Genomic DNA, 72,089 nt, shown 5'->3' with positions numbered 1-72,089 from the left:
CGAGTGGACCGTTGAATGCCAACGAGCGTTTGAAAAGTTGAAAGCTTACCTCTCTTCCCCACCACTATTGAGTCCCTCGCAACCAGGAGAGGAACTCTTTCTCTACCTCGCTGTCTCCCCAGCCGCCGTCAGCGCCGCCTTGATCAGAGAAGAAGGGAGAATACAGAAACCCGTGTATTACACCAGCCGGGCGTTACACGGAGCTAAAGAAAGATATCCACCAATGGAGAAACTTGCTTTTGCGCTGGTTACAGCAGCGCGCAAACTGAAGCCTTACTTTCAAGCCCACACGATTACTGTCTTAACTGATAAGCCTTTGCGACGGGCAATGGGCAACCCAGATGCTGCCGGGCGCTTGACACTCTGGGCAATAGAATTGAGCGAGTTTGACATCCAATATCGCCCGCGCACCGCTATCAAGGGACAGGCCGTGGCAGATTTCATAGCAAAATTCACAAATAGCGAGGATGAGGGGGCAGAGGAATCCCCGCAGTGGAGCATACATGTAGATGGATCCTTCAACAGACAGGCCGGCGAAGCCGGCGTCGTACTACAGTCACCAAAAGGGGATACGGTAGAGTGTATGATCTGCCTTGAATTTCCCACTACCAATAACGAGGCGGAGTATGAAGCTCTGATTGCAGGGCTCGACCTCATAAAAGCAGCAGGAGCCGAGGAAGTGCTCGTTTACTGTGACTCCCAAGTCATAGTTAACTAGATAAGTGGGGAGTATGAATGCAAAGACGAAAGAATGAAGAAGTATCTGGACCAAGAAAAAAGGAGGATGAAGGAGCTAAAGGTCAAAATTACACAGATCCCCCGGGGGGAAAACGAGCGAGCCGACCGCTTGGCCAAAGCCGCCTCAGCCGCACACATGGCCACCATTGGTAATGCACTTTCCTTCTCACAGCTCTCTCCACTCATAAATGCTGTTGATGTACAGGAGCTCAATCTCCAAAATGATTGGACCACGCCGTTAACCTCTTTCCTGAAGGACGGCGTGTTGCCGAATGATAAGAAGGCGGCAAGAAAACTAAAGGTTCAAGCAGCAAGGTTCGTGCTGATAAGAGATGTTTTGTATAAGAGAGGTTTCTCCCGCACCTACCTACGATGCCTAGGTCCTGAAGAAGCAAATTATGTCATGAGAGAAGTGCACGAAGGAATCTGCGAAAACCACTCAGGATTAAGATCGCTAGTGCACAAGCTAGTACGAACTGGGTACTTCTGGCCAACGATGCAGAAGGATACCGAGGCTTATGTGAAGGCCTGCGACAAATGCCAAAGATTCAGCAACGTCATCAGACAACCACCCGAAGATCTCACCCCGATGACGGCACCGTGGCCATTCGCTCAGTGGGGGTTGGACATCATGGGGCCGTTCCCTACGGCGATGTGGTAACTGAAATTTTTAATTGTCGGCATTGACTACTTTACGAAGTGGGTGGAAGCTGAAGCCTTGGCCACCATTACAGAAAAGAACGTACGGAGCTTCGTTTGGCGATGCATCATATGCAGGTTTGGCATTCCAAGGATCTTAGTCGCGGACAACGGGAAGCAATTCGACAACAACTCCTTCAGGGACTTTTGCTCGCAGCTAGGGGTACGGAACCACTACTCTTCCCCCGCCCACCCCCAAGCCAATGGACAGGTTGAAGTTACAAACCGGTCCTTGCTAAAAATTATCAAGACCCGGCTTGAGGGGGCAAAGGGCATATGGGCTGAAGAGTTGCCGAGCATACTATGGGCCTACAGGACAACAGCAAGGACACCAACAGGAGAGACACCATTTCGACTAACATACGGAAACGAAGCAGTCATCCCAGCTGAAGTCGGCCTTACAAGCTACAGGGTGCACAACCACGACGAAAAAAGGAATGATGAGGCCATACGTCTGCAACTTGATCTGGTGGACGAAGTTAGGATGGCAGCAGAGCAAAGGCTTGCACGGTACCAGGACCGCATGGCCAAACATTACAACTCTCGGGTCAAACGCAGAGACTTCCAGGTGGGGGACCTCGTTCTAAGAAAGGTTATGAGCGCAGCAAGGGACCCCACCCAAGGGAAGCTCGGCCCAAATTGGGAAGGACCCTACCGAGTTACGGCATGGCAAAGGAAGGGAACCTACCATCTAGAGACACTGGACGGACGGAAGCTACCACATCCATGGAATGCTGAACACCTACGGAAATACTACCAGTAGGGGCAACGTCCACATAAAGCAAAAATTTTTTGGAATGACGCCAAGACCTATGGATTACCTTTTCAAATATTTACTACAATAAGCCCAAAGGGCAGTTTTTCTTTTCCTACTTAAGTATTTGCTACAATAAGCCCGAAATGGGCAGATTTTGTTTTCAAATTACTTTTTATATAGATGCATGGCAATAAGAGGAATTTACTTAGAACTACTGAAGTTTCTACTTACAAATATGAGGACATTAAAGATTGACAAATTGACTGTCCACAAAGTGGACGAGATCAAAAAACTGACGGTCTAAAAATGACCAAGTCCACAAAACGGACGAGCCAAATAAACTGGCAATTTGAGAAATGAGTCCATAAAATGGACGAAACAAAAAGCTGACGGTCTAAAAGACTGGTCAAAGACCACAATCATCTCAGCTCTCAAGCTAACGGTCTAAAAGACTGGTCAAGACCATCTCAGCTCTCAAGCTGACGGTCTAAAAGACTGGTCAAAGACCACAATCATCTCAGCTCTCAAGTTGACGGTCTGAAAGACCGATCAGGACCATCTCAGCTCTCAAGCTGACGGTCTAAAAGACTGGTCAAAGACCACAATCATCTCAGCTCTCAAGCTGACGGTCTAAAAGACTGGTCAAAGATCACAATCATCTCAGCTCTCAAGCTGACGGTCTGAAAGACCGGTCAGGACCATCTCAGCTCTCAAGCTGACGGTCTAAAAGGCTGTCAAGACCATAATCGTCTCAGCTCTCAAGCTGACGATCTAAAAGACTAAATATTGTTAAGACCATAATCATCTTGGCACTCAAACTTGCAATCAATATTAAAGGAATGAGGAAGAAGTGAGCAAACCGACGGTACAAAGAAACCAAGTCCACAAGATGAGCTAAATGACAAAGTTGACGGTCTAAGTAAAGACTGACGGAGTTCGTAAACCAATAACGTCAGCCGTTAGACTGACGGTCTTAAAAAGGCTGAATCTATCAGTCCACAAATAGACAAGTCTATAAGGCAGACGACCGTATCACAAGGTAACAAGATCTTCTACAATCATTAAAGCAAAGAACTGACGGATTTATTAGGTAGACGAAACCGACGGTTTATAAAAGCTGACGGTACCCTAAAAGGCCACAATCCTGATTTCATGCTTTCAAATCAAAACACAACTTTAACAAACCAAGTAAAAATAACTACATAGCCGGAAGCGACGACGTTATAAATAAATCAAAGCCCAAAAAGGCATTTAAAAGGCTGTCAAAATATTACATATTGGGGCCTAAGGGGCACTTAATGAAATTGTTTGCTACATAACTTGAAGAAAAAGAATAAAATGATGATGAAGCTACAAAAATAAAAAAACCCGTCACTTAAAAAATTTTACACAGCGGAAGGGTCCTCTCCGTCAAGTAGCACCACAAGAGGAGTCGCGGCATCTGTTGGAGGGTTCGCAGCAGGTTGGGCCAGGACAACTCCACTACCTCTATGCAGGGGAGAATCAACCACGTCGTCAGCGCCAGCAGTGACGGCATCAGGAGCAGGCGTCATGGGCTGAGCGTCATCCAGAGTAATCCCAGATAGATCCAGCTCAGGGAAAGCTGACGCAACCTGTTTGAGACAGTCGTCGAATCCCGTGTCGTAATAAGCGCCACAAGAATCGATGAAGGAGTCTGACGCTTTGAAGTTCTCAACGGCGTCAGCCCCTGCCGTCTCCAACTGACCATGAAGGGTCGTCAGCTCTCCTGCTAGCTCGACCCTCTGACGCCTCGCCTCTTCCAGCTCCGCCTTCACATCTTTCAGCTCAACATTAAGTGTGCGCACCGCCTCCTTATACTGAGCCTGCTGGTCTCGCATATTAGCGTTATGCTTATTAACACGAGCGACGACCCCCTCCTTGGCCACGCACCGTTCCTGCAGCACCTTCACACGAACCAAAGCCTAAAAAAAGATATAACCGTCAGTTAGCAAAAAGAAAAAGTTAGGCACGTCAGTCAAAAGGAAAGAGGTAAAACTGACGGCTTACCCGCGAGAGGTCGAACAAGGCCGACGACCCCAGTTCTTCCGTCCCTAGCTGAGCACAAGGATCCATGTCCGTCGGCTTTATGAGTGCTTCGATGGCCTCGACGGCAAAGTCCTTGTGCATCAGCAGGCTTTGGGGTCCCTGCAGGACGGGACCAGAAGAGGTCATAATACCTTTCCCGGCTCCATGGCCCGACGTGGGGGGCGACTTCGCAGGAGTGACGGTTGGTCTTTTCGACGGACGAATGACCACTCCGTTAGATTTTCTCTTCTGGGAGCCCTTGGCGACGGATTGGGGGGCAGACGTAGACGTCGCCTCTCCCTTCGCCTTCTTCTCCTCCTTCTGATGGGCAGCAGCGGCCCTAATCCGTTCCTTAGCAACATCCATTTCTGTAAAAAAAAAAAAAAAAAGAAAGAAGAAAAACGTAAGGGAAGCCGACGACTAGAAGTACAAAGACTGATGAATAGGTCAAAAAACTTACGGTGACGGGCAAACTCTTCTAATCTACGAGCTTCAGGCGTCGGTTCGGGACCCCCACAATACGTATGGAGAGTGTCGAGGGTAATCAAGTCCCGGCACGATCGCTCTTCTATGGGTATCTCCAAAACCCGACGGATGAAATCTTCCTGCTCGTCAGTTATTGATGGACGAGTGAAAGCTGAAAAAGAATAATTTGGTTACGTTAGTATCTTTTCGAAAAAGTAAAAAACTGACGAGGATAAAAGGTGACGACTAAAACCTAACTCCCTAACAAATCCCCAAGTGTTGTCAAAATAACCAAAGGGAATCGTCTCCCACTCATCCTGACGGCACACCCAATCCGTCCCCTCAACAAAAAAGAACCTACTCTTCCAGGCTCTATTAGAATCAGGCATCTCAAACACCAGCCTCAACTCCTTCTCCCTAACGGCAAAGTGATACATCCCCTTTGAAGAAGAAAGGTGCCGAGGTCTGTAGCAGTAGAAAAATTCATCCAAGGAAAGCTGACGGTGGCCTCCGCTTAGACGACCCCACAGCACCTCAGCACTAATAAAAATTCTCCACGAGTTTGGAGCAATCTGACTAACGGATATACCAAGAAAATCAGCCAGCTGACGGTGTAAAGCCGTCAAAGGCAGTCTTAACCCGGCGGCAAACATGGCATCATACATGCCAACGTCTGCAGTCCTTCCCGTATAGCATTTCTCACCCTCCATAGGTAGACGGATAGGAATATGGTCAGGGATTTGGAAAGGGGTACGTAATTCGTTGAAAATTTTGAGTGTCATTTTTGGGAGGAATTTATTCACAGCCCAGTCCTTGGGAAGGATGAAGGGATGACTACCTTCAGGACCTTTAGAATCCCCTTCACCAGACTCCTCGTCGCCTTCATCCCCGTCATTGTTCCCCTCTCCTAATCCAGCCTCACCCTCTTCGCCTACTTCCTCCTCCTGACCGCCGTCTCTCAGACTCCCTACTTCCTCGACGGGAACATGGGTTGATGTCTCCCTCTCTGACGACCAGAAGGAACTCTCAGACTCACTATCTGAGCCTGAACCAAACACCTCGTCGTAGCCCGCTTCTTCGCGGACCGACGGCTGGTCACTCGACGCGTCACTCGACATCTACCTACAAGTGACGGGTGTAAACTAAGTACCTAGGTTGACGACCTCACTTTAAAGAAGATAATTGAAAGTATGCGGGGAGAGAGGAAACTTACAAGTTTTCAGAGAGTAACGGTTGAAGAAGTGACGACGGGAACGTTGGTGGAGTTGACGGAATATTAACGACGGATGCGCTCTCCAGGAATCAGTAAGTGAAATAGTGAAAAAAGGGAGAGGTGGGCCACATATATATATAAGAAAACGCACGGAAGACGAAGCGACGCCCACATTCAGACACAGAACCAATCTGGGCACGCCACGTGTCCTATCATTTAATGCTAGGGTGTCAGCTGTAATTATTTTCTTTCTCCTGATCAAAGTAACAGGTAGTGACGAATGAAAACTCCATAACCCATCAGTAGCTTCTGCTTTGGCTGACGGGTCAGTTACGATGGGTGTTATAGGCTAAACGTGACGAAAGGCATGCTGACTAGATCAAGACAAACCGACGGGCTGAAGGCTCCAGGTCTAACTGACGGCATTTTGAAGCCCCTGGGCTACTCAACGTAGCAAGAAGCTGACGCCAACTTAGCTGAAGGGGAGAATGCAAGCTGACGGTTTCAAGGCCGACGGTTCTATAAAAGCCATGACTTGGTCACCACGCATGGGTAATAGGGAGGTTGCTTGTATTCCACACCCAGTATCATAGTCCTATAAGGAAAGGATTCCGCAATCTACGCTCGTAAGGATTCCTATAAGGAAAAGACTTCTACTCCACGGAAGAGAGGTCCACCCTCTAATACTATAAAAACCCCAATACCCTCATAAGCCGAGGTATGCATAATTGACCCCTCTCTAGCACTTTAGAGTTGAAAGAAGTTCTAACTTGACATTCGGAGGGTATTTGGTCAGCACCACACCGGTGCTCTCTGTTAGGTCTTTTCCTTTTTGTTGTGCAGGTGTCGTTTTGAGCGTACAAGCATCGTGCAATTCACTGGTGAGATTTTCGGCTTCATCAGTTAGTAAGTTTGTTAATGCAGGTATGACTCAAGTTGAGACTTTAGTAAACCCCAATGTCTTGTGTTGACAGTCGACACACACCAGCCTGTTAGGCGGGATGGTGTACCCCTAAGCCATAAGGCCTGGGGAAGTTGGACTTAGAGACTCCCGTTCGAGTACAAGTCCCCACTTAATAAGTCCACTATTAAATGTTATATTGTATTACATATGTTACTCATGTGACTTCCTGTATATGTATTCATACTAAGTACTCGAGCTCCCTGCTCTTGCTAGCAATTACAGACTCTTGTCTTGTGCCTTCAATGTTACTTGTTGCTGCAAGTTGATCGTAAACCAATTTCTTGGTCATTCCAAGGCTTCTTGATGATTTGACGTAATTTCTGTAGCTTCAACCTTTTGATCATACGTATGGATACAAATTTGAAGAATTTTCTCATGAAATCTCTCTTTTCTACTCATAAAATGGAGTTAGGAAAAAAGGAAAAAAAAAAAAAATTGTTTAGGCCTAGTATATCCTCTTTTCTTACACCAAACAGTTACAAATAAAATTGAAAAACAATTACATTGAACCTTTTAAACTTTGTTTTCATTGAACATATTATAATTTCTTTTACATAAAAAAAAAAAGCAAAAAAAAAAAAAAAATGAAAAACAATAAATTCTATGATAAGATAATTTAAAAAAAAAAAAAAATATATATATATATATATATGTGTGTGTGTGTGTGTGTGGGTGTGTGTGTGTGTGTATGTACCAATTTTAGCAATTTGTTCTATAAAATTACATTTTTTTTCCCTTAAATAATATCATTAATTCTTTTAAGAGTAATGCTATTCTCACAATATTTTTTACAATTTTTTTATAAACTGTTTTGGTAGCAAATTCATATTGGTTCGCACATGGACCCACTACTCATATCATTATTTTACTTACTAGTAGCCACATATTACATCAATAATTTATAAAAAAGTTTGTAGCGCTAGTATTTTATTAAGCTTAATTAACCAATTTTATTTAAAATAAACAACCATGTCATTTAAAAAATTCTAAACAAAAATAATTTTATTCTTACTAACACAAAAAAATTAAATAAATAAAAAAAACAAAAAATCTAAGTAGCTAAGTAGTAGCAAAGTCAAATGTTGAAACCGCTGCACACAGTCAACTGTAAAGCCACCCCTCTTAACTCAAAACTTTGGCTCCATCCTTGTTTGTTTTTCATCTAGATCAAAATCTTTAGGCTTCTCAAAATGGAAAATTTCCGAGGAAAGTTTTATTAAGCTTTTTGAAAGATTGTTAAAATTTAAAGGAAGTTGATATTGAACTAGAAGAGCACATATTGACAGTATTAGTAGTACAACTTAATATGTAGAATGTAAGAGACAATTACATTAATATGCTACTGTCATTCACATGTATTTATTTACTAAAGGGTGTGTTATGCATTTGATATATTATGAGACACTCCTAAAATAAAATAAGATAAATATTCAATGATAAGATCATACATGTGTCGTTGTCTGTTCATTTTGTCTAACAATATCCGAAGTTGTCAAACCTTTTTTTATTTAGTTGATTCAAGTTAACTCTCCTATCCCACTGCTGATCTCTCCTCTGGTTTCACCACCTCACATGTCGCCGATATCAGCCTTAAACGTCGCCTTCGGTCTCACCAAATGACTTTTGCCAAGTTGTCAACCTTGGCCGATTGCATCTCACAAGTTGTCGTTGATCGCCTAACCTCCTCATCTCCCTAAGCTGTCACTAGGGGTGGCAAATGGGCGGGTTTGGGCGGGTTTGGGGTGGGCATAATTGGGTTGGGTATATAAAATCCATTTACCCATTTAAAACCCATTTAACTAATTCCTTATAACCCAAATCCAACCCAACCCAATTATTATGGGTAAACCCCAACCCACCCAATTACCCAATTATCAAAATTACCAAAATGCCACTAAAGTGAAAATGGCCAAAGTACTATAAAATCTTCAAAAATGACCAAAATGCCCCCAAAACTTGAAAATTACCAAAATACCTCCAAAACCCAAAAAAATGACAAAAATACCTCCGAAACCCAGAAAATGACCAAAATACCCCCAAAACCCAAAAAATGACCAAAATACCACTGAAAGCCAAAAATTACCAAAATACCTCCTAGAACCTAAAAAATGACCAAAATATCCCCAAAACCTTAAAATTACCAAAATACCCTCCAAAACCTAAAAAATGACCAAAATACCCCTGAAACCCAGAAAATGACCAAAATTACCCCTAGAACCTAAAAAATGACCAAAATACCATCGAAACCTAAAAATTACAAAAATAATCTCAAAACCTACAAAATGACCAAATACCCTAGAACCCAAAAAATGACCAAAATACTCCTGAAACCTAAAATTACCAAAATACCCTAAAACCCATAAAATTACCAAAATATCCCAAAACTAAAAAATGACGAAAATACCCCCGAAATCTAAAAATTACCAAAATATCCCTGAACCCAAAAAATGACCAAAATACCCCTGAAACCTAAAAAAAGATCAAAATACCCCCAAAACTCATAAAATGACCAAAATACCCCTGAAACCCAAAAAATGACCAAAATACCTCCAAAACCTAAAAATGACCAAAATACCCATAAACCCAACAAATGTCCAAAATACCTCCAAAACCTAAAAAATTACTAAAATACTTCTGAAACCTAAAAAATGGCCAAAATAACCTCAAAGCTTAAAAATTGACCAAAATAACCCTGAAAAACTAAAAATGACCAAAATACTCCCGAAACTTCAAAAATGGCCAAATAACCACGAAGTCTAAAAATTGACCAAAATAACCTAGAAACCTAAAAATGACCAAAATAGCCCCTAAACCTAAAAATGACCAAAATACCCCCTAAACCCAAAAAATGTCCAAAATACCTCCAAAACCTAAAAATTACTAAAATACCTCTGAAACCTATAAAATGGCCAAAATAACCTCGAAGCCTAAAAATTGACCAAAATAACCTTGAAAACTAAAAATGACCAAAATACTCCTGAAACTTAAAAAATGGCCAAAATAACCACGAAGTCTAAAAATTGACCAAAATAACCTAGAAACCTAAAATGACCAAATAGCCCCTAAACCTAAAAATGACCAAAATAGCCCCTAAACCTAAAAATAATTGATATACCTTCGAAACCTAAAAATTAACTGAAATACCCCCTGAAACCTAAAAAATGACTAAAATACCCATAAAACCTAAATACAACCAAAATAACGCAAACATGGCGTCATACATGCCAACGTCTGCAGTTCTTCCCGTATAACACTTTTCACCCTCCATAGGTAGACGGATGGGAATATGATCAGGGATTTGAAAACGGGTACGTAGTTCATTAAAAATTTTAAGCGTCATCTTTGGAAGAAATTTATTCACAGCCCAGTCCTTGGGAAGGATGAAGGGACGACTACCTTCAGGACCTTCAGAATCCCCTTCACTAGACTCCTCGTCGCCTTCATCCCCGTCACTGTTCCCCCCTCTTAATTCAACTTCACTCCCCTCGCCTACTTCCTCCTCCTGGTCGTCGTTTCCCTTACCCTCTATTTCTTCGACGGCAACATGGGCTAACGTCTCCCTCTCTGACGACCAGGAGGAACTCTCAGACTCACTTGAGCCTGAACCAAACACCTCGTCGTAGCCCGCTCCTTCGCGGACCGACGACTGATCACTCGACACGTCACTCGACATCTACCTACAAGTGACGGGTGTAAACTAAGCACCTAGGATGACGACCTCACTTTAAAAAAGAAAAAGAAATTGAAAGCATGCAGGAAAGGAAGGGAAACTTACAAGTTCTAGAGTGACGGTTAAAAAGCAACGGCAGGAACGTTGGTAGAGCTGACGGAATGAGGGCGACGGATGTGCTCTCCAGGAATCAAGTGAATGAAATAGTGAAAATGGGAAAAGGTGGGCCACATATATATATGAGTTAAACGCACGGAAGACGAAGCGACGCCCGCGTTCAGACACGGAGCCAATCCAAGCACGCCACCTGTCCTAGCATTTAATGCTAAAAGTGTCAGCGGTAATAATTCTCTCTTGATCAAAGTGGCAGGAAGTGACGAATGCAAACTCCATGACCCGTCAGGTATAGCCGACGGAGACATGGAGTAGGGGGCAACTGATATGGAAGAATAATCATAGCAGGTGTCATGGGCTTAACCCGTCAGCACGAGCTTCGGCTGACGGGCCAATTACGGATGACAGACAGTCATGTTGACGAGACCAAGATAAACTGGGGCTGAAGGCTCCGGTTCTAACCGACGGTTATTCAAAGCTCCTTGGTTACTCGTATAGCAAGAAGGTGACGCCAACTTGGCTGAAGGGGAGAAAGAAGGCTGACGGTTTCGAGGCCGACGGCTCTGTTGAAGCTAAGACTTGGCCACCACGCATGGGAAGTTGCTTGTGTTCCACGCCCCGTATCAGAGTCCTATAAGGAAAGAATCCCGCAATCTACGCTTATGAGGATTCCTATAAGGAAAAGACTTCTACTCCAAGGAAGAGAGGTCCACCCTCTACTACTATAAAAACTCCAATACCCTCATAAACCGAGGTACGCATAATTAACCCCTCTCTAGCACTCTAAAGTTGAAAGAAGTTCTAACTTGACCTTCGGAGGGTATTTGGCCGGCACCACACCGGTGCTCTCTGTGAGGTCATCTCCTTTTTGTTGTGCAGGTGTTGTTTTGAGCGTACAAGCATCATGCAACTCACTGGTGAGATTTTCGGCATCATCATTAAGCTTTTTGAAAGATTGTTAAAATTTAAAGGAAGTTGATATTGAACTAGAAGAGCACATATTGACAATAGTAGTAGTACAACTTAATATGTAGAATGTAAGAGACAATTACATTAATATGCTACTGTCATTCACATGTATTTATTTACTAAAGGGTGTGTTATGCATTTGATATATTATGAGACACTCCTAAAATAAAATAAGATAAATATTCAATGATAAGATCATACATGTGTCGTTGTCTGTTCATTTTGTCTAACAATATCCGAAGTTGTCAAACCTTTTTTTATTTAGTTGATTCAAGTTAACTCTCTTATCCCACTGCTGATCTCTCCTCTGGTTTCACCACCTCACATGTCGCCGATATCAGCCTTAAACGTCGCCTTCGGTCTCACCAAACGACTTTTGCCAAGTTGTCAACCTTGGCCGATTGCATCTCACAAGTTGTCGTTGATCGCCTAACCTCCTCTCCCTAGGCCGCTATTGATTACTCAAGATCTCTCTCTCTCTCTCTCTCTCTCTCTCTCTCTGGTTATGGTTTTTTTTTTTCTTTTTTGTGTAGTGGCTGATATCAGTGGTCAATGGTTGATTTTGTGTGGTGGCTGGTGGTTGTCGAATGTGGTAAGGGTGATCTGTGGGTGGTAGGGGATTTTGTATTTATTTATTTATCTTTATACATATTGTAGGAGTTTTTTTTAGGTTATTTTAATGTGTTTTATTTATTATTTTAAGGACAAAGTTTAGGTATAAAATTAGTTGTAGTCTAAATATTACTATATATTTTGAAAATTTAACAGTTTAATTGCAAGTTCTTTACGCTCTTAATACACATGTCGAATTTTGTGTCAATCAAATATTATTTATTATATGATCTAAAAGTTTATATTTTATGCATAATTTTAAACTACAAAAACTAGCAATTTAAATAACTTATTGATGACATAGCTATTGATCTTTAGTTTTTTAGAAATTTTGCAAGTATAGAAGATAGAAGAAGAAGATGCAATCTAATGGTGGATTTGTTAAAATTTACCTCCAATAAAAAGATATTAAATAAGGTTGTAGCCTAAGCCTACAACCAATTTTGTAACTAAACTTTGTCCTTATTTTAATGTGTTGAAGGAAAGAATAGAATATCTAATGTATGGTGTATTGTAAAGTGGTGTGTTAAAATAGAAAAAATAAGTTTTTATGTGTTAAAATGGTATTTGTAATGGCATGGTATTCACCCACAAACACATAAATTTCATCATACTTCTAGGTATTTTTTGTGATTGAAAAATGCAACAACACCAAATTATGATGAATAGAAATCATTAACGTTTAGAGAAAAAAAAAAAATAGAAGAGCCTCACACATGTGCTTAGAGGCTAGTATCATTTAAGGAATTGAGATTCGGTGCAATCATTATTTAATGGTTGAGACTAATAGTTAAAAATTTACTTTTGACTCAACCCTTAAATCAAAATTTTAACATTTTATATATTTTTTTAAAAAAATTTCTTTCACACACAATGAAACTTGAAAGGAGTAATTACATGGTACGATTGCACATATCCAAATTCCCCATACACAACATTGCACACGTAGTACAAATCTCAGCTGTTTAAGTCATTCAATGGCTCTGTGAAGTGCCTACTCATCAATCCATATGAGAAGTGAAAAAATCCCTAACCTGCCAATATTTTTCACCGCATCGCACTATTTCAAAAAAAAAAATAATAATAATTAATTAAAAAGTTCATTGTGGGTGTTAGTTACTTGGTTTGCTAAAATATCTGGCTAAGTATCTTAATTTTTTCTTACAATTTCATTCCATACTTTGCAGGGCAGTTGTTGTGCATGTTGATATGAGGATCTTATAGCATGAAAGTCCTTTTCCCCTCATTTTTATGTGGGAATATATATTATTATGTTAGGAAAATTTGTTAATTTGTCAACTATCATTTCTTATGGCCTTGTAATCAAAGACTATATTTCAATAAAACTCAAATTCTTTTCTTAGTATGGTACTTCTCTCTAGGATTAAACCTCCATTATCGGAGCTTGAACATAAATCACGAAGTAAGGTTGCAAACAAAATTAACTACAAATCCTACTTTAGTTTTTCCAAGGGTGAGAACAAAGTCCTCGAGTGTAAAACATAGTTGGAACCTAGTATAAAAGAGAGGTGTCACTTTACGTTTATCATAATTCAAAGTTTTTGTCATGATATCCCTAACTATTTTTGTGATTAAAAAACGTAATAATCATGAATTATGATTAAGGTCAAGGTAAAAAAAAAATGCATAGATTCATTATCATAGAGAGTGATTCTAAAAAACTTGTTAGGTTCTAAAAAATTAGGAACTAATGTGTTAGAACTTCAATATGTATATGTTGGCAAACCATGATCAAAACATTTAGTCTAAATTTAGGCTACTCAAAGTATGTGTATGTGTAAAGTTGGAATCAAGTAATTGCAGGAAATTACTATTCAATTTTTGCAAGGCTCGATCGATGGAAAATTAGATTTGATCGATCAAAGCTCGTGCAGATTGTTTTTCTGCCAAATTTTCCAACTCAGCCCAAGCCCATATGACGTGTAAGATTTTATGTTTTGCCTTAAGTATAAAAGGAAAAACCCTAGCCATGTTTTAGGTTGTTGACTTGCTGTGTGTGTGAATTTTCTTGTGAGATCTAGAGGTGTTTGCCTTCATATGTACTTAGGGTTATCAAGATCAAGATCGATGTTTAGATCTTGGTGATCTCTTCAATTGTTGTTTTAAGAGCTTAAAGGAAAACACAAATGAAGTACTTGTTTGTGTTTGTTGTGGATCAAGGAAAGAAGTAGTCCATAGACTCGAAATTATCATGTGGTTGTGGTAGTAAGTTTTCTACTCGAGATAGCAATAGGATATTAGTGGTCTAAGTCGCTAAAGTAAAACTTCAATTCCTTCATAGTGAATCTATTTTATCTTGAGGAATAATCCCTAGGTTTTTTACTGGTTTGGTTTTTCTGGATTATCATATCGTTGTGTTCTTTATTTTCCACATTGTTTACTTGATATGATTTACTTGTGTTAACCTAGATTTGAATAATTTATCTAAGTAATCACTTGATTTAATAACTAGGTTAAACAACTTGTGTTTTAAGGGGTCTAGAAACATACAAGTGGTATTAGAGCGGGTTAGCTCTAGAATTTAGATCCTTTGATCTAAGAGTTGATACTTGACCCCTGTTGTCATGGAACATAGTCACTCTCTTGTGATCCCACCTCCTTTTGATGAAGAGTCTTGATTGCCCTTTGGCAATTCATCACAAAAAGGGGGAGTACATATGGATGGAGATAGGGGGAGATTTTTTTTTTTTTTTTTTTGGAGCTTTGGAGCTTTAGATTGTATCTAGATGCTTCATGGTGTATTTATTTTTTGGCTCATGATGTATTTATCTTGATGTATTTATTTTAATGGGATGTATATATTTGGGGGAGACATTATGTTTTTATTTCTATTTCTTGTTTCACATGTGCTACATTGGCTATTAATTTATATTATGAGGTTATTCATGATATATGTCTTTTATTTTCTATTTTGTGAAATCAAGAATTTATTCTGTTTTTACTTGTATTTTCCACACATGCGTTTATGTGTTTGTTGAGTGTTACAGGAATATACAAGTTGATTTAGTAATGCTACTGTCTACGCTGACAACTGATAGGTAGTAGTTAGGTTGAATTGTTTTTGGGCATTTTGTTGTAATGGGCTGTTTTGTAACTTTGAGCGACGAACGGGGTTTTCATCACTTACCCGAAAAAAACACACCAAAAAATTGGGTTTCCATCACTTACCCAAAACTTGGCTAGAGCTAGAACTACAGAGTACACCCATCTCCGATTAAGTCAATATAGGGATTCTCGGTCTAAATATCTCATCCTTAATCTATGCAAATTGGACTTCATCAAAACTCAATCACCGATTCAATCAAACCGATTCATAATATCCCTGCAAATCGGTCTCGAACAGTCAAACTGAATCAAACGGACTCAGTTTCCTACTTGGTCTCTCTCTCTCTCTCAATCCGACTCAGTTCCTCATGCTCGGTCTCTCTCACTCATTTCGACTCAATTTATCTCTCAAACTGACTCAGTCTCTCTTTCAAATCGTTTCCTCAATTACCCTAAGTTAGGGATTTAGGTGTGGGGGTGATTTCTTTATTTTGATTCAGGGAAAGGGGTTCTTCTTCTTCTTCATTTTTTTTTTTTTAAATATTTTCTTATTTTCTTTTAATTCCAAATTATATATATATATATATATAAATTTTCTTCATTTTTTTTTTTTTAAATATTTTCTTATTTTCTTTTAATTCCAAATTATATATATATATATATATAAATTAAAACGGCGTCGTTTCAAGCATATCTAATGGTAGCACTATCTAAGTTGTAACGGAGCCTTGAATTGACAAAAATTGAAAGTTGGAGGACTGAATTGACAACATTGAAAGTTAGAGGACTGAAATGAAAAACAGTGAAAGTTAGAGGGTCAGTTTTGCATTTTTGCTAAAAAAACCAAGTGAAAAATACAAAGTAACTGTGATACAAAACAAGTGTCACACTTAATTCAGGCATTAGCATCTATATTGGTGTCGTACCTGCCTGCATTAGTTCCTTATTGATTCTGAATTTTTTTTTTTAATAAAAAACTCGTTTTCTTTTTGGGAAAATGGAGGATTAGGTTTAAGATTATTGTCCATCTCAATAGCATCATGGGCACAAATCAAGAGGCCCATTTGGCAATTTGCGATATTGGATATTTGTATTTTATTGAATTAAAAAGCAGGCATTCCACTTTCCAAGAGACGATGCTGGACTTAATTAATCTTTTCTTTTATATATGTCGAAATAACAAAAATAACTTCTTCATTTCATTTTGATGTCAGACCTTTAAATAATAATAATAATAATAATAATAATATTATGTTAACAATATTTTTACAACATTTTCATAACAAATTTTAAGTGACAGATTATTATTGTTGTTATGGGTGGATAAAAAAGTAATTTAAGTTATGGATTTAAATTAAAATCAATAAATGAGTTTCAGTTAAAAGAGAGTACTATTTTGATTATAAAAGGTCATGATGTGTCGTTCTCTTAGGCAATCATAGGTCCCTTAAATTATTATTATTATTATTACAAGGTACATTGGTCCCCTATTTTTGTGACTACTGACCACAGCAATAAGGTAAACCAGGATGTTCAAAGAACTCATGATGAGTGATGCATGAATCTAAGGATGAATTACCATTGGCAGCGCACAATAACGTTGCTTATTCTAGTATAATAATGTGTAATATTAAACAATATAACATGGATAACATAATCTAATAAACAGCATGGTATTGATAGGGACAATTATTTCATTTGGCAATTTGCGATATTGGATATTTGTATTTTATTGAATTAAAAAGCAGGCATTCCACTTTCCAAGAGACGATGCTGGACTTAATTAATCTTTTCTTTTATATATGTCGAAATAACAAAAATAACTTCTTCATTTCATTTTGATGTCAGACCTTAAATAATAATAATAATAATATTATTATTATTATAATTATTATTATTATGTTAACAATATTTTTACAACATTTTCATAACAAATTTTAAGTAAAAAGTTATTACCGTTGTTATGGGTGAATAAAAAAGTAATTTAAGTTATAGATTTAAATTAAAATCAATAAGTGAGTTTCAGTTAAATTAAAAGAGAGTACTATTTTGATTATAAAAGGTCATGATGTGTCGTTCTCTTAGGCAATCATAGGTCCCTTAAATTATTATTATTATTATTATTACTAGGTACATTGGTCCCTTATTTTTGTGACTACTGACCACAGCAATATGGTAAACCAGGATGTTCAAAGAACTCATGATGAGTGATGCATGAATCTAAGGATGAATTACCATTGGCAGCGCACAATAACGTTGCTTATTCTAGTATAATAATGTGTAATATTAAACAATATAACATGGATAACATAATCTAATAAACAGCATGGTATTGATAGGGACAATTATTTTTTTTTTTTTGAAAGAAAACCTGTATATTATCAGTTTATGTACTCTGAATTTTAGTTCTGTGTCTATCGGCCAGTATTACTATTATATATACAGTCAGACTTTGAAATTTGAATGACCATGCTCATGCAAATCAATTTTGACTTGAACAACCCAATCCTAAAGTAATAGAAATTTCTATTTAATTAAAGCTTTTAGAGACATATAGTAGTGATGTGAACCTGAAGTCATGATCACAAGAGAGGATAGATAGGAGATAGAGTTTAGCCCAACCATTTCCACCCCAAAAAAACAATTGAAATATATATAGTTAGACAGATTAAGCATGGCCATTAAGAAAAAGGTAGCTTCAATTAGTCACTTTCCGTGTTTAATGAACTTCTATTGTACAGCTATCATTTTCTTTTGAAGGGTAGTGTCCTATTAAAATAATTAAAACTAAATTATTAAATAAATAGCAATAATAAATTATAAAATAAGTAAATAATTTTAATAAAAAAAATTACTTTGAGTTGATTGTTTAGAGTTTAGTCTTTATAAGTGTTTATCTATTTTTATATTTTAATTTTATATTTTGTTTTTTGTGTTAATTTCTTAATATGAGATAAGGAATGATTTTTGTTTTTTTGTTTTTTTTTAGTAAAATATATAGAATGATTTTGATCATTCCTATTGGTTTATGTTTAATTTATGCCCTAACAAGTACAAACAATAATAAACAAAATAGTTCCTCAAAATCTATTTTTTCCTAGTGATAGTTTAATTGAAAAAATCAACACACTCACAAATTAAATACAAGGGAAAATTATAACTTACCCACTTATGGTTTGACCGAAATTTAAGTTGCTTACCTATAGTTTGAAATTTGACACTTTACCTACCTAAGGTTAGTCCAATTAGATTTCTATAACTCACTTATGTTAAAAACATGGCTAAATATGTAATTTTGCTTCACTTTTATATCTCTCTCCTCTAAAAACACAAAAATACATAAAAATACAAGATCAAATAAGATAAAAAACAATCCATCGGAACATTTGCATCATGGAATTTCAAGTCACAGATAGTCAACTTAAATTTCGGTTAACCTCGGGCAGATAAAGTGTCAAATTTTAAATTGCAAGTATGCAACTTAAATTTTAGTAAAACCATAGGTGAGTAAGTTGTAATTTGTTCTAAATACAACAACCAAAACCAAAAATCAAAATATATACAAAAGAGTTCAAAAATTGAGAATATAAAAAAATTATAAAAACTTACATAAGAGAACTAGGAACTTAAATGGGTGTCCATTATTTTGTTTCTTTATAATAAACTTCCTTTAGCATAATAACCTGCACACAAATTCAAAAGTAGAGAATAATAAGTAAGATGAATTTATTAGATTAAAACATAAGAGTAAATTGCATTTTGAAGAAAAAAAAAAAAAAACATGGGGTGTAGTGTGTGGGATTTAATTTTTGTGATGACTTATTAGTTAAGAGGGATTATATCAAAAAACCATGATTGAATATATCTTATTTTAAATTATTGTTAAATCTTATCCCTTAGTAAAAACATGGGTTATTTTTTATATATAATTAATTTATTAATTAGTGAGAGTAGTCACTTAGTTTAATCACGGCTTGTAAGCCCCAAAATTTATTATACTTTAAACAAAAACAAAAACAAAAACGTGAGTTGGGTGGATTTAAGTTTAGAAAATTTTAATAATAGACTTTTAGTTTGAAAGAATTCAATTTCTTTTATATAAATTATTGTTAAATCTTATTTTTTAGTCAAAACGTGATTTATATATATATGTAGGGTCAGTTTTTGTTGCCCAAGCCCAAAGGATATGGGTTAAAGGCCCAACGAACCCAGAACAATGAATTTGTAAAGAGTGGATCGAAGGTTTAGGCGCTGGCCAGCATTCACGAAGCATGAACTCTTTTCTTTTATTTGAAAAATACTTAGAACAATTTACAACTGGGGGATGCTCCTCGGCCCCTGGCCGAGGAGGTTTTCTCTTCCCCCTCATCCCAAAAAACCCCTCCCTTTACATTTTGCTCACATTTCTTATATATCCCATCTTCTTCCTCCTGTTGATCATCTATTGGCCTTCCTCCTGATAGCCTATCCCATCAAAGGTCATATCCGTGCTCAAGTGGTTCACCCTGATCGATGTCGCCCTGTCAAGGGGTTACATCCCCATTAATGCGGCCAGAGGGATTAGGTGAACGTATTCAATGCCAAGGTGACAGTTCGCCCAGAGCTTGCCCTTCTCCGTACCTTTTTTTTTTTTTTTTTTTTTTTTTTCCCTTGCAAAATAATTTGAGTACAAGTTTAGTTATAACTTTTATAAAAAATGAAGTTTTAATAAACTGTACTTAACATAAACCTTAAAAAAGTTAATTGAAATATGTTAAGTTAGGTGTCTCTAGGTACCCAATATACATAGTTGTATCTAGGAAAAAATTGAAAAACCAAACAAACATTTTTTTTAATAAAAAAAATAACCCAAACATGTACGCTTCTAACTTTTAGGAGTAGGTTAAGACACACTTTAAGACTTTAGTTGTTCAACATTACTACACACCCATTTTCACAAATTTTAACTTTTTATTTGTGGGATTGTGAGGGATTTGACTCAAAGTGATGGGTCATAAATCAGGAGTAGATAGAAAGTGTTTACTACTTAGAATCACACACATTAACAATAACATATTGTGAATTGAGTGTTGAATGAGTGTAGGAGAATTTGTGTTGAGATCTCTCCCCACTTGTTATAAGAAGGAAAAGAGTAAACTTGAGTTATAGGGTCACTGACTGCATATAGGATAGTGAAGAGCTCTCCACCAGAGTGAAAAATCCAAGCCTATGGGTCTCTCTCAACAATTAGAGCAATAACCACAAATTGTATGAGACCAAAGAAACAAGTATAGGAGGTAACTGACAAGTGAGCGGGGTACTTCTTGAGGACTGGGGCTTGCAACATGAGCCACTCGGACCATGACAAGTGAATGTTCAAAATGTGTGTAAAACACTTATAAATGTTTAGACTCCCAAATAACAAATTACCAATTCAAGCTTATTATCAAACAATGTACAATGTATGTGCAGAATATGAAAATAAGTTAAAACAGAATTGATAGAACAATCTAAACCAAATAAAATCACAACCACAGCAGAAATTAAATAGCAAAGATTAAGGAAAAAGAGATGCAAACACAAATACAACACAGTGATGTGTCATCGAAGAGGAAACCGAAGTCCTCGGTGTAAAACCTCTCCACTGCCCTCCAAGCGGTTAATAATCCACTAGAGAATCAAGTTGGGATACATGAATAGTAGAAGACCCTTCAAGCCTAATCTACCCAGTGTACCTAAGCCCTCCAAGCTTCTAGGAGGTTACGTTGAAACTTTGTGTTCTCTGGCTTATCAGATTTCGCTATAGTCCATAGCATCAACCAATATCAATTAGTCCCTTCCTAATGTACCTCTCAAGGATGTATCAATGAAGAGGGTGAGAGTAGAGAAATTTGGAGAAATAAGGATGAAAATTGTGGATGAGTCAATCTTATTTTTCTCTAGGGTTTCTCTCTCAAAATTCTCTTTCGAAGCCCTCTACAATACGTGGATATAAAGGGTATTTATATTGGTGTGTGTTTGGAATGCGAAAGGTCTTATAGTGCTCCAGCTAGCGTGACTCTTTAGCTCTTCTGCATGCTTCACACGTGTGCCTCCTTTGGCGACTTGCTAGCTGCGAGATTCAGTCGTGAGGTCGTGCTGAGTTGCACACTCTTGAGCTTTTCTTCACACTTTCTCACACACTACCTTTACATGATTCCCACCTAAATACAAGGTTTCTAAATGCTGAATTACAAGCAAATTGACACGAAATAAAACCAACAAAATGGTTGATTAAATTCAACCTTACAATTTCCCCATTTGGCTATTCTGTGATAAAACCCTAAAACAAACTCTAGACTTAACATGTGAGTTGGGAATAGTTGAACAAAACTCACTCACACCTAACTCTAGAATCTGTGTAGCTCTTGAACCATAAGAACAAGTAACTCCTAAAAAATAACAACACAGTATGATCATTGTATGCAGAAAACTTGTAATGCATATGGAGCAAGCACAATGCGATCAAGAAATAAAGATTAAAGCAATAAAGCATGGCTTGACCAAAAAGGAACAATCACTATAAATAGTGACCATAATGCTCATTCATATAAGGAATGAACATCCGGACATGCAAGCTAATAAGTTCAATACAAAGTATCATTTGCATGTCCAACACTCAACCAATACAACAACACAAGGTAATTGTATTAAGGATATAAAATCCAATAAGGGCATAAGAGTGATGTACTTAAAGAAAATGCATAACATTTAGCAACAAGTACTAGGCTACAAAGCATGGGTACAAAACATAAGCTGAATATAAAGACTTAAACATATATACCAAAGTTTCAAAAGCAAAGTACCAAAAGCTTTAAACAGTAGCACAATGTAAACACTATAAACAAATAAACTAAACCAAGACAAGTCAAAAGTAAAGTATGTGAGTATGTATCAGTATTCTTCTTCTGAGCTCACATAACTCCCCCTTTCAATATGGACACTTCCCATTCTTGTGTTGCTCTCCCCCTTACTATATCTTATCTCTCCCCATTTTTGGCACGAATAGCTAAAGGCTGTCCTCTAGCTTTTGTTGAATAGCATCTAATTGTGTTTCAATAGCAGTGAGACGCATTTGAACTTGATTGTTGGTGGAGTAGAGAGCCCTTTCAAATTCGGAAATACGCTAATACAGACCCTTAATTAAAGTGCTCATTTTGTCATCTTGAGAGGTAGAAGGTGCAGGCTGAGTGCTACTTATCTGCAACTCAGGAGTGTGAGGAGATGCAGATTCAGGATGCACAGGCATAGTCTGAATGGTTAAGCCATGACCAGAAAAGGTAGTAAGATGGAACGATTCACTTTTAGGTGCTTTAGAGGAGTGACTCTTACTTGCTTGAAGTGATATCATGGATAATGGTCGAAAACATGTCAGTTTTGTTCCATCTATTGGTGGACGAATACCTTCAAAGACCATGATCTTCATGAGAAGACTACAAAAAGGAAGGCATGTTCTTGCTGCTAATCGAGCTACTGTTTTCCCAATGGTCTGAAAAATGTAGGAACAGATATCAATCGGAACTTTGGTGATGAGATCACATAGGAATTGTGCTTGTCCAAGGTTGATGAATGCAGTGTTCGAGAGTGGGTAAAGGTTGAAGAACATGATCAGTTTGAGACTTATCAGATTAGGTGCAAACTTTGTTGTTCCAATGGACATGCCTTTAGATGAGATCTCATGATCTGGCCCAAGAATTTGAAGAATAAGTTGAACCTTAGGAAGTCTTTCATCATATGGAGTGAGGTCTGCATTTGTTGATCTATTGATTCGAAGAACCTTTTTAATGTAGTCTGGATTGATGCTGAAGTCCTTTCCTCGTACCCAACACATCAACTTAACTTCTGTGTATTTAGCATTTGAATAGAACTCCTTAACTAATTCATCAATCAGGTTCTCGAAGTTCCCGAATAGATCAACCTAATCTTTTTCTTCAAAGATCCTAGGAATAAATGTTGTTCTTAAGGTATCAAATTTTACAACCCTTTCCACCACAGTAGGAGCATCTTTAAAAATGCTTTGGAAAGTTTGTGAATTGAGTGGAGTCCTGAATCTCTCAATGTTTAAAGCTTAAGACGAACTTCGAGTTTGCTTTGAGATAGGAGATCATGGAACATCAGTTACAGGCTCTTTTCCTCAAGAGGAGCGATGAGACGTCTACAAAATAACATACACATAGTAGAGAACCAAGTGCAAACCCACAAGACATAAACATAAACTTGATTAGATCTAAGTTAGTCCATGGAATAAACATACATTGTCATTGAGAAAGAAATAGCACTAAAACAAGGTAAATGAACCAAGTATGCAGAATATCATCATGTATTTAAGAATAAACAACAATGGTGCAAGTGGTGTGCAAATGTGATGAGTATGCAGGCACAACTAAGCACAATGTAGACTACGAAATCCATAGAAGCACATGTAACTGTCTTTGAGACAAATTACAAAGAGAATGGTCTGCACAATATAGTACAATCATGATATACTATTAAAAAATGAGAGACATGCACGAAACAAGTATATCAAGCAGTAAATAATCAATGTCAACAAAACTCAATAAACAAACTCAAACAAAAATACCCAACTCATATTCGAGACACAAGATTTTCAGAAACTCATCAAAAAATCAAAATCCAAGCATTTACGGGTTAAAATCAAGAAGTACTTTGAGAAAAATGAAGAACCCATACATTTTTTTGAAGATTGAAGTTGAGATGATGAAGAAAATGGTGAATTAGAGAGTGAAACATGGTGAGTTGGTGAGAGAGTTGAACGAACAAGACAATGAACAGTTAAAAATGTTCGAGGGAAAACTGAAAAGTTTTAAAAATTTTCCTTAAAGCGCAAAACACGCGTTTTTTGTGACTAAACCAAGTTGCGAATAAGTCACCAGGACAAGTTGCCAAACACCTTAAATACAAAATTTTTGAAAAATTGACCAAGTGTTTTTCGCGACTGGAAGTTTCACTCGTGAGTAAATCGCATGGGGAGCCGCGAATACTTCTGAGTAAGCTAGCGACTGAAGCTTCCACCTGCGTGCAAGCCGCCAAACTGAGTCACGAGAAATCTAAAAACCAGATTTTTGAAAAATTTTCTTAGTCTTTTTTGTGACTGGGACTTTAACCTGCCAATGAGTTGTGAAAATCTTCTGTGTAAGCTCGCAATTAGGGAGATGCGATTGGATTGACCCGTGACCAAGTTGCTAGTACAGGGCAACACTGTTTTTGAAATTTTTGCAAAAGCAAAAGACTTTCCAAAAAAAATTAAAATACTCAAAAATCTTTTTGTGTTTGATCAACAAAAATTGAGTATGTGAAACACATTTAATCAAGTACAATCGCACAAATAAATATGGCATTCATTGAACATAGACATGTGTGATGTGTGTGGGTACCAAAGATGAGATAGTCCTTAGACTAATGTGAAGTTTTAATGATTAATTCAACCAAGACATACACAAATAGCACGAGGAAAAGTGATTTACCTCAATTATAGAAATATGCATATATGAGCTCCCACAAAACTTGATAACATAACATTGAAGCTTTCCATTTGGATCCATATACATCATATTATTTGATCTTTTTGAATCATTACATCTCATTTTGAGATCGATGCCTGAAATTTTTGACATTTCAATTTGATGAGTAAGCCTTTGGCTTTTTGGGTATCATACATTATTCACAAAAGTTGTTTTCCCTTTTTCCTAGTCAAATACTAGCATGTGTGAAAGTTTTTGCAGCTCATTATCTCTTTTCATTTTGAGATTTACATTTGTTGAGCTCTTTAAACAAAAAAATAAAAAATAAAATAAAAGAGTGGGAAGATATATAGACACAAGTCTATGCAAGTTTCAAGATCAACAAAACTATTGACTAATCATTTATGACAAGTTTGAAGATCTATTTACAATAGTCACATAGATTTCAAGATTTTTTTTCCACAATGATATAAGTGCATTGAGAACAAGCTACGCTCGTAAATGCACAAAGCCATTAGCACAAAGGTACAAGGTAAAACATGCTTGTGACAAAACACAATAATGTCGATCAAACTTTTTGGATTTTCTACTTTTTATGTATTTTTGGATTTTTGACATAAAAGAAGAAAACATTGATCAAAAAAATGTGAAAACATTTAGAGCAAATGCAAACAAACAAACACAAAATTTTCAGCACAAGCTAGAACAAAAACAAAAAGCACACAACTAATCAAAGTCACAAAGCATAGGAAATATTAATGCATGGACATGTTGTAATACTTATGCATGAGTACCCTTCTTCACCCATACGTCACGTGCATTTGGAGTGATATCCCTATAGGATTGGGTACGAGAGTTGTGGCTTTCAAACCTTCTGTTGAAGCTTGCCAAACAGGTGGTGAAGGCATCAATCATCTTCATTACATCCCTTATTTTAGGATCACCTTCTTGACATTTTGATTACTCAGCAGCCCAATTCCTTTTGTCATTTCTTGGTCTTCTTGACCTCTGATCACTTGCATTTTTCAATGCTCTAAGCTTATGATAATTTGGTCTGGTGTGTCCTTGAATTCCACAATGATGGCAAAAATGTTGAGTTCTCAGACCTCTTTGTGACTTTGGGAGTGATTTCCCTTGAGCCTTAGGTTTAACCACTAATTGGTTAGAAGGCTTAGTCAAGAACCGTTGGTCAGTCACATTCCTTTCTTTTCTGGCTTCACTTTCTCAACAACTAAAGTTTCTACCACTGATTCCTTAACTTTCACGAACTTCATATCTTTGGACACTTTGATACTTGAACTACTCTCTCCGGTGTATCCCAATCCACTTTTTTTGGAGAAAGGTTTTTGATGAGCAAGCACTTCATCAAGCTTCTTGGAGGAAACCCACTCTACCTTAGCATTTGCTTGAATCACCTCAAGCTCAAGGAATTTTATTTTTGTATAAGTTTCGGTTAACTCTTCATTCAGTCTCTCCATTTCACATTTTGTCTCCTTGTATCGCACTAGAAGACTTCTATAATCTTCCTCTGCCCTCTTCATCTTTTTGATGGTTGCGTTAGCTACTTTTGCATATTCACCGGTCCTCTTAAGGAGGGAATTGTAGGTCTCTTGCAGTCCTATCGTTTCTTCTTCTTCTTCCTCATCATCAAATTCCTCAACTATCCTAATTAACTCCAATTCAAAGTGCTCACCAAGCTTTTCACTAGGGCACCTAAATCATCCGAAGAATCTACTAGAGCAATGGTCATGAATGCAAAGAAGTTTCCCTTTCCATCACAACTTTCATCTGAATATGAATCAGAGGAGTTAGAATCACTAAGAGTGGTGGTATACACCTTGCCCTTTGCTTTCAAATAATTGGGACATTTTTTCTTGAAATGTCCATGTCCGTTACACTCGAAACATGTGATTCCCTGATAGGATTGAGAGTCCTTCCCATCTTTCCTCTTGAAATCCTTTTTCTCCTTTCCAAAATTTGGGAATTTTCACTTCTTAGCAAACTTTCCGTTTTTCTTGAACTTCAAGAACTTTTGGAAATTCTTCACAAGATATGCCACATCTTTATTAACAACATCCTCATTCGATAAGTCGTGAGCTTCTACCCTCTCATTGATCGTCTTAAGAGCAAGAGATTTGCTCTTCCTTTGTGATGGCAACGACAGCTCATAAGTTTGAAGTGAGCCAATTAGTTCTTGAACTTTGATATCATCAAGGTCCTTACTCTCTTCAATTGCTGTAAATTTTTCATGGAAGCTCTCCGGCAATGATCGAAGGATTTTCCTCACTATCTTTGAGTCTTCCGTCTTCTTACCCAAGTTGAACTTCCCAACAACCACCTCATTCAGCTTGTAATAGAATGAGTTGAATGACTCGTCTTTACTCATTTTCAGCTCTTCAAATTGAGCGGTTAGCATCTGCAACTTAGTATCCTTCACCTTCTTTGTGCCTTCTTAGGTGGTCTCCAATATCTCTCATGCCTCCTTAGAAACTATTATGTGAGAAATCCTATGAAACTCATCTGGAGAAACACCACGGATAATTGCATTCAAAGTTTTACTATTAGCGTTAGCTGTCGTAAGTGATGCCTTATCCCAAGTGGATTTAACGGCCTCCGGCCTAGTCCATCCTACATCTACTGCATCCCAAACAGTATCATCAATTGAACACAAAAATGCCTTCATCCAGACTTTCCAAAAGGCATAGTTGCTACCATCAAAATATGGTAGAACATTTAAAAATTGAGACCGGTCCATCTCAAACAGGGTCAAGGATCGCACTAAGGTAATTAAACCAAAGCTAGTGCACCCGTTCTGATACCAATTGAATGTTTAAAATGTGTGTAAAACACCTATGAATCTTTAGACCCCCAAATAACAAATTACCAATTCAAGCTTATTATCAAACAATATATGTATGAAATATAAAAATAAGCTAAAACAAAATTGATAAAACAATCTAAACTAAATAAAATCACAACCACTACAGAAATTAAATGGAAAAGATTAAGGAAATAGAGATACAAACACAAAGACAACACAACAATGTGTTATCGAAGAGGAAACCAAAGTCCTCGCTGAAGTCCTCGATGTAAAACCTCTCTATCGCCCTCCAAGCAGTCAATAATCTACTAGAGAATCAAGTTAGGATACATGAATAACAGAAGACCCTCTAAGCCTAATCTACCCAGTGTACCTAAGCCCTCCAAGCATCTTGCTCCAACGAGGTTACGTCGAACCTTTGTCTTCTCTAGCTTACCGGATTTCGCTATAGCCCATAGCATCAACCAATATCAATTAGTCCCTTGCTAACTGCTTCCCAAACACCAGATAACCTTCTCACAGATATGAGTATAGTGAGATAAGGATTTGGCTAATGTACCTCTCAAAGATGTATCAATGGAGAGGGTGAGAGTAGAGAAATTTGGAGAAATAAGGATGAAAATTGTGGATGAGTCAATCTTATTTTTCTCTAGAGTTTCTCTCTCAAAATTCTTTTTGGAAGCCCTTTACAATAAGTGAGTATAAGGGGTATTTATACTGGTGTGTGTTTGGAATGTGAAACGTTAGTTTTTTCCAAACAGAGTAGTCTGGCGACTTGGCCTCGCGACTTGACTGAGTCGTGAGTCTAAGTCGCGAACTAACAGAATGGCCAGACTAAAAGTTTTATCCTGTAATGCTTCAGCTGGCATGACTCTTCAGCTCCTCTGCATGCTTCACAGGTGTGCCTCCTTTGGCGACTTGCCAACCGCGAGTCAGCTGCAAGATCTAGTCACGAGGCCCTAAGTTACACACTTTTGAACTTTTCTTCATACTCTCTCACACACTACCCTTATATGATTCCCACCTAAATATAGGGTTTCTAAATGATGAATTACAAGTAAATTAGCACGGAATAAAGTTAACAAAATATTTGATTAAACCTCAATAGATACTAGCTATCGATCTAGCTGTCGAGCTTTAAAATCCAGCATTTCTTCATTTGTTTCTTAGACAGACTTGCATGGTTTTAACACTTGAACTTGAAACCTTGTTTGTTGAAGCATTAAATATATCCTAGATCTACCTAATTACAATTAAAGTGCGTTTTGTCAAATGATTAACCAATTGCATAAAATATTGACATATATTCCTAACATCATATCACATATGTTCTAACAATCTCCCCCTTTGGCAATCCGTGACAAACCACAATGAACAAATGAACATATGAGAGAAGTCATAAATCACTCAACTCATACTCACTTGTTGAATATAATAAAATCTATCTTAACACAAACTCTTGATAAACTTTGCAGGAATAGAATTATGGCAAGAAGACTTTGACAACCTGTATTTTTGAAACACTTTAAACAAAACTCATCAAAGCATCTTAGTGTGAAACAGAAATATAAGATTGCATATATTAAATAAGAAGTATGTGCATAAAGAGAGAAAAGAAACAACACATGTAAAGATAAGTGAAAGAAAGTAATAACAACCTCAATATATATATCAACATAAGTACAAGGTGTGCTATCACTAAGTGGTCACAAGACCAATGTACAAGAGATAATGTATCTAAAATAGAAAAAACAAATGATACAAAAATCCTCACTGCATCCCTCATATACACACTCCCCCTATCACAAAATCTCCTATTCTACCCTTCCTCCTATGAGTATGACTACTCTCATCTCAAAACTACTTCCCATTTTTGTAATGAGTGACAAAGGGTAAATACATCAAGTAGACATCTCATCATCACTGGACCAGCTAGCACCGTTATCCTCATCAGCATCATCACTGTCGGAGCCATCGTCACTATCATCCTCGGACGCCGGTGGAGATGGAGAGGAAGCAACAGTGAAACTACCCATGACAGCCTGTCATCGTGTGATACGACCGACACAGGTGTTCACTTGACACAACTCATCACTGAGAGTGTTAAGGCGAGCATCTATGCACACAAGCTCTGCCATGATCGCCTCAAGTGTCACTCCACCCGCAGAAGACAAAGGAGCGAAGGTGGATGGAGCGGTGGAAGCAAAAGAAGCTGTTGTCTCTATCCGTGGCTGCCTCAGTCAAAGCTAAGCCTCACTTCGTCTGACGGTAGCCATATCTATGGTACCTATGTCCGAGAAATGGGGGGACGCGGGAAAACAGATAGAAAAATGGCAAAGGATCCACATGATAGTCGAAGGAAAAATGAGCATATCACGGGTCGTCGTATCCCTATATACATCTATAAAGGATAGAATGAAGTGAGAAGGGAAGTCAATATAGATATCGTCTAAGAGGGACAACAAAAATCGAGCACGAGGCTCTGTGATAGTGTTATAGTGAGACAAAGGATGGAGAATGAATGTCATCACTATGTTAAGGAACCTTAGATCTTTTGCAAAGCCCAAGCAAGAGTAGTTAAGATAGAGATGATAGTTTGTCTTTGGACACCGTCCTCAAACGATCGCAACTAGGGTAGTCAGGATGCGCTACCCCTACCCTAGGAATGTGTAGTACCTCGAAGACAATCTCTAGAGTAACTACAATGCGCGTACCTCTAACGCGAGAGAAGACATGAGGTACAGAAGTGTCAATTCCATGTATGTTGGATTAAAACTCCTGTATGATCACGGAATGGCACATGACCAGGATGCCACACAGTGACTCCCAACCTCAACTGTAGATGATAGTGGGAAAGTCAATATTAGAAAAATCCAATAGAACGACTTGGTGTTTCGAATGAATGCCGCGTTATGAAATGTTCTCCAAGAAGTCTGACTTGGCCTTCTCATCACAGAATCTGACATAGGAGGGAGTAGGATTAAAGGAAGATGCCCTAGAATGAAGAGGGTTCTAGGATGGAGTAGATTTGCATTTAGGTGCCATAGAGCAAACTAACGCAAGAAGAAGAGAGAGAGAGAGAGACACGCAGAAAAGCACCAAAGTAGTTTAGTATCAAAAGATAGAAACATAATGGTATGTATGCATAAAAATGTATGAACATATGACATGCAAACTTAAAGACATCATGGGCTTAGCCCAATCCAAACCTAATAGCACATAATCATTGTAATAAAGTAAACACACATCTAAATGCATGAAACATTGTTATAATGAAAATGTGATGCAATGCATGATGTTTTAATGCCAATTAAACAAAAACCCATACCAAAATTTTAACAAAAACTCAAAAGTTTTGAAAAATCTCAAACAATTTCAAAAACCCCAAAAGTTAGGTCAAAGATCATGAAATGCATGATAAAGAGGGAGAAAGTATCATACCAGATGAAGAACAAAGATCTTGAGATTGAAAATGAAGTGAGGAAGATGAAAAGATTGAGTTTTGGGTGTTTGGGAGAAGGAGAGAAACCTTTCTGTCGAGAAAGATTGAGGAGAAATGGGACAGAAATTGCGAGGATCCTATTTATAGGAAATCTCAGTTTCTCGATGGATTGAGAGGTATCGAGAATTGAAAAGGCATTTTTTAGCTGTCGAAGTGCTATCAAGGATCTAACGAGAGGTTTCCATCACAAAGATCCTTGATGGATCGAGGTAGCTATCGAGCATCTAGAAGGTTTCTCGATGGATCGAAGTAGCCATCGAGAGCTATCGAGAATGTGATAAAAAAGCAGCTGAAGGGACTCGATGGATAGCATAGCTATCGAGAAGTTATTGAGATTACTTAAAAATAGTTTTTCAAGAAGAGAAAAACACAAATATGAATGCAATCAAGCATGCTCTCAAAATCATCTTTCAACAAGAAAAAATGTTAAGCACATAGATCCAAAACACACACACACACACACACACACTAAAATCATTTAACCAATTTTATATTTCAAAAACAAGTTAAGACAGTTTAGTGAGCATACATATACACAAGTATTCCTTGTGATGGCCAAATCACATTACTTGCAAGTGTATCAAAAGTAGTGAAGAATTTTACGTGTTGTGTGTGAAAAACATCGCAAGATTGCATAAGTGTCTACATGTTATGGTGATTTGAGATGTAAGAAAATCACTTTAACTTACACACAATCATAACTGTTTAATGGGGACTATCACCTTGGAGGTACATCCTATAACTCCCACATCTCCTAGAATACACGCTTGCAATCATATATAAAGCATTTGATTCTTTTTGCTTTTTATTTTTCTTTGCATATTTTATTTTAAGCAAACTATGCATGGACATATAAAAGATAGAAAAGAAATACCCAATGATATTAAGCATTTGACATTCCACTTTAACTATGCCGAAGCATACAAATGTCATTTCATAATTGGCGGGCAACAATGGTGAGATGGTTATTTATGTCTTTCTCTTAGGATTTTCTATTCATTCTCATTAAAAAGAGTAATACGAGTGTTAATCGCAAGAGATTACTTAACCTTACTCATCACAAACACGAGCCATAAAGCTCACTTGCTTAGTTATGCATAGAGATGCCCATCTAAGCTACAAATGATTCAAAGTTTAGAAAACTTTGTTTCAATGGCCATCCAAGGTACACAAGTACCAATGTACACAAATACACACTGTTTTTGTATTTTTCTAATTTTTCAAAATTTTATTTTTATTTTTATATGAAAAATAAAATAAAGAAAAAAAATGAAAAGAAAACAAACAAAAACATGTTAAACAAAGCAATGCATAAAATTAGACTGACTTAAAACATGAAAGTAAAACACACAAGTAATGCAAAAATAAAAACAAGAAAGGGAGAGAGAGAAAAAGTGACAGAATCACTTGGAGCCGTTTTCCTTCCACACCTTGGAAGATCCTTTCCGTTTAGCAAACCCTTGATCTGGTGGTGAGGGAGAAGAATTTAAATCGTTCAAGTTCGAAAGGAACATGAAGGCCTTGAGAAGATCTCCAAGAGGAGCAAAGGAGGATGGAAACTGATTCTGGTTTCTCGACGCAATCATGTTGTTGCTCTGTTGAGTGGCTAACTACTTATAGCAATTAGGTTGAATATATCCAGCTGCGCCATAGTGATGACAAAAATACTACTTTTTCTGTTTAGGCTTTTGAGTATTTTCCTTCTTAGCCCTAGGGTTATTAATCTCTTTCTTATCAAGCTTGGAGGGAGCTCTTAAGATAGATTTACCCATGTCTATGTTCTCACTAGCTAATTCATTTTTAACATTATTGTTCTTAGTTTCAATATTATCAGCAGGAGGAACAAAAACAGTAGTACTAGCAAAAGCAATACTAGGAGAAGAGAAATCATACCCTAAGCTGGTTCAATCGAACGCAGATTTCTGAAGACTGAGCATTTCATTGAGCTTTGCACTTGAAGTCCTTTCCAACTAGGCTCTGACTTGTAACAATTCTGCCTTAAGCTTCTTGGTTTTCTCAGCCAATAAATTATTCTCAAATCTCAGTGCTCCAATGGTCTGATTTACTTCATTAAACTTTGTGGAGATTTCTTCTTGTTCAAGCTCCACTTTACTAAGTTTTTTGGTGGCCAACCTATACAACTTCTCATACTTTTCTGAGACCTTATATAACTTTGCATAGGCTGTGTGGATGTCATCTTTTTCATCCATCTTTTCAAACTTAGACTCCACCAATTCCTTTTCTTCATCCACATCTTCAACAATCCCTTCAGTAGGATTTACAGTGGCAGTAAAGGCATTTAGGATTCCATCTTCCTCATTATCAAAATCATTCTCAGGCTCAGTGTTGCTCAATGTAACTGCAAGTGCCTTGCTCTTTCCAATAGTCTTGAGATACGTAGGGCACTCTTGTTTCATGTGATCGAAGCCTTGACACCCAAAGCATTTTGGTCTTGAGGGAACAGTGTACTAACTGCCATCTTTAACATCCTTCTTCCCTTTGTCTTGGCTTTCGAACTGCAAAGAACTGGATTGCCTACGGTCCTTGTCGAAGCCCTTCCCATTGGCATTCTTTATGAACTTCTTGAATTGCCTAGTAATGTAGGACTTCATTTTGGAATCTTCATCGTCTAAAGACTCATTTGTGTTACTGCTCTTGGCCTTTAGTGCCATGCTCTTGCTCTTACTTGATTTCCCTATCCTTGTCAAACCCAACTCATAGGTCTGCAGATTTCCAACCAACTCTATTAAAGGAATTTTATCAATATCCTTTGATTCTTCAATCGCAGTGATCTTGACATGAAATCTCTCGAGTAGAGATTTGACACTTTTCTCACAATCTTGGGTTCAAGAATAGTTTCCCCAAGATTAAAGGTTGAGTTCACTATGTCCTTGAGCTTGGCATAGAACTCATCGAATGACTCATCCTCTTCCATCTTAATCTCTTTAAAGCTCGTAGTAAACCTCTGAAGTTTTGAATCCTTGACAACCTTGGTTCCTTCATAGATTGTCTGGAGAATGATCCATGCTTCCTTAGCAGTTTCAGTAGAGGATATTTTCTTGAATTCCTCATTCTTGACTGCACTAAATAAAGCATTCAATGTCCTGCTGTTGAAGTTAGCAGCCTTGATCTTAGCATTATCCCAGTCAGCTGGTGCTTCTGTAGGATTGGTCCAGCCTATCTTCATAGCTTGCCATACTTTTTTATCTAATGACTGTAAGAAAGCTTTTATGCATACTTTTCAGTATGCATAGTTAGTGTCATCAAATAAAGGAGATATAATAAGAGACTATTCTCTATCCATGATAAACAGGGGTCAATGAATCACACAATAAAGATTAACCCAAATTGGAGTGTGCATGTTTTGATACCACTTGATAGGCCAAACATATACACATGGATTGGATGCAAAACAAAACTGAAAACCTGTTTTTCATGAATCTTGAAAGGAAAGGTATCTATTGAGCTAGATGTTGAGTTTTAGGCTTTAGCAGCTTTTTAAACCTCGATAGATACTAGCTATTGAGCTAGCTGTCGAGTTTTTAAATCCAGCACTTCTTTTCTTGTTTCTTGGACAGACTTGTATGGCTTAAACACTTGAACTTGAAACCTTGTTTTTTGACGCATTAAACACATCCTAGATCTACTCAATTACAAGTAAAGTGCATTTTATCAAAGGATTAGCCAATTACATAAAATATTGACATATATTTCTAACATCAAATCACATATGTCCTAACAGTTAGGTATCAATTGAAAGTTATTTTAGAATATATTTTCTTGTCTGTCAAGTTTTATTGAGCCCTTAAATAGGCCTCAAAGTCTGTACAAGTTTTTGAAACAATTATTCAATTAATAAAATTCAAACTTTTGTCTTTTTATTCTCTGGTGGATTCTAGACCCTTTCTCCTTGTGGATTCAAGGACCTTTGTGGATTCAAGAAACCCTCGTGGATTCAAAATTATTTTTTAGAAGCAAATGTGTTTTGTTTCTTTTTTTCTAGAAGTAAATTTGTTTTACTTCTTGATGCTTTTACATCTTGCATCAGTTGGTATCAGAGTCTTGACATACCCTGGTCTGATGGCTAACAACCAGTGAGACGGTGACCACCACAACAATGATGACGACAACATATTCCTCACTAGGGCTGAGTTCCTTGATTTTTGTGATGAAAATCAATAATTTCGTGAAAAGAATCAGCAAATTATAGGCAAAATCAAGAAAATGATTGCTATTCTTCTTGCTAGAAAATCATCTCACAACAACAATGATCAATATATTCAACGACGCACTCCTAACTACAAGAAAATTCCATTCTTTGACGGAGATATGTGTAAGTTGGGTTTTATTGACTGGCTTTTTGATTTGGAAGAGTATTTTAATTTTTGGAAGATATGTGATGAAGAAAAAGTGTGGCTTGCATCTAATAAATTGGATGATGAAGCAAAGGAATGGTGAGAAGACATTCAAATCGATAGAAAGTGACGAGATAAGTATCCAATCTGCTCTTGGCAAAGAATGAAAATGCTATTAATTGATTTATAGTTTCCTAATGACTATTATGATATACTAGATTATACAAGTGTTGATTATAAATCTGTATATTCATATGAAAAGCAATATGTTTAAAACATGAAAGGTCAACAACAAAACCAAAATTATCACAGCTAAGTCCATGTGCCACGAAAAGAAAAGGGTTTGGGGGTTAAGAAGAAGCAACCTATTTCTAAAGAAAATTTTGAAGTGGTTAAAAAAGATCAAGACTTGCAACAAGTTATTGAATTGAAGATTGAAGATACCACTTGTCAAAAGTTTGATGAAGATGTCAAAGAAAAGAAGGTTGATTTGATTGTGGATAATGACAGAAATCAAGAGATGGTAATTAATGAGAATATTGTGGAAGATCCAATTGAGGTTAAATATGACGTTGATTCCATCATCCACAACCCCCAGGTTCCGGTTGATTTGTTGAAGATGACTACACAATATGTTGATTTTCTTGGAGTAGAAAATTTTAATATTATTTTCAACCCTTTGTTGATTGATGTTGCGAATAAATTAAAGGTAGATGAGAAGAAATTTTCCGCTACACTTTATGAAGAATTCATGTTTCAAAATTAGATCAAGTTATTAAAGCATTCAAAGTATTTGTTTATTTGGAGTGGAAGATTTCAAATTTCGACCATCAACTCGTAGATGAGTTTGTTTCAAGTGGAGGGGTCCAATGTAGGACATGGTTTAGTATTTAATTATTGTAATTATTTAATTTTAGTATTTTTATGTAATTTTTGTTATTTTAGGTTTAGGTAATTTATTTCCTTCTTTTTAGTTGCTTTTAATGTTTTTTAGTCAAATTAGGGTTTGGATCAAGTTATTAAAACATTCAAAGTATTTGTTTATTTGGAGCAGAAGATTTCAAATTTCAACCATCAACTCAAGGATGAGTTTGTTTCAAGTGGAGGGGTCTGCTGTAGAATATGGTTTAATATTTAATTATCATAATTATTTAATATTAGTATTTATATGTAATTTTTGTTATTTTAGGTTTAGGTAATTTATTTCCTCCTTGTTAGGTGCTTTTAATATTTTTTAGTCAAATTAGGGTTTGGATCAAGTTATTAAAGCATTCAAAGTATTTGTTTATTTGGAGTGGATGATTTCAAATTTCGACCATCAAATTGAGTAGGAGTTTGTTTCAAGTGGAGGCGTTTGATGTAGGAACATGGTTTAATATTTAATATTTGTAATTATTTAATTTTAGTATTTTTTTTTGTGATTTTTTTTATTTTAGGTTTAGGTAATTTATTTCCTTTTTTTTAGGTGTTTTTAATGTTTTTTAGTCAAATTAGGGTTTTATATATTTTCGTAGCCGCCTTAGGGTTTTTAATTGCCTTAAGTTTTGTTTTTATTATTTAAACGCATTGTAGCCTCTAAAGGCAAGTCAGTTATCAGACTACTATCAATAAACATAAATTTTTTGTCAAATTATTTCTCTGGTGGATTCCAGTTTTCTTCTCTTTGTGGATTCAGGAAAACCTCTCGTGGATTCGAGATTTACTACCAGATACTAATAGTTTAGTTTCTGTTCCATCAAGAAAGCATCGTGTGTGCTTTCTTCAAGCTTCCACAACATCAGTTAAAGAATGAAAAACCATGGATGTTTGAGAGAAATTAACTTGAAATCTCTCTCTCTCTCTCTCTCTCTCTCTCTCTATACACACACACACACACACACACACACACACACACACACACACATCCATAGAAGTGTGTAGGTGAAATGTTCTTGCCTAGGTGAATGAGTATTATCATTGTGGCTTCTTGGCTTTTGTGTTAGGTGCTAATGTGTCATTAACTTTTGCACAAAATCCAATATATATATATATATATATATTAATAGGTAAAGTTTAGAGAAAGTTAAATTAGAGTTTGAAATTAGAATCTAATTTTATGCCATGTGTCTAAATTTATGTGGTGATCACACCATAATTATCCAATTAACTTTGTGCCATGTGTCCACTTAAATTTTTTAATCTTTGTGCCAAATAAGTTAATGGATGTAAATATTAAGAATCTAATATTAATGAACTATAAATTTTTTTTTTAAAAAAAAAAAACCAATCACGTATACTCAATAAAAATCACCACACCACAAAGATTACCACACTTTTTTTTTTTTTTGGGTAGAAAAGGATATGAATTAAAAACTAAGAACAAACATCAGAGTTAGGCTGAAGCCTTTCAAAGAAAACTCCAGCAGAGTCATACAACAAAGGCAAAACTACCTCCGAAGGGGGGGTATTCAAAAACAACAAAATCTACTTAAGTCTTGCACTAGCCTTAGCCAATCTACCTACCCAATGGTTTGTCTCATGAAAGTAGTGTTTGATTCTTACCTCCGGGCAAGTAGTTACCAAATCTCTGCAGTCCGAAATAAGCAAAGAATAGTGTAAGTTAGTCCTCAAAGGATTTACTAACCACTTAACTACAATTTTGGCATTTAGTTCTACCTTAAGAGCTTGAATTCCCATTGTTCTGCATAATTGTAAGCCATCCCATACTACCAACAGTTCAGCTTCCACACTGGTTGCAGTGCCAATAGCTCTAGCAAATCTTGCTAACCAAGCAACATTCTTGTCTTTGATAATTCCACTACCACCCGCTAATCTTGGGTTACCCATAGCTGAGCCATTAGTATTTAGTTTGATCCAATTTTTTTCAGGTTTAAGCCACCTGACCTGTATTGGGTGCTTGCCTTTATGAGGTTGATGTTGCCTAGAACAAAGGTAGAATTCTATTGCTGTATTCCACACCTCCTTTAGAGAGAGCTGTACCGTAGAGTTCCGATTAAAGATCCTTCAATTCTTGAATAACTAGATTTTCCAAATACCGAACGCAAAGAAATACATCCATGGAAGTTGGTTCCTTATCATACTTAAACTATTTTCTAGATTATTCTTTAACCAAGAGCACAGGTCAACATTGAAGAAATTTTCATTGCAAATGTCAATATTTGCTTTTTGCCAAAAGTCTTTTGCTGCGGCACAATCCCTCAGCATGTGTAAAATAGTCTCCGGTTCACTTCCACAGCCCTCACACTGGTCTACCTCTGCTATCCTTGATGAACCAGCAAGGATTCAACTGGTAGGCACTTCGTATAACACTTCCACACAAACATTGAATCTTTGGCAGTGTGTCAAGCTTCCAAATCCATTGACCATTAAAGTTGCATTGTAGTTGAGATACATCACAGGCCAATTTGTAAGCACCCCTTCCATTGAATTCACCCGAAGGAGAGTTTGACCAGCATAGACCATCCACTCTGGCGTCTAAGAAAGGAATGGGAATGGCCTTGATCTTCATTCTAAGGTTTGCAGGAAAATCAAAAGAGCAGAGGTTAAGATTCCAAGAACCCTTATAAATCATATATCTGATCAGTAATAGATCTTCATCTATGTTTAGAGGACCTTCCATTAAGCTCCTAAGGCTCCCCTTATTTTGCCGTTTATCATGCTAAAAATTAACCATACTGTTTGCACCAATGAGCCATTTAGTGCCTTGGATAAACACTTCCTCCCCTTTCTTAAAACCTGACCAGGTTCAAGAACACGCTTTTCAAGTATTTGCATATTTACTTCGAAGCACTCTGGCCTAAGCTTGATACTTCTCCATTCAAAGTCTCCAATTCAATTTATCAAGTAAGGAAATATTCTTCGGTTTAGCTGCTGAAAGACATAGTCTGCCTTCCTTTTTTGGTTTGGTAATACTCTCCCACCTAACTAAATGGATTTTTTGTTTCTCATCAGTGGAACCCCAAATAAAATCCCTTCCAATCTTATCAATAGCTGCAAGAACTCGACTAGGTAACAATGTACCCTATATGACATATGCAGGAATAGCTACTAGAACATACTAAGCCAGAACAATTTAACCAGCAAAAGATAAAAGATTTGCTTTCCAGCCAGCTAGACACCTTTGAACCCTTTCCACTACAAAGTTGAAATCGTGAGTTGTTGAACTTGGATTCTTCAAAGGAAAACCAAGATAGGTGCCTAAATTTGATGTAGAGTGGAGGTTTAGGCAGAAGCAAATCATGTCTCGTCTATAATCCTCCACATTAGGTGAGAAATAGATTCTAAACTTGTCATTATTAACCTTTTGTCCAAAAAGTTCACAAAAGACCTCCAATGTATCTTTAATACTTTGGCAATTCTTCGTAAAAAAGAGATGGGAAAAGGCTGGACCACCTCTAGAGGCTTTAATAGGATCCCAAAGATTTGAATCACACTCATCTTTTATCAAGAAGCCAAGGAATTCCATACATAAAATGAAGATATATGGCGAGAAAGGATCACCTTGTCTTATCCCTTAAGAAGGTTTGAAATCCTTAAGAGCACCCCCATTGAAGAGAACAACACTTAAAAAGGAGGAGACACAACTTATTATTACACTGATCAAGTAAGGAGGAACATTAAACCGAGTAAAGGTGTCTCAGATGAAACTCCAGTCCAATCTATTCTTCCAAAGCAAGCACTTCCGCATATTCCTTTCTCAACTTCTAGTCCAAATTTAACAAGAATTGATTTGGATTGGATGCAATGCATTGCTAGATGCCATTAAGTCAAGCTTCAAGTCTTCGTTTCCTCACAAAGATATTACCAAAGATCTCTTTATTCCAAATTTTTGCTGCATCAACAAAAGACTTAATTGCACTCTTCAGAGGAATAGAACTTTCCAAGCCTTTTGAACAAGTTTATGGAACTCCAAATGAGACAGTTAACCAGGCTGGAACCGGAATGGACGACTCAAGTGAATACTAGATTCATTGTCTAGATCAATAAGTAGGGGATAATGGTCAGAATGCAACCTAGTAAGATGTTTAACACTTGCTTCTAGATACATGAGCTACCATTTTGCGTTACATAAGCTTTTGTCTATTCTTTCTTAAAAAGATTAGCCACACCTCTTGAATTAGTCCAAGTAAACTTATTTCCACTAAATCCCATATTCATCATACCACAACTGTCTAAGAAATTCTAGAATTTCATAACACACCTAAAGTTAACAGGCCTACCACCAAATATATCCTCACTCATGAGTACGTCATTAAAATCCCCCATCATAATCCATGGCAAGGACTGAACTTCAGCAACATTAGTAAGATTATTCCATAGGATGGAATATTCACTAATCTTTAGACTAGCATGAATTGCAGATAAAAGCCAGGACAACTCCGAATTCCTAACCTTAATCATGGCATGCACCTCTTGTTCTGTTGAAGCTATATGATCCACCTCCATGCAATTTGAGTTCCACAAAACCCATAAACCTCCAGCATACCCAATTGTATCCGTGTGTAAAGCACCATAAAAAGAAAGACGCCCAAAAATGTCTTTAGCCCTAGAACCTCCAACTTTGGTCTCTGTCACAATAAGAATCTTTGGCTTATTTGTATTCACCATATCATTGATTGATCTATGAAAACTAGCACTATGTGCCCCTCTGTAGTTCCATACCATAATCTTCATGATAAAGTCTGTTAGGTTCTAAGGTCTTAGGATTTTATGTATTTAGAACTCTAATTTGTAATGTTGGCAAACCATGATCAAAACATTGTATTTAGTCTTATTTAGACTTGCTCAAAGTTGGTTTAATATTGTAAAGTTGGAATCAAGTGGCTGCAGAAGTACTTGGGACTTTCGGCCTGGCTCGATCGATCGAAGAATAGACTCGATCGATCGAAAATCGCACAGGTTGAATTTTCTGCAGAATTTCCAACTCAGCCCTACTTCATTAAACGTTTAGGGTTTTATGTTTTTACCCTAGGTATATAAACTAAACCTAGCACGTTTTGGAGGGTTGTCCATATTGCTTTGTTGCTCATACATTACTGTTTTGTGTGAATCTCTGTGAGATCTTTGAGGAGACTTCCTTTACACAAAACTTAGGGTTTTCAGGTAGAGATATTTCAACATCTTGAAGAACATTATAGTTGCAACCATTGGAACTTAAAAAGAAAACAAGCGGGGAGCTTGTAGCTGATTGAAGAATTCAAGAAAGAAGTAGTCGTGGATTCGGAGCCTGCGCTGGTCGTGTCAGGAAGTTTACTGGTGGGTAGCATTAGGAAGTCGAGCGGGGAGCTTGTAGTCCTTCTGTAAGAACTTCAATTCTTTCATAGTGAATTCTGTTATGCCTTGAGGATCGGTGGGTCAAATCCTCCCCAGGTTTTTACCGAGTGGTTTCCTGGGTGATCATATCTTGTGTTATTTATTATTCCGCTGCTTTATATCTTGATATGATTATTTGATTGCTTTAACCTAGAATTGCATAATTTGACTAAGTAACAACTTGGCTAATTAATCTAGGCTACGCAATCTGTGTGTTTAAGGGGTCTAAATTTTCCAACATATATATATAATTAAACATAGTAATTTCAAATTAGGCCTTTTAACAAAATTGTTATTGAAAATCAAAATACTAAGGGGAAAAAACAAGCCCTCAAGTGAGAGCAGTTATCTATACTACTATTTAAGGGGTTTTCCCTGTTTAGACTAGACATTTTTGTGGTTCAAAAATACCCCTATACCCCTAGATTTAAACAAAGATAAAACTAAGGGTCCGTTTAGTTGGAGAAGTGGAAAAGTGAGAGGATAAAAAATGAGGAATGGATAGAAAGTGGGAGGATAAAACAGATTTATTTTTCTCTCCTTTGTGTTTGGTTGGGAGAATAGAAAACTTATTTGTTTGATGGAAAATGAAGTTGGTATAAATTTACAATTATATCCCTATTAAATAAAAAAAAGTAACATATTTTTTATTAAAAAAAAGTGTATGGAATTAATTTTTTTTTTTTGAAAAAAGAAAAGAAAAGAGAACAAGTCAAAGGAAGATGAAAAAAACAAGTATAAGAAAAGAAAAAAAAAAGATTAAAAAAAAGAATAAAGAAAAAAAAAGAAATATCTATATCTATATATATATAATAGACGAAGCTGAGAGAAAGTGAGTGCCTACGATTAAGGGCGTGTTGACAAATCAGAAAAGCGACGTCACTTAAAAAAAGCGACACAGTGTATCGTTTAGCAACGCTATAGTACCGTTTAAAGGCCTCTGGTATATATAATAGACAAAGCTGAGAGAAAGTGATTGCCTACAATTAAGGACGTGTTGACAAATCAAAAAAGTGACGTCACTTAAAAAAGCGACACATTGTATCGTTTAGCAACGCTATAGTACCGTTTAAAAGCCTCTGGTTATAAAAGGAAAACTAACCGGTTACAATACTCCCAAAAAAACACTTGCGATACTGAGAACGGAGGAGGAGAGAGAGATCAAGATGAAGAAGAGTCGTACAGTCTCTTTCAATATCCCCAAACTCTCTCTCTTCTCACGAACCCAAATCTTTTTCTTCAAGAATATTCAATCCCTTCAATCTAGGCTCCAGGTTTGTTCTTTAATTCAATCTTTTTCCATTTCAAGATTCACGTATTTGTTTCTTGCTCTCTATATTATTGAATTCCTCACATTTTTAAATTTTTTTGAAGAATCAGATTTGAATCGATCTTTGTGTGAGTGTATAGCGAACGGAGAAAGGAGAGAGAGATCGTGAAAAAAGAGAGACAGAGATAGAAAGAAAGGTGCCACCCATATCTTCTGCCATCACCATAAGGGCGCCAACCAGATCTTCTGCCACCGCCGTAAGCTTCCACGGTAAAGTTCTGTTTTAAATTTAAAAAATTAGGGTTTTTGGTTTTTATTTGGAGAATCAATTGGGTGTTAATTATGATTTAGATTGGTATTTTGGGTCAGAGTTGGTTTTGATTAATAGATTGGTATTTTGGGTCAGAAATAGAGAGAGGCGATGAAACAGAGAAAGGCGATGAGTACACGAAGAAAGAAGCAGAGAAAGAGAGAGGCGACGAAATCAAAAAGCTTCAAAAAACAATTTTGCAGACCCAAAACCTTGGCAGAACGGTAAACAGAGAAAGCACGGAGTGGGGACTGGGTAGGGAAAAATCTGCCACCATTAGAGAGACAGGCCGTGTACCCATAACTGATAAAGTTAATGTATTTGTTTTTTTTCCTTTTCCTTTTCGTTTTTAAATCTGGGAATTGAATATAATTTAGGTTTGAATTTCTTGGTTGGATTGGTTTAGATTTAGATTTTTTAATAATTTACTCAGGAATTTGGATGAGAATAGGTTTTGCTTTGCCTATTTGGGTTGCATTCGTTTTGGGTAACTGCCTACATTATATTGTATCCCAGCATTAACACCGTTTGGCAGTCTTTGTGTATATATATTAAAAAAAAACGGTTAAAGTCAAATAAAAAAAAAAAAGGGAAGGAGAGACCTAGAGATGTAGAGAAAGGGAAGGAGAAAAAAAAAAAACGCTTACAATATAGTGGAGACAGAGTTCATACCGTCAGTCATCACCATCCCTTGCCAGACTTAGACCATCAGATTGCCGGAAACGACATCAACAAAGGTAAATTTTTTCCTCAATTTTGTAGGTTTGGGTATAAAACATTACTTTTAATTAAGTTTTTTTTGTTGGGTAGGTTTAGATTTGATTCGTTTTTGTTTTGGGTTTTTGGATTCTCTATCAAAATGTTTGTTTTCTCAATTTTAGATATTTGCTTTTGTTTTGTTTTTGTTAGTTTTTTTAGATTACAGAAATCACTAAAAATATTGATTTTGGTTTGGGTACTTCTATTTCTAATCTTAAGGAAATTGTTGGGATTAAATAAGAATAGGATTGAATGTTGCATTGAAATTTATTTTAGGTCTTTTTACCGTATGAAAAACTTGATTCCATTATGAAATAAAAAAAAAACTAGATTCAATTTCGCCTCTATCCTCCCCCTCCTCCTTTTAGGCAAAATCAAAAGCAAATGGAAAGCGGGATGGTTATCTCAATCTATTCCAATCTGACTGCTCCTCTTTCAGGTTCTTACATTTTCCACCGTTTCTTATATTACTAATGATTTCCACTTCTTTACTTTACTCTTTCAGATTTCAGGAGGCATATACACGGGCCAATCTGTGGTAAATAAAATCTATTTTTGATTTTTCCTTCAAATTTTGAGTTTAACTAAATGCTAATTGATTTTTTTATTTTGGGCAGAGAGTTGTTCCTACGGATATTAACGGAAGGGAAAAAGTGTTCCTCTGGAGTACAATTGATAGTCGATGAGTGCATTCAAAAACTCAACCACTATTGCACTGTTGATGATGTTCAACTACGGTCCAATCCTAGAAATGCAAGTTATATACATATATGTTCACTTTTATCTAATCTTGGCCTTCTTTAAGTTTTATCTTTGAAATGAGTTTTTGTTTCATATTAATAATCAAATTCTACATTGATTTGTTCATTTATGTGTTGGTATTTTTATGTTATATGCAAAGCAAAAACTGATAATTCGATGTAATTATGGACATACCGAGTGCACATAAATTTTGTGTTCTTACTAAAACAACAACATCAACCAAGCATTAATCCCAAAATTTTGGGGTTGATATGGACATGGATCACACAGTGATATGTCGATTCTTAAAAAAAAAAAATTAAGCAATGATACGTTGGGGATATAGGGATTAAATCAATTAATATATTTAGGTGTATTTTATTTTTATTTAAAGTATAGGGATTTTGGAGTGTTCATGCTTCTGAGGCTATAGATCTTTAGAGGGTCGGTCATGTATTCTTTTCTGCCATTCTAAATTGTTTGTCTTAATTATTTTTTTTTTCTACTTTTAAATTGATGCCATGTGTTATAGTGATACAAGGGCTTAAGTTGATGATGAAGATACAGCAATGATGAACATTATCAGGTCTGATGAATGGGTCACCATTAAAATCACAAACTAGACAATGATGGTGAATTCCTTATCCACATCTCTCATTGTTTAGGTTTTTCTTATTCACTTTCAATTTTAAATAAATTTTTACTTAAAACTTTGAAGAAACATTCAATGCTTTTTGCAACAGGAATCAACTATGCTGATATGACGAATTAGCTTTTGCGTCATTGGCTCCATCTGATGAATCAGTACCTAGCAGCTCTAGAAAGAAGTCCAAGTGATGATTGCCATGTTCATGCAATACAAAAAACACCATTGTTTCTACCAGAAAGGGTATGATCAATTTGAAAATTTTACATGCTTTTAATACTGTTGGAATCACGGACACAGGCTTGAAATATGTTTATGAGAAATTCTATTTACATCATTTATAGAAAGTAATTTGTACAAGGAAAAGTTATAAAGTAAATGCATAATATATTCCTAAGGTAATTGCAAAGATCAAAGTCAGACATTGGGCATGATATTAGGGGGCAATCTATCATGCTTTATCTGTAGTAAATTAGCTCCTTGATTTAAGCATTGAGGCTGAGAATTTGGCTTCTGTTTGTTGCCATATTGGAATTGAGGCATGGGCTGCAAGTGTGCTTCATTACTTAATATACATCTTTCTTCTTCTAATTTATATTTGATATTTGATTTGCCAATTATGTTGCTCCTTAAATGTTTTTGAAGTGACGTGGTTATACATTTTTTTTCCTTTAATTTTGATCTTATTGTTCCTCCCTTCCCTGCCTATTTTTTATGTGAATATTTATCTTTCAAGTTGTTTGTTCTTTAAAATGGAATTAAAAATTCAATGATTGAATTGTGTGTAAGGGCCACTCTCACTTGATTATTTAGCAAAAAAGAATGTGGGTCTTACATAACTTTATTCAATGTGAGTTTAATCTTTGTGAAATTAGGGTCAAGGACTTAGCATCTTTGCAAAATGAACAATGTTGTATGTCGAATCTTTGAGATGAAAAATATAGCATTTTTATTTTTATTCAATATTGTCTAATAGTTGCTTCTTCTTTTCTCCGGCAATAGACTTAAACAATTATTCAATAATTGGGGGCACAACTTAACTAAACGGAAACTAAGAAATTTTATTAATCGTTCAATTTCTTATTGGGGTGTACCTCTCTGTTGCTGCCTTTGGAAGGAGAAGCAAACATTTTTTTTATTGATCATATTTTATTTGAGAATAAGTCTAATAGAATGTTGTCTTTATGTAGTGCTTTTGGAAGGAGAGAAGTGCTAAGAAACAGAGTCTGCAACAACATTGAAGCAGATGAAAAATTTTCCTATTCTCAGGCAAATCATGGTCCTCATGGAAGCTTCAGGGTCTAAGAAAGGCAAATGGATTGGTGTTTCATTTCAGTGTAAGAATTTGAAGAAGTTCCAATATGTTCATAGGCTGTCAAAGTTGAAAAGTGCATAGGAAGACTGTTGCTATATTGTTATCTTTGAGGGTTCTCCCTATCAAAGTCATGAGAGAATTTGTAGAACAAGCTTCTTTATTTTTTATTCTATATATTTTTCTTTTGGACTTAGGTTCCATGTAAGGTATTATTTTGTCTAATAGATGTTTGTTGTACTCCCCTTGGTCTATTTTTAAATTGGTACAAACTGTTGAAACATAAACTATATAGGACCTATAATACTTTTCAAAGTTGCTATGTCAAGGCCTTAGGCCTTCACTTGGTATCAATTTGGTGGGCAGCAGGTGTTTGTTGAAAGTTGTGAGTATTGGCACTTGGCAGTTAAGTGGTTTGTAAATGTTGTAAGTGGAACCTAAGTTTAAACAAGCACCGTGGTCTTCTCTTTTGGTTCTTTGGGCGTCTCTTCAAGTCTTAATCCTTTGTTGTCATGCTCTTGCACTTTTGTTCTTAAGAGTTGGTCTGTCTCTGCCTCTCTTTCTATATTGCGTTCTATAGGAATTTTGTTTCACTCTTGATTTCTCCGTCTCCATCGAAATGATTTTTAGTTTTGATATTTGGCTCAAATGGTTATGATTGGAAGGAATAATTGTATTTGGTGAGTGATTAGTTTCTCAGATCTTATTATTGTCAAATTAGATGCATTTATATTTTACGGTGATGACCTTAGTATTTCATTTTGAGTTTTGATTCCAGAGTCATGTGGATAAAACAAAGTACTTGAAGTAGTTGAGGTCTCAAAGGATATACATGATTCTAAAGAGAATTTACCATCTATCAATTTCAATGACAAGATTCTAAATTGCAAGTATAGGTGCACAATCCAAACTCTGTATGAGTAACAATGATTGTAGTTTGTGAACCAAATATGTTGGAGAGATTGTAATAGAACTTGAAATTTCACTTTTAACTCTTAATTACAATTGCATTTTTGGTCCATTCTATTGTTTTATTTATTTATTTATTTTAAACTATTTATGATAATAATATTATACTCAATCCATCTTTATTTAATCATCCTATTGTTTGAGACTTCCTGTTATAGAAAGCACACAAATTTGAAATTCATACTTAAATTTAAGACCCTTGATAGGAAAAAATTATATTCGTTTAATTAATCATTAGCTTTTAGTTTTATCTAAGTATAATATATTAAGTTGATTGTTTCTTGATTCATAAAATGATCCCGTGCATTGCGCGGGTTAAATGCTAGTATATTTAAAAGCTAAAGTGTAGTGTGGGGGGAAAAAGACCCAATCTAACATAGTGGGCCGAGAGCCCATATGAGGATTACTATGCGTCCGAGAAGAAGGAGATGGTAAGGGCAAGGCCCATCTGGAAGAGGGACCCCCAGAAAGAAAAGTGATTACAATCCGAAGAGGTCGCTTTCTGTCCGAAAATGTTATATTCCTCTGATGCGAATAGTATGGATCACTTGAACATATAAAAGGTCAAGATGATCTTTCGAGGACTCCTCCTGATCAAGATAAGCTTTGAGTACACTTGGAGACGATAAGGATGAAGAAATATCTAAAAGGAAAGCTGCTACCACCGTATTTAATGCTCTGCAACAACTTTTTTGGCCGCATTTATGTGGAGAAGACCCTTGAACAGTGTATCCTCACCTACCGCCACTCACACAGAGTTAAAGAAGATGTTTGACATGACATATACTCAAGTAGACTCACGGATGAGATACAAGTGGACGATGGAGATGAGGATAAGGGAGGTTATATAAAGGAAATAAGTTCCTAACGAAAAGGATGAGGAAAGAAAAGAATAAGAGCTTTATTGTAACCCTAAGATCTGTATTCACTACATAATCAATAATATAGCTCTTCGGATACCCATTCTTTACGTGTAAATTCATGTTGATTTGTGCTTGAGGGTTGTGATTAGTTGTTGTTGATCACATAATCAACCTAGCTCTTTCACCCATACTCTACAAATTCATTGTTTTGGGCTTGGGCCACAAATCCTAACCCTACAATTGGTGCCGTCTGTGGGAAGAGCTTGAGTGTAAGGGGAAGCAGCAGCAGTTGGTCATGGCCGAACCAGGGCAACAACCGGTAGAATCTGGGGCATCCCAACATATAGACCATTTTCTCAATTTGAAGTGGAGACAAGACCGTGAAGGCAGTGTGCATACTACACACACTGAACGAACTCAACCTTGTGGCAGAAGTCATGTTTCTCATGCAGAGAAGAATAGCATGCAAATAGAGATTAAAAGGTTAAGAAGGGAGTTGTGCCATGCGAAAAGAAAACGTACTGCCTCGCATTCTGATGACGACTCGGATGACGAACAAGACATCACTTATGAACAAAGGTCTCAAACTCCAATCAGTGAATCCTTTTCATATGAGGATGAACACCCTCGCAAGAAGCAACCTCAAAGGCCATCACATTGAGGGGTGGGAAATGATGCCATGAGCAAGATTTTGAATCAAATCTCCAGGTCACCTTTCACACGCAGGATTGAAGGAGCGAAGCTTCCTCGGCATTTTAACCAGCCAACCTTCACTATTTACAACAGTAAAACTGACCCTGTGGAACATGTGAGCCATTTTAACCAAAGGATGGCTGTCTACTCTAGAGATGAAGCTCTGATGTGCAAGGTATTCCCTTCTAGTCTTGGACCTATGGCAATGAGGTGGTTTGACAACCTGAAAGCAAACTCCATCAACTCCTACCAAGAGCTCACTCAAGCTTTTGGTTCACGTTTTATCACATGCCGAAGGGTGGCCATGCCCTTGTCTTCTCTGCTATCCTTGAGCATGCGTAAAGGTGAGTCCCTTAAGGCGTATTTGGATAGATATTGGGAGATGTTTAACGATATGGAGGGCAACTTTGATGCAATGGCCCTAAACACGTTTAAGCTGGGTCTCCCCACTGATCATGGTTTAAGGACATCCTTATCTGGCAAGCCTGTCACTAACATGCGTCAACTTATCGACCGTATTGAAAAATATAAAAGGGTTGAAGAAGATCAGCAGCAAGGGAAGGGTAAGGATAAGGTTATCCCCCAGGACAGGAAGGACTTCAGGTCGGATCGTTACAACAACAATAAGCCAAGGAGAGATTTCGCTGGGCAATCGGGGTCAACAAATGCTCAAGCAGTCAATACAGTGTTCAAGGAGCCAGTTCATCAAGTTCTGGAAAAGATCAAGAATGAATCATTCTTTAGGTGGCCGAGTAAAATGGTAGGGAATCCAAGAAGACGCAATCATAATCTCTATTGTCAATACCACCAAGACCATAGGCATGCCACCGAAGACTGCAGAGGTTTGTGGGATCATTTGGACCAATTGGTCCGTGAAGGTAGGTTGAGGCACCTTTTGCACCACTCCAGTGGCCGAGGAGGTCAAGTGAATTTTGAGTCAAAGAAGAGAGATTTCGCAGCGCCAGGAAGAACAGGGTCCTAGCCGTCCAAAGTTGTGTTAGTAGCTCGGCTACCAGCAGGGGATATTGGCTGAGATCCGAGGAGCTCTAGACAGGCTGTCCTGCCTGTTTTAGGCTTTTTGGACGAAGATAAAGCTGGAACCATTCAACCTCACGACGATGCTTTGGTAGTCACACTCAGGATCGGGGGGTATGATGTGAAGAGGGTGATGGTGGACTAGGGTAGCGTGGTGGAGATTATGTATCCTGACCTCTACAAGGGGCTGAACCTCAAGCTTGATGACTTAACTCCATACTATTTTCCCCTGGTTAGCTTCGAGGGAACGATGGTCACCTCGAAAGGACAGATACGGCTGCCCGTACAGACTGGCTCAGAAGTAGTTGAAGTGGACTTCATTGTTGTAGATGTTTATTCCCCTTATACGGCAATTGTGGCCAGACCTTGGTTACACACGCTAGGGGCTGTTTCCTCCACTCTGCATCAAAAAGTCAAATATCCATCTGAAGGACGCGTTTGTGGAATCTGCGGAGATCAATCCTCGGCTAGGCAATGTTTGGTGGCTGCCATACAACACGAGCCTGAGACTGAATCCTCAGCCAGGGCGAAGGGAGACCTATAGCAGTTAAGGGGTCGGTTATCACCCGTCGAAGATCTTGATGAAGGCGCTAAATGCGAGGACTTAGTGCAGGTTTTAATTGGGAACAATCTTGAAAGATACTTTCTGTAGGGTTTTTAGACCCCTAAAACACACAGATTACGTAGCCTAGATTAATTAGCCAAGTTGTTACTTAGTCAAATTAAGCAATTCTAGGTTAAAACAATCCAAACAATCATATCAAGAATATAAAGCAGCGGAAAATAAATAACACAAGATATGATTACCCAGGAAACCACACGGTAAAAACCTGGGGAGGATTTGACCCACCGATCCTCAAGGCTAACCTGAATTCACTATGAAAGAATTGAAGTTCGTACAAAAGGACTACAAGCTCCCCGCTCGACTTCCTAATGCTACCCACCAGTAGAACTTCCTGACACGACCACAATTCTAATGCTTTCTGTTGGAAATTTAGACCTCTTAAACACACAGATTGCGTAGCCTAGATTAATTAGCCAAGTTGTTACTTAGTCAAATTATGCAATTCTAGGTTAAAGCAATCAAATAATCATATCAAGATATAAAGCAGCGGAATAATAAATAACACAAGATATGATCACCCAGGAAACCACTCGGTAAAAACCTGGGGAGAATTTGACCCACCGATCCTCAAGGCATAACAGAATTCACTATGAAAGAATTGAAGTTCTTACAGAAGGACTACAAGCTCCCCGCTCGACTTCCTAATGCTACCCACCAGTAAAACTTCCTGACACGACCACGCGCAGGCTCCGAATCCACGGACTACTTCTTTCTTGAATTCTTCAATCAGCTACAAGCTCCCCGCTTGCTTTCTTTTTAAGTTCCAATGGTTGCAACTATAAAGATCTTCAAGATGTTGAAATCATCTCTACCTTGAAAACCCTAAGTTTGTGTAAAGGAAGTCTCCTCAAAGATCTCACACGAGATTCACATAAAACAGCAATGTATGAGCAACAAAGCAATATGGACAACCTTCAAAAACGTGGCTAGGGTTTAGTTTATATACCTAGGGTAAAAACACAAAAACCTAAACGTTTAATGAAGTAGGGCTGAGTTGGAAAATCTGCAGAAAATTCAACCTGTGCGATTTTCGATCGATCGAGTCTATTCTTCGATCAATCGAGCCAGGCCGAAAGTCCCAAGTACTTCTGCAGCCACTCGATTCCAACTTTACAATATTAAATCAACTTTGAGCAATTCTAAACAAGACTAAATACACTGTTTTGATCATGGTTTGCCAACATTACAAATTAGAGTTCTAAATACAAAAACTCCTAAGACCTTAGAACCTAACAAACTCCCCCTTTGGCAATCCGTGACAAAACCCTAATTCACAGCTCAAAGTTTTACAAATAAAAAGCCCTTTACAAAGGTAATGCTCATAAAATCAAATTCAGCCTAACTACTATCCATTAGTTGCAAGTGTAGACAGCAGCTTAGTTGAATCAACCTGTATATTCCTGAAATACTCACCCTCCTACTGAAGGGACTTATGTTTGTTGTGGAAGCAACTGCACTCTGAGAAAGAGAGTTTATTTATTTTTTATTATTCTTTCTTGCAAAATACATCTGAATAGCCTAGTTTCGAATTATCGGTCCTGCCTTTTTCCTTGTAATGTTTAGTCATAGAGTTTTTATCAGAAAGTTAATTGTGTTGAACTATTGTTTGTATTTAACAATTTGAAGAATGTATTCCCTGTTTGTTCACAAGTAAAAATAGAAAGTGAAGAGGATTTCCTGAAAATGCGTAAACGGGGAATATCAGTTTCAATATCTTGAGTTTGTAGGTCTTAAGTCCAAAGCTTGGATTTGATGAAATCATTGAGCTTATTTTATGATTGAATTATTAGGCTTCTATCATTATTCTATTTTCCCATGATAATTTTTCCAATGTTTTGTCTAGACCGATGATGTGCTTCCAACCTTGGAAGAACAAGGAATGCGCCAGGTATACCTAAAGGGACCAAATATCGGTATGAATTTGTGGCGCTTTTACTAAATCTTTTGCAAGTACTACTTTTAAAAAAGAGAGCAGTCAGCTATTTGATAATGTATGAAGTTCTCCTTTCTTTGATAATAAGAGTTGTTTGCTTCTTCTTTTTTTCCCAAATAAATTGGTCAGGTTACTAGTAGAGGGCTCACTCAGATATTCAGCAGATTCCTGCTCTTGTTTCAGAACTTGAGAGCCTTAGACGGGAATATCAGCACTGTAGGTATGTAATGCTCTTCTTTATGGCTGTCTCGTAGAAACCGAAATGCACCAGTTTGTTTTTGTGGTGATTTCATTTACTATAGCAGCTCGGGCTTTCAAAAGTGTGTGTTCCCAGTGTTGGCTTTCAGTGGGTATATATTTGCAAATTTCTGTGTGTTCCTTCTCGCATAATAGAGGTACATGAAACTTACCAATAATTTTTTTAAAAAAAGAAAAATTTATTGATGATAGAGGGAATGATGTTAGGTCAGATAGAATGGCAGAAAACAATGTTTGTGGCTGACTTAGATTGGTTGGTGAGGATCCATAGAATCCACCCCAATTTTACTTAGTTGAGTTGGTTCAATTCGAGGACAATAAACTATTATAGACTAAGAAGTATTTTAATGACTTCGTGTGATTGTCATTTGCTACTTCCTCAGGAACATTCAGATGCTAGCTAATGGGTGTATCTTTCTAAATGGTGTTTCATTGCTTGGTATTTCATTAATGGTTGCAGCAAATTCAAAACCCAACAGCTGCTATGATTGCAAGGACAGCTGTTGCCCAAGATGACAACAGTGGTGATGGCACGACTTTCACTGGTATATCCAGAACCATACAGTCAGTATTTGTTTTTACGTTGGTGTTTGCTTGTGGACATTTGTAGTGGGATTGTAGTTTGTAGATTTAACTTTTTTCAAATTTTGGGCACTGCGATCAGCTCTTGATGCTGGAAAAGGCCTTGCGATGCCTGATGGAGTTCTCATCAATGGAAAGGGTCCTTATAGATACAACACCACTCTTGTGCTACTTATAAAATTACTGGTATCAGTTTGAGATTGTAGAGTTTTGTAGAACACGCATAGACGTGTGTTAGGAGAATGGCCATACAACATCATATTATTTAAGTTCTTCAGTTTTGATTTTATGATATGGATTTCTTTATTGTTTATGTTCCCTTGCAAATGGTTTTAGCAGTTTGAGATATTAATTGGCTATAGCATTATGTTTTGCAGGCAATCTTATTGGCTAGCAGAAACAGAGGATACAATACTACGCAACAAAATTTTACTTCCTTAGATATTCATGTTGGGCAATCTTATTCGTTTTTGGTTACCATGGACCAGAATGCAAGTTCTGATTACTACATCGTGGCAAGTGCTAGATTCGTGAATGAATCTCTTTGGCAAAGAGTGACCGGTGTTGCTGTTTTACGCTATTCCAACTCTAAAGGACCAGCAACTGGTCCTCTCCCTGACCCACCAAATGATTTTTATGACAAGTCATGGTCAATGAACCAAGCATTAAGCATCGGGTTTGTTTTCATAACACCTTGTTTGTTTAGGAGTATGATGTCTTGGATAGTTTGGTTTCTCATGATTCATGACACATCACAAGCACTAATCAAGCCTAATATAAATAAAGTAGATTATACAAGTGGGATGCAATTTCTCGCTCCACTACACAGGTCCATTTTTCATGTAATACAAGGGAATCATGGAGCTAATGTGAATAAATTTCTTCAACCGCTAGATTCATAATTTTTAAAATTTCTATAAGAAATTAAGGTTCTTAGAAGTGAGAAATGCTAGTCTACAAAGTTTGTCTTTTTGTGACATGTTGGAGCAGGTAGAACAATCTACAACTAATACTTGTCATTATATCTAAAAATTCTGTGTCTCCCCTCGATCCACTCAACAACAAGAGGGAGTGTGAACACTGTTATTTTTTCACATGCACTGATGCTTTGGTAAACACTAAACAATTAAGCATGCTCTTTTTATTATTGTCAAGCACTTTCATCTATTATTTATTTATTTTTATCTCAGATTGATTTAGTTTTTATCTTTTTGTATTACTTCCCTGACCACTGTAAAGCTATTGGCATAATGGTTTATCTTTTCAACCCAATACTAATTTGTTGCAGGGAGTAATTTAAATCAGATGGCTGATAGCTGGGATGGGAGTTCTGAAATTGGCAGCCAGTCAGATGAGAGCTTCAATTTTGAAAGAGTGCACCTTGAGCCTATATATGATGCATTTGTCTGCCCATTGACAAAGCAAGTTATGTCTCAACTTTATAGAAACAAATTTTCCTTTCCTTGGGAAGTGAATTTTTGGTAGCTTTTTTTTTTTTTTTTTTTTTTTTTTTTTTTTTTTTTTTTTTATTGCAAACAAAAAAAATTGATCTCCATGTAAAAAAATCACACATTCGAATCGTAGTTACTTTGTAGTAAAATTAATATCTCATCGAAGTAACTGTGTAGTAAAATAATCACTACAAAAAAAAACGACTTTAGGCCACGTTTGTAAAACGCGGCCTTAGGTCCAAAAAACGCGGCCATAGGCCCATTTGGCCTATGGCCGCGTTTTTTTAGGCCGCGTTTTTAAGTGTGGCCCAAGTCCCGCGACTATAGGCCAAAGGGGGTCTATGGCCGCACTTTTCAAGCGCGGCCTAAGACCAAGTCCTATGGCCGCGTTTCAAACGCGGCCTAAAGTCATAGCCTATGGCCGCGTTTTAAACGCAGCCATAGTCTATGACCTTAGGCCGCGTTTTAAACGCGGCCATAGGACTTGGTCTTAGGCCGCGCTTGAAACGTGGCCATAGGTGAAAGCTGTAGCCGCATTTTTTAAAAACGCGGCTATAGCCCTTTTTTTTTTTTTTTTTCCCCTAGGCCAGATGACTTAAGAAGGACCTCCACACCTGAGTCAAAATTGAAAACTAAGAAACAACTTGTAAAACAAATCCTAGCAGGACAAAACCCTTTAACATATTCATTCACATGTAAAACAAATCCTATATTTTATAACTGAGTTATTGCAATTAAATTGAACCATCCAACAGACATAACAAAATGGACAACCCTGTCAAGAAAATTTGACATTGTAAGAATCAATAAGTAAGAATTTGACATTGTCTTCCACATCAGTTCAAAAGTTACCTCATTTAATATCTGAAAAATTTTCTTTGTAGTTGCAGGCACTTCCTCTCCTGCTACATCCCCATCCTGACCTTGTAATTGCCTTGTCAACTACAAGCCACAAACAACTTTCTGAACAGTCTTTCAAAATTAAGGTTCATTTATAATAAACTATCAAATGTGAACTCCTATACACAAATTCAAGAGGTAATTACTCCAAAATTGAGTAAATCAAACTCAAAAGAGAAAAGATATGTATGCACAGCTGATGAGGGGTGTGTGGTACAGTGGGGCTAACAACAGTAGAGGATGTTGGATTTGAGACAAAAAAACCACTAACATTTACAAGTCCTACTTAGGAGATCAAATATATTGGAAATGACCATATTTACAATGTCCTTTATTTCCAAAATGCCACTTAATAAAATAAGCCACCAAAAGTAAATTACCAAACCAATACTAACTTCGCAAGACATCTACAGTTGAAACCCTCAATAATTTTATATACATACATATATATATATATATATATATATATATAAAACTAGAATTCATTCAACAAGAAAGATCTACAGATAATCATTATACCAATTGAGTACGATGGAAAGGTCTTTCTCAAACAAAGAAAAAAAAGTATTAAGCAAAGGAAACATTGCGTACCTAGTGGAATAATGGAGATAGTCATGTGGAGAGTGAGCAAGGCTTTTCTCCCATACTCGGTAGATTCCCAATTAGCGGTGTAATTATCCTTGCTCCCAATCCTATGATTTGCATCACATTGGATAAGTTTTTTAATCAAAATTTGCACCTCCTCAAAAAAAAAAAAAAATCAATTCAATAACTAAATTGATTATAACATGGTTTGCAGACCCATATCGGACTGTACAGTCTGATCCAGTTAACCGTGGACTTCTCATAAATGCAGTTCTTTTAATCCTAAGAACCTGTCTATGCTAAAAAAGCAAGGAACTGTTTGAACCACAGTCCAACCATTATAACCCTTCTAAATACCAACTGTGAACAAAAATGTAATATTAGTAAAGATAAAGACATACAGTATTAATTAGGGATGCTACATAATGATAGAGTGAACGATTTTAGATAGAACATAATGATGAAAAATATACATATAAACAGCCCCAATTAATCGATTATCTATATATATAGATGATCCTATAGGAATAGGATTTTGGTATTAATATTGTTGGTGTTGTTGATAAGACTTGAATTCCTTGTCAATTGGAAAAGTAATAGGCTCTAAAAGTCTTCCAAGTACTTCAAAACACTGTAAACTCTTTGGCTTGTTGGCCATTAAAGAGGAAAATATATGGTCCACTTATTAATATATTCTTCCCACCATTACGTAAGAGAGAGATTCCATATCCCACACCTATATACATAAATATCTAGTAACAATGGGGAACACACGCTTTTCATGTTGTGAAATGATTGTACGATTGAATCACACTCCCTGGAAGTCTTTTCCCAACTTTAATCAATTTCTAGTGTCCAAAAAACAAACCAAGTGCTCTTGTAGACGTTAATTATATTTGATTAACATGCATATCCTCCTCATATACAAACAAATCATTACGTAAACCTGTATACTTTGTTTTAAACACCAATATTTCCTCCTAGTACACCACAAATAATAACGATGAAAAAGAATAATACAAGTATACAACCATGAAATTCTCAACTTATTTAAATTCTTCCCATCGTAATTTAACTTAACCCATGAATTAGTTCAATATCCAACAATCAAAGAATTAATTAAAAGAAAAAACCTCCATTGAAACTTTAGAGAATATTAAACTATAAATCAAAAACTGATGTGTCAGCCAATATACCAGTCTCAAATCAGTTAAATCAATGTAAGGCAAGTCTAATTAATGAGATATATGAAATAATAAATGAAGGTTTAAAGATATGACAATAAAAATTACTAAAATTGTACCAATGCTAAACTTGCTATAACTCAATTAAGCCTTGATCCCACTAAGCAAGAGCAGTAATCACAATAATTTGATTAGCATTATACACAATATGGTAGCCTGAAAACATATTTGACTTAAACCAATAGAACAATCATTTGTTGAAAATATCATAAACAAGAGAGCCAACCAAAAGAAATTAGGCAAACATGTGCGTTTTGCCAGCTTATTTGTTGACATGTGAGAGAAAAAGTAACTTTAGGCAATCAGGTGGCTTAATTCACCTTTAAGTAAATGAGCTAGCCTAACACACAATCAACCATAATTTTTAAAATAAATAAAAACTCAAGTTGCCTGATCTGATAAATACTGTGGCTCAAGTAAAGTGATAACGAGCTATAAGTACCAAATGGCTTTCATTTGACAGCTCCATTTGCTAAATGCGAATGACGGTGATGCTTTCTTTCTAGTTGATGGCACCATTGATGGCTCCCTTGCTCAAAGAATTTTCTGGACTCTGAAAATGGAAAAAGTTAAACATAAGAATTCAAGCAACTGATAAAAATAAAATTTAGACAGGCTTATATATATATATATATATATTAATTAATTAAAAAAAGAAATATCAGTGATCTGACTCTTTGAATTATAAGACTTTACAAGCACCACTGATATTACACCAGTGCACGCACGGCACTTTACATTCACACACACTATCCTCAAATACAATAACACAAACCTAACACCTTACACCTTACCTCTGGACACCTAGCTGACACTAAACACTTATTTTGACTTTGCTTGACTTCACAGTTTACAACACTCAGAGCTTTATGGCACACACTTCACTTCACACATTCACACTTCACCTACCACTTCATTTTACATCACCACAAAATGAGCTAGCCTAACACACAATCAACCATAATTTTTAAAATAAATAAAAACTCAAGTTGCCTGATCTGATAAATACTGTGGCTCAAGTAAAGTGATAACGAGCTATAAGTACCAAATGGCTTTCATTTGACAGCTCCATTTGCTAAATGCGAATGACGGTGATGCTTTCTTTCTAGTTGATGGCACCATTGATGGCTCCCTTGCTCAAAGAATTTTCTGGACTCTGAAAATGGAAAAAGTTAAACATAAGAATTCAAGCAACTGATAAAAATAAAATTTAGACAGGCTTATATATATATATATATATTAATTAATTAAAAAAAGAAATATCAGTGATCTGACTCTTTGAATTATAAGACTTTACAAGCACCACTGATATTACACCAGTGCACGCACGGCACTTTACATTCACACACACTATCCTCAAATACAATAACACAAACCTAACACCTTACACCTTACCTCTGGACACCTAGCTGACACTAAACACTTATTTTGACTTTGCTTGACTTCACAGTTTACAACACTCAGAGCTTTATGGCACACACTTCACTTCACACATTCACACTTCACCTACCACTTCATTTTACATCACCACTTCATTTTACATTGAGGCGTGCTTGATGTTTAACATATCCTCTCCATCAAATTTGCCTATTGAATTTGCATAAACTAATAAAAAATTAAATAAATTAAATTTCAATTTTAATAAAGCTAATACCGAACTCAACAAGAACTCAATCAGGAATAGCAGCAGAACTAGATATTGTATATTTACATAAAGACACACACCATATAAAAAAAATTTCAATTTTAGAAGACTTGTACTTGTAGAGATATGCAAAAGTTTATCGTAGCAAAATTCTGGGGAAAAGGGCAGCACAGAACAAAAAATTTATATTAAAAAAAGCCAATAGATTAGCAATGAAATAAAGGCCAAATTCACCACCGTTGAGGAGGAAAAGAAATATCGCACTACACTTGAAAATACAAATTCCCCAAATTCCCCAAGCTTCTTTCCAATAAAAGACAAATATTGCGTATGTGCAGCCCCCAGTCTTACTTCAGTGATTTATAAAACTTTCCTCACCTTGTAATGTTTCATGCAAACAGACAGGTAAAGTAATTTACTATGCATAAGTTATCCTAACTAGATTCTGTATCTAAAATATCAATTAGGTCCAGCTTTGAACAAGTCCACTTACTGTATATTCAAGTCTCACACAAAGATTGAACTCAAGGAATTCAAACAAAGGAAAATTTTACACAATTAGCATTGATACTTTGGGGAGAAGAAAAATTATAAGAAAAAAGAGAAAAAAAAAATATAGATAATTCACTGCTAACTGTAACATTCATACCTCCTCCTTAAAGCTTTCCCACGAAGATGCAACATCTCTGCTAACTGTAACATCCATACCTCCTCCATTCTCTGCAGACACATACTTCTGCAATGTCATTGACTTAAATTGTACCTCTGTTCCATCTTGCATTGCCATTCCTAGAAATGGGTCAGCCAAATCAGCCATAAAGAACCCAGAATATATCCACGAGGACCAAGACTCATTAAACCCAAAAAAAAAAAAAAAACTTGGATAAGAAACTCACAAGAATTATAGAGATAAAATATTGTTGTAACAATCACCTTTTCACCACCAATAGACCTAATCTTGCTGTCCATGCCCTTGGGTTTTCTTTCCAAATTAATATTACCGCTTCGTTTTTCAATATCTACACAGCTGTCAATGCTTTCAGTGCATAGATTTTGTACATAACATACACCACTGGTTGCATTTCAAATATTTTGAACTAAGTCCATATCAAATGCTTCAACCATAACGACAATAAGAAAAAAAAAAAAAAAAAGGAAGGAAAATAACACACACATAGTCCAAAACAGTTCCTTTTCTATTTTTTTTTTTAATACAAGAGTACAATAACAATTGCTACAAACTAAACAATGCTACTTAAATTGATGCTCATAATAAAAAAAATAGAGACCAGATACAAAAACCAACAATGAAAACTATATCAGAATTCAAAACAAAATCTACGACTTTTACCAATGAATCCAATAATCTGTAAAAAGCACTGATAAATACAAAACCCCATCTCTCACACTCAACACTAATAACAAAATTCAAAGCCCCATTAAAGAAAGTTTCAATATTTATATACCAAGGACCAAAAAAACGAAATACCCAGATGGCAAAACCGATCAAATCAAAGCATTAGAACAAGAATTACACAAACACAATCACAAATTAGGCCAAAATAATCAAAACCCATCAATGTTTTGGACATTCAAAACAAACCCAGATAATATTTTCAACAGAAACGAAGAGTTAAAAAAAGAGGGCTGACCTTTCGCTTTTAGGTCATCTGAGTTGCCATTATCGAAGGTAAAGGCAGAGGATTCTGAGCTCTGAGCGCGAGGTGGCTGATGCTCTGCGATTCGAAAACCCCTTTGATTTTTTCGGAGGCAGTAAACGGTGTCATATAAGAAACACCTGAGTTTGACTGCTTTGGGGGATCGGTGTCAGTTTTGTGAACCGATGCAGTAAGAGAGGAGAGAGAGAGAAAGAGGGTATTGGGGTTTTGTTTTATCTATTTGGGTGATCCCATCTGTATTCTTGTTGCCGCACACAAAATCGAGACCCTCAAAAACCCCATGAGGAGTGGATCGGCGGTGAGGCTTTGGGAGTCAAAGGGAGAGAGTGAGAGAGAAGGTGAGAGATCGGGTTAGAGAGAAAGAAATCTGAAGGTCTGAGGGTTTTTTTTTTTTTAATCTGAGGGTTTTAAGCCGCGTTTTTGTAAAACGCGGCTTTAAGAGTATCTATGGCCGTGTTTTCTAAATGCGGCTGTAGGACTTCTTTTAAAATAAAAAAGGAAGGGCAAATTGGGCTGGGCCTATAGCCGTGTTTTTTAAGCGCGTCCATAGCTCCACCCCCAAAAACGCGGCCGTAGCTCAAAAAAACGCGGCCTTAGACCCATTCTATGGCCTCGTTTTTTAAACGCAGCTTTTTTTTTTCCCCTTTAAGCCCCGTTTTTTAAAAACGGGGCTTTAGTCCGTCTTGGGCCGCGTTTTTACAAACGCGGCCCAAAAAAACGCAGCCTAATACCCCCATTTTTTGTAGTGGTTATTGCATATAATTTTAGAACCTTGCGGCAGTCACTAAGTTGGTATGTTTTCTTGTGGGTCATAGGTAGTCTAAATCTTGTCTCACCCTTATGAGGATTTATATCTTGTATCATTGTGCTAGTAGCTTGTTGACTTGTAATTTTAGTGTAACCACATGGCCAATTTTCTTTGTTAAAATCCTCTACACTTTCCAAATATTGATTGCTATCGACTTAAGTTAGATGACATGATACTTGAATCTAAATTGCTATTAAATCAAATCTAATGTGATGAGACTTTGTGAAGTTATTGTACTAATGGTTAAAATAAAAACTGTTGTTTTGTCACTGGCAATGTAAATGCAAGTTCAATAGCATGGAGCAGCGGAGTTTTACTAGTTCACCTAATTGGTCTCATAGACACTGCATGCAAGGCTCATGAAATTTTTGGCTTCAGAATTTAGGTTATTTATTTATTATTTCTTATGAACTGTACATAAGGTGGCAACTTGTGTCTCCCCTCATGAAGTAGGGGTCACTAGTTCGAATCTCTCCTTTGGGGTCTAATGGTTATGTAGGAAAAGCCCTTGTTTATGTCTTTAGTTAATTTCTATAATTTTTCCCAAAAAAAAAAAAAAAAAAAAATCTTTGTATCTACCATTGGCCGATGTCTACAACCAAGTTGGTTTTTGTTTTCTTCTCAGGAAGTAGCCTTAGAAAGAATCGTTGTTTTATTTCTAAAATTGTGTTGCTTGAACAAGTCCTAACAACATATTGTTTAAAGTATTTGAGAGTATTCAAATCAGCTGCTACATATATATATATATATATATAGAACTGCCTGTTGATGGTTCATTCTAACAACAGGAATAAAGTAACACCCGCTCGTTGAAATCTCCCTCCATAGTTGATTGTATAACTATATTCACCAAAACCCCTTCTACCAGTGGCAAAAACATTGCCCACAATCAAATCGTTGAGACAAAATGACAAATTCAGTTCCTTAACATAATTTTAAGTCTCTCTTTCACACAAAATAGGAAAAACAAGTTCATTAAATTATCCAATGATAATTCATTGGATATAGAATACTTCAATTACAAGTTCATTCAATGATAAACAAAATAATAATTGTCCACATACAACATAGTAGTAATAATTGTCCGCATACAACCTAGTAGTAAGTTCAAATACACAATAAAGAGAACCCCAATTTACATCTACAATGGCATTCCAAAATCGAGTATCTGCATGCCTGAAAAAAATTCAAATATTGTCGTTAGATACCAAAAGCCAAAACATACGCACTAATCTATGCAACTTGGCTAATTGATACAATTATGGCATTTTATATAAAAGCATCCCCAGACTACCTGTTATGTTTTGTCTTAACTTTTAATAGTCAGTGAGTTTCTTGCTCTGTTGATACGTGTTTCCTGATTTTTGTAGTATAAATATGCTCAGCAATCAATGTACTACATTGCAATGCCTTCAATTCAAGGTACAATATAAGTTTATGGCACTTTTGACAATTCCTCCAATTCTATACAAAAATTTGGCATGGATCATGGAAGATACTAATTTGTTGTTTCAAATTACAATGAAGAACTGGATTTTTTTGTTATTTTTATTTTGGGTTCTTTCTTTTGGTGGTGGGTGGAATAGGTTCAAGTGGAGTAGATATGAAAGAAATTTGTCGAAATTCTACTAGTAGCCCTAAAATCATTGGTTTTATACATGCAAGATTGTTTTTAATATCTAGCCATTTTATAATTTAAATATGCTGAAATCAAGGCAACAACATTTAAAAACTCATGTCAACTTGTTATGGTAAAGATAAAAAATGGAAAATGTAATACTATTATTTAGTGACAAAAGCACAATGCTGAAATTGGCCAATGGCTAAGTGCATTTTTTTTTTCTTCTAAATGCAATTAATATAAACTAGATTATAGACAAAAAGCAATGGTGTACAAAATAGTTGTTGTAACTAATAGTTGCACTAATCTATGCAACTTGGCTAATTCATACAATGATGGAATTTTATATAAAAGCATCACTTACCTACTTTGGATCATTACTGCTTGTCAAAGCCCCACGGGAAAGCGGACATCTTCTACGATTATGCCCATGTTGATGACACAGTCCACAACTCTGCTTTTGTTGAATCTCCCTCAAGTCAGAATCTGGCCTCTGGCTTTCTGGTTCTCGCCGAACCCCATCCATCTCATTCTGTATCCTAGATGCCACAGGTCGACCTTTGCCCCGCAACAAGTTTGGGTCAAGCACCCACTTAAACCATCCACATCCCTCCACAATGTCTCTGACATTGGCACCACAAATGGATGTGAGTAGGTGCGAATGGCATTCTGCAAACTATAACATGGGTCAATATATGTAGTCACATCTTGCCCCAAGTGCTGAAGAGCTTTAATTACATGTGAACAAGGGATCTTTTGATTTTGCCACTTTCCACAATGACATGTTCTGGCTATTAGGTTTACTTCATGATTATGGTGTCTCCCTCCAGAGCTATGGATGTTGTATGCAGTAATTACTTGATATATACCATTCAGATTATTATACGCTGCTATTTGGTGTGAAATAGATTTTTACAAGTTTCTTCCATAGATTTGTAAGGCATATTTACTCCATACCTTGCCATTTAAGAGATCATGAGTAATTTCTTTGTGTCGATCATGGAAATACGTAACAAGCTTGCTCCAAGTAAATTCAACCATTGCAACAATGGGTAGGCCACGGGCACCTTTGAGTACTCCATTGAAGCACTCCGAGACATTGGTTGTCATAGCCCCATAACGGTATCCACCATCATATAGCTGGGTCCACATTTGTAAATCCTCTTTCATTAGATATGTGTATGGCATGATGGATGAGTCGGGTTCACTTTCCTACCGCTCGGTTCTCCGTTTCTTCCTAACGGCCTCGATCTCGGCTTCCTTGATAGGTTGCATGTACAACTCAAATTTAGCTTCCTGAGTAGCAAACCTCGCTTTCAAGGCAAATGACTTTAAAGTGGCATTCTGAAAATGCGTGTTGAAGTTGCTAGTAACATGTTGAAGGCAATATCTGTGAACTACTCGTACTCGTCCATCATCATCTCTAGGCCAGTTTGCAATTGCGTTTTGAATACCCAGATGTCGGTCAGAAATTACACAAATGTCCTTATTTGCTATCACATCCCCCAGTGAATTCCTGAGGCGTTCTAAAAACCACCTCCAACTAGGCCCTGACTTTTTGTCCACAACAGCAAAGGCGAGAGTCAAAACCTTATTGTTGGCATCAGTGGCCATTGTAATCAACAACACCCCTCGATATTTACCATACAAATGGGTTCCATCAATACTGATCACTGGCTTACAATGTTTGAATCCTTCAATGCATGGAGCGAAAGCCCAAAATATATAGCGCAATATTGTATCACCGAACTCGTCCCTGGGTATGGTGTGACACCAGAACCGGGTGCCAAGTTCTTGATCCAAGTATGCCAACAATAACTTTCTCAACCTTTGGTTAGACTCTTCCCAATCCCCAAATATCTTTGCAATAGCTCGTTGTTTCGCATTCCATATCTTATAGTAAGAAAGTTTATGCCCATAATACTTCCCTTTAATGAAATCTCTGAGGTGATAAATTGTTGCCGTGTGTTTTTCTTGCAACAATGGAACAAATTTTGCTACAAGAAAATTACAATCCATCATTCTACCATCAATGGCCGTGACAAGGGGTATACAACTGTGAGGGCCCCTATAGATGTGACCATCCATAGACCATGTTCAGGCTTCGCGACTGCCCCAACGTACCATATGCATGACTCATCGACGCATTTCATAGATAGTCTACTTCTGGTTGACCTACTAGTGATAATGTTTCTGTTATGCTTTGCAGCATAAATTGTTAATGCACATTTCACTACCTCTTTATTCACAAAAATCAACCCTTTCGTAAAATTCATGTCCGCATTCCAAGAAGAACCAAATGCTTGCTAAACAACTTCAGGATCAACCATATTTTCTCAAGTATTTTCATAAAATGATGAGGCAGGAGGTTCATAAACGGGGGTCGTATTTGTAACATGTTGAACTCTGACATTAGCGTCCGCATCATCTTCATCACATTCAGCCATATCATCAACATTAAGAATTGGAGAAATTTCATGATCATCAACACCCCTGTCAAAGTCACCATTGTCAATCCTCTCTTCGTACTCATCTCTATCGTCAGGATCTTCCCCAAAACAGTCTTCGTCTTCATCTTCAACTATTGGAACTGTAGAGGATTCACCTTGATGTGTACAAAATTGATCTTCATATCTATTTCCAAGTTCGCTCTTAATTGTTGCTGGTGTCTCTTGAAAAAGGGGTGTATAGCCTCCCAATGTGGTGAATCGTTCATCTAGGACTGCAAACTGTAGAGATGTAGTTGTTTGTACAATTTCTTCCTCTACGCTGACTTCCGCACGTGGCTCCAAAGTGACGTACAACTCAAAATCTGCTGCTTGTTCCCATTTCTGCATCTTACTAAACATGAATTTCACATGTTTGTCCTCTGTTATCTCCATATATCTGTAATTAATGCATTGATTGAGGACTTCATATGGAGAACGGAAAGTAATATGTATGTCATGCAAAGTAGGGTTCACATGCAACTCTTCCATAATTTTTACTTTTAGCTCATTCAGGGCCTTTAGCTTACAACGTATCATCATATAGTAACACTGGATACCCGGACCTTGAAATGAGGATCTGTCATAAGGGTTGGTATTGGTAAGGGGTCCACCGTAGTATATATTTATAAGGATCATTGTCAACCTATAGATCATCAAGTGCAATTGTGTTAGTCACAAATTTATAACACTCAATCAACATCAATCACAAAACTTTGCGTATGAAATGCCAACAATACTAACCTCAACCAAATTTGCATATACTCACCTTTAGTAATCTTACAAAAATAGTCATTAACAAATTCATATTCTTTAAAAATTCCAAATCATTCTAGGGGCATGACTTTCAAAACCCATTGAAATAAGTTATGATGACAGATAATTAATCATTCTTAGGTATCAAACTCATAATCCATTTCATATCCATGATAAAGACCTTAAAGTACTAAATATTAATATTCCCGATAATTAATCACAATATTAATTTTTTTAAAAAACTTAGCATATTATCACAATATTTACACTAACAAACAAAACAAATATTCCCATATGTTGTAATAACATAATTAATCACAATATTTGGCACTAAATATTCCCAATAATCACAATATTAATTTAAAAAAAAAAAAAACTTAGCAAATAATTTAATCACAATATTTACACTAACAAAAAAAAAATCCCAATATGTTGTAATTTAATCACAATATTTAGTACTAAATATTCCCCAATAATTAATCATAATATTACTAGTCATTATAGATATTTTTTCTTAAGTAGATTCATGATCTTATATAAATGTGTATATATAATTTGTCCAAAAAAAACTAGCAAATAATCACAATATATTAACAAATAAATTAATCACAATATTTACACTAACAATTACCATAAACAAAACTTTTCCTAATATGTTCTAAATTTTTCTTCAAAAAAAAAAACTAGCAAATAATCACAATATTGTAAACACATTACCTGAGATGAGCGTTTTGTGAGTGCAAGTGAGAGAGTAGGAAAGTTGTTTATGAAGAGGAGTTGTGTTGTTTATGAAGACGTTGTGTTGTTTATGAAGAGGAGCTGTCCTCTGAGTTTCTAAAGTGAAAAAAGACCCCCCACGGCTTAGGAAAACAGGTCCCAGTTGGGACCCATGGCAACACGTGCCTCGATGGGGACCATTCTTAGAAATCGAGTCCAAAGGACTCGATCAGTACACGTGACTGGATTGCCTGGGATGAGACTGATGCTAGGCGGATGGGACATCAGACTAGAAAACCGAGTCCAGTGGACTCATTTTATATGTATAGGAACCAAGTCCTTTGGACTCGATTTTTGCCTACGTGGACTTTTTTGTCCACCTCAGCTGCTGGCAAAATAGGAAATAACAACAGTAAAATCGAGTCCAGAGGACTTGAATTGCTAGAAACCAAATTAGTTTGAAACTTTGTCTAACTAATGATATTGTTTAGGTTTGATGGTTATTTTCTAAAAAAACCCTCCCCAACCTACTCCAACCCATTCAGCTCTGCCAACGCGCCTCCATCCCTATCATCTTCACGCGCCACTCCCACACTGACAGCGACGGCGGCATGCTTGCGGAGTGGTGGAACGGCGACCTCATCATGGACAGGACAGCGGAGGCGAAGCTCATGCCGAAACTGGAGAAGCTGCCAGAGGACATGGTGGTGGGCAAGAACACGTCCAGCATGTTCAGGAACACGCGCCTAGAGGAGCAGCTGCACGAGATGGGTGTGGAGGAGGTGATCGTCACGGGTGTCATGACTAACCTCTGCTGCGAGACGACGACTCATGAGGCTTTCGTCAGGGGGTTCAGGGTCTTCTTCTCCACCGACACGACTGCCACGTCAGATTTGGAGCTGCATGAGGCCACGCTCAAGAACTTGGCATATGGCTTCGCTTACTTTGTTGATTGCAAAAGGCTTCGAGAGGGCCTCTTTGGGAATCAATGAAAGAAGATTGAGGTACATGAACGAGTGCATATGTAGTGTTTATGAAAATGTCTGAATAATTTTTTATTTTCTGTTGGCGTAAATGCACTTTTAGTCTCTACATTTTGGCTTTTTTTCATTTTAGTCTCTACATTTTAATTTTACTACTCTTAGTCCCTAAATCAATTATCGCGTCCCATTTTGATCCTTTCCGGTAGTGGGCTACCGAAATTTGCTTAGGTGGCAGATGGAATTATTAAAATAATAATAAAAATTTTTATTTTACTATTAAAAATGCCACGTCAGCTTATAAATTAAAAAAATTTATTTATTAATTTTAACTAAATAAAAAAAATTAAAAACGGATAGTTTAAAAAAGAAATTATATTAATTAAATCTCAAAATTCAAACAATCACACCACAACCAACCATGGTGTTCATCACAATCCCAAACCACAAAACCGTATCCCTAACCCTAGACCCAAACACCACCACTCTCCACTCCCTTAATCTCTCTCTCGACCACCACACTCACATCCCAATCCACCACCTCCACTGGCTCTCCCTCTCCCAATCCCACCCTCTCCCATCTCAAAACAACGCTGTCCTCCTCTCCTGCCTCCGCGTGGTACTGGACAGACCAGTTCGCTTCGAAATCGGAGCGGGGTTATGGAGCCGGAATCGGCTACAGCGTTTTACATTCCGTTCTATGCTGGACTTGCGGTGGGGAAGTATCTGTGGTCGAATTTAAGTGAGGAGGAGCGCGATTGGGTTAGAGATTGGGTGAAGAGAGAGAGATCATAGATCTGGGTTTTCAGACCAAAATCTCCCTCTCCCTTTCATCTTTCTAAAGCTCTAAAGTCTATCTCTCTCAGATCATGGGTTTGGAAAAATCTCTAAAGCTCTCTCTCGGATCAATGGTTGTGAAGTGGTGGTTGGTCCAGTGGTCGGTGGGGGTGGATCGTTGGATGGGTTTGACGTTGGTGTGGGTTGCAGTGGCTTGATGGACTGATTGGTGACAATGGAGGGGTTGAGGTCGGCGGTGGTTTGGATTTGGGTTTAAAGTGTATTTACCTCCAATCTCTCACAGATCAGTGGGTCTCTATTAGATCGGTGGGTTTAAAATTTCTGGGTTTGCTTACAGATTTCTTGAATTTGGGTTTGAAATTTATGGGTTTGTTTCTGGGTTTGATGTTTGTATGGAGGGTTTGATCTTTCGTGATGTTCTGAGTTTACTAGAGATTGAGGGTTGGGTTTGGGTTTGTGTTCTTTGTGTTTTGAATCTTTGAAGGTCTTTGTATTTTGTAGATCCGTGCCCTTTGATTTTACGTGTTCCATGTTGGCATGTTCTTGATTTTTTCAATTTCCTCAGCAACCAAAATTTGAGGAAGAACATGAACATGTTCTTCATGATGACTGGGAAGAACATGAAGAACATGAACATGTTCTTCATGATAATGTAAAGAATTTTTTTTTTAAATTTAATTAATATAATTTCTTTTTTAAACTATCTGTTTTTAATTTTTTTTATTTAGTTAAAATTTATAAATATTTTTTTTTAATTTATAAGCTGACGTTGCATTTTTAATAGTAAAATAAATTTTTTTATTATTATTTTAATAGTTCCTTCTGCCACCTAAGCAAATTCCGATAGCCCACTACCGAAAAAGACCAAAATGGAACGCGATAATTGATTTAGGGACTAAAAGTGGTAAAATTAAAATGTAGGGACTAAAATGAAAAAAAGTCAAAATATAGGGACTAAAAGTGCATTTACGCCATTTCTATTTTATGTATTTTTGTTCATTGTTAGTGATTTCTCTGCCTTATTTTATTTACATGTTACAGTAAATAGCCCTTGTATAGTTGTGAAAAGATGAAAGAAAATATTTTAAGGCTTCGATCTTCTAGATTTGTTCATTAGTGGCTGGGATTATCTATGTTTTCCTAACAAGGTATGAATTAGACCCATGATATCAAGCAAGAGTAAACATGACATACTTTGTTTAGTGAAGGGTAAATTCCTTGTTTGTCTACTTTATGATATACTATTTGTGATAAGTACAATATAGATGGTTAGTGTGTGTGCTCAAATTGTCCAATTTCATACTGTTGGGTCCGTTTGAAATCTACTTATTTTGCTAAAATTGAAAATTTTTTGCTAAAAATGTTGTAGATAAAGGTAAAAGTTAGTTGAAATAGTACAGTAAGACCTATAAATAGTAACAAAAAATAAGCTAAATAGTAAAATAAGTCGGCAAAAATAATTTTTGCCAAACAGACACTTGGATTAAAGAAATTTTAGATTGAACAATTGTTGAATGAACATGTCAAGTTCTCAACCTTTTTTACTCTCTATGTATCTGGGTATTAGTTTTAATAGTTTATACCGCATACTGAACATTAAGTAGGAGCAGAGCTTGGTAAAAGCAACATTAATGATTTGTTTATACAATTAGTTTATACAATTTTTCTTATTTTAGATATTGGTAAAAGCAACACATACTGAACATTAGTTTATGCAATTTTTCTTATTCTAGATATTAGTGGATATTGATTTGCTTTATGACTTTGGAAGTTTTTCTCTCATACCAAATAAGGCGAGAATCAAACTATAAATGCTCTTTATATGATTTCATGTTAACCAACGCTAGGGGTATTTATAATCAAATACAATGATGTATAAGATATATATGCTCATGCTCTTATTGTTTCAAAACATGTGAATTCAATTTGCTGCAACAATACATAAAGTTTAAAATTGATAATGCATGCAATTCATTTATTCGAGGAAAAGTGTAAATTTATTAAATTGATAATCTATGTTTTTTTTTTCATGCAAAAACAAATTTTGTAAGGACTTAAATTGGACCTGACTTACTATTTTATTCCCATTCAACGGATTTGTTAGGTTCTAAAGACTTAGGATTTAATGTATTTAGAACTCTAATGTGTAATGTTGGCAAACCATGATCAAAACAATATATTTAGTCTTGTTTAGACTTGCTCAAAGTTGATTAATTATTGTAAAGTTGGAATCGAGTGGCTGCAGAAGTCTTTACGACTTTCGGCCTGGCTCGATCAATCGAAGAATAGACTCGATCGATCGAAAGTCGCCCAGATTGTTTTTTCTGCAGAATTTCCAACTCAGCTCTACCTCATTAAACGTTTAGGGTTTTATGTTTTTGCCCTAGGTATATAAGGCAAAACCCTAGCCACGTTTTTGAGAGTTGCTCCTGTTGTATTGTTGCTCATACTTTTCTGTTTTGTGTAAATCTCTTGTGAGATCTAGAGGAGTTTTCCTTTACACAAAACTTAGGGTTTTCAAGGTAGAGATTACTTCAACATCTTGATGATCAACTCAGTTGTTGCCATTGGAGCTTAAAGAAAAACAAGCGGGGAGCTTGTAGCTGACTGAAGAATCTAA

At 36.6% G+C, this 72,089-nt stretch overlaps 2 protein-coding genes and 2 long non-coding RNA genes across 4 annotated transcripts; 3 read left to right on the top strand and 1 right to left on the bottom strand.

The window, feature by feature from the left end:
• Positions 1–42,806: 42,806 nt before the first annotated feature.
• LOC136069180 (uncharacterized) lies at positions 42,807–44,090 on the top strand. Its single transcript, XR_010630426.1, has 3 exons — positions 42,807–43,077; positions 43,184–43,343; positions 43,480–44,090. It is a non-coding gene; the product is annotated as an uncharacterized LOC136069180 (long non-coding RNA).
• Positions 44,091–44,567: 477 nt separating this feature from the next.
• On the top strand, positions 44,568–45,760 carry LOC136069178 (uncharacterized). Its single transcript, XR_010630425.1, has 3 exons — positions 44,568–44,680; positions 44,760–45,515; positions 45,627–45,760. It is a non-coding gene; the product is annotated as an uncharacterized LOC136069178 (long non-coding RNA).
• A 19,184-nt stretch (positions 45,761–64,944) lies between these two features.
• LOC112029744 (uncharacterized) lies at positions 64,945–65,820 on the bottom strand. Its single transcript, XM_024062431.1, has one exon. It carries the CDS (start codon positions 65,818–65,820, stop codon positions 64,945–64,947), a length of 876 nt encoding a protein of 291 aa, XP_023918199.1.
• Positions 65,821–68,212: 2,392 nt separating this feature from the next.
• LOC112029745 (nicotinamidase 2) lies at positions 68,213–68,734 on the top strand (the record flags this gene model as incomplete). Its single annotated transcript, XM_024062432.2, has 1 exon — positions 68,213–68,734. A coding segment is annotated over one exon (471 nt), but the record flags the coding sequence as incomplete, so codon positions are not given.
• Positions 68,735–72,089: the final 3,355 nt, after the last annotated feature.

This window comes from Quercus suber, unplaced genomic scaffold, assembly GCF_002906115.3.
Source record: "Quercus suber isolate HL8 unplaced genomic scaffold, Cork oak 2.0 scaffold_9, whole genome shotgun sequence".
NCBI classification, from domain to species: Eukaryota; Viridiplantae; Streptophyta; class Magnoliopsida; order Fagales; family Fagaceae; genus Quercus; species Quercus suber.
This window is presented reverse-complemented; position numbering and strand designations above follow the sequence as displayed.

What these genes read in the sequence shown, in the direction of transcription:
- LOC112029744 (XM_024062431.1), bottom strand. Translation starts at nt 65,820, where the DNA reads ATGGATGGTCACATCTATAGGGGCCCTCACAGTTGTATACCCCTTGTC.